Source organism: Takifugu rubripes, chromosome 6 (genome assembly GCF_901000725.2).
Source record: "Takifugu rubripes chromosome 6, fTakRub1.2, whole genome shotgun sequence".
Lineage (NCBI taxonomy): Eukaryota > Metazoa > Chordata > Actinopteri > Tetraodontiformes > Tetraodontidae > Takifugu > Takifugu rubripes.
In genome coordinates this window covers 373,062-435,979 of record NC_042290.1, presented here as the reverse complement: position 1 = coordinate 435,979, position 62,918 = coordinate 373,062, and the positions used below count along the sequence as shown (strand labels likewise).

The following is a 62,918-nucleotide window of genomic DNA, read 5'->3' as shown; positions in this document are numbered from 1 at the left end:
GGAAGCTGGGCTTCAGGTAGGTGAGTTGATGGAGCAGGAAGCCGTTGGGTCTCCAGCTCCATCGAGGCTCCGCAGCAGTAACAGACCTGGTCCTGTCAAAGCTAAAAAAAGCAGACAGACAGGTAGACAGGCAGGAGGAAAAAAAGAAGAGCCGGACAGCAGCGACAGCGAGGGCTGTGTGTCTGATGATGGTGACCTCCATCAGAAGAACCTGGGCAGTCAGGAGGACAAGTCCTATTCTGCAAAAATGATTAAAACATTTTTACATGACACAAAAAACATGAAGGGGGTAAACATTGAAGAATACTTTCCGGACAAACAGCAGTTTTATCTTTCTGCCAGACGCCACACAAAAAATAAGGCTGAGGCAGATTTTACTGATCAAGAGGTTTTTAGACTGAAGAAACTGATTCTTAAAGTTAGGAGGGAATTAATGTAAATATGTTGGGAAATGCACCTTTTCAGTTTTTTAGTAGCTTCACTGTTTTATCTCTCTGTCTTCATCTCCCACTTTTTAATGAATAGTTTTAAGATTGGGAGCTTAAATATAAACGGAGGCAGAGAAGAGAAGAAGAGAGTTTTAGTGTATGAAACAATGATTTTAAAGAAGATTAATATCATGTTTTTACAAGAAACTCACAGTGACGTTTTAAATGAAGCTGATTGGTGCAGGAGATGGGAGGGGAGGGTGTTTTTAAGCCACGGCACAGCCCTCAGTGCCGGGGTGGGAATCCTCTTCTCCAAGAGTTTTAGCCCAACATCTTTTACTGTTGAACATGTTGTTCAGGGGAGGTGTCTTTTAATCACGGCCCAGTTTGACCAGAAAGGCCCCGGGCATCGACGGTCTCTCGGTGGAGTTTTACAAGGCTTTCTGGGACATCCTCGCTCAAGACGTCCTAGAAGTCTTCAATGAGAGTCTCGCCACCGGTTCCCTACCACTGTCCTGCAGGAGGGCCGTCATCACCCTCCTGCCGAAGAAAGGGAACCTGCAGGACATAAAGAACTGGCGCCCTGTGTCCCTCCTCTGCACGGACTACAAGATACTCTCCAAGGCCTTGGCCATCCGGCTGAGGGAGGCAATGGAGCAGGTCATCCATCAGGACCAGACGTACTGTGTACCTGGCAGGTCAATGGTAGACAATGTCTGCCTCATTAGGGATGTTTTGGAGGTCTTCAGTTCATTGGGGTTGAGTGCTGGTCTACTTTCTTTAGATCAAGAAAAGGCTTTTGACCGTGTTGAACACAACTTCCTGTGGAGAACCATGGAGAGGTTTGGGTTCAGTGCTGGTCTGATAGCCAAGATCCAGGTACTGTACAGTAACATTGAGAGTGTCCTTAAGGTCAATGGCAGCTTGTGTGCTCCTTTTAGAGTGTGTAGAGGCGTCCGACAGGGCTGTGCTCTGTCTGGGATGCTCTACGCGCTCTCCCTGGAACCCCTCCTCCACAGACTACGCTCTTGTCTTCAAGGTCTGTTTTTACCGGGTTTTAACAGTAATGTGGTTTTATCTGCCTATGCTGATGATGTGGCCATTTTTATCAAAGACCAGGCAGACGTTAATGTAGTTCTAAATGTCACCGATAGTTTCTGTGAGATTTCGTCTGCAAGGGTGAATTGGGGGAAGAGCGAAGCCCTGGTCATCAGCAAGGGGCGCCAGGGCCTCCCCGTTCTCCCCCAAGGTCTGACCTGGAGGAGGGATGGCCTTAAATATCTCGGGGTGTACCTTGGAAATGAACGCATGGTAGAAAAGAACTGGGAGAATGTTGTCGAGAAGGTCGAAGAGAGATTAAAGAAATGGAAGTGGGTGCACTCCGAGATGTCATTCAGAGGAAGGGTTTTAGTCATCAACAACCTCGTAGCCTCACTGCTGTGGCACCGTTTGGCCTGTTTAGAGCCACCACCAGGCCTGCTGTCCCAGATCCAGGCGAAACTGGTTAACTTCTTCTGGGGCGGCTACCACTGGGTGCCACAGTCAGTCCTGTTTTTATCCAGAGACCAAGGGGGCCAGGGCCTCATCCACCTGGCCAGTAGAACAGCCACCTTCAGGCTATGGTTTGTGCAGAGGTACCTGACGGGACCTCCTGACTTAGTGTGGAGGGATGTGGCCAGCTGCTTACTCAGACGTGTGAGCAACTTGGGACTGGATGCTGCTCTGTTTTTAACTGATTTCAAAAGTTTAAATTTAAGGGGTCTACCAGCTTTTTATCGGAGTGTTTTTAAATCCTGTGCTCTTTTTAAATGGAAGAGGATCCGGGAGCCCAGCTCTCTGCACTGGCTGTTGAAGGAGCCCCTGGTTCACGGTGGCAGACTGGATGTCTGCAGCAGCGCCATTCCCGGTCTGATGGTGGCGCTGTGTGGCTCCAGGACTGTCACACTGAAGCAGCTGGTGGAGGCAGCTGGTCCGGCACTGGCTGACGCCCGGACCCTGAGCACTGTACTGGGGCTACGTTCACTACGGGTGGTGGAGAGGACCCTGGAACTGTGGAGGAGGAGGCTCTCTGTGAGAGAGAGAAGTCTTCTCCGACGGTACGGCGGAGGGAGAGCTGAGTCGGACCCCACGGACTTCTTCCCCGACTTCCAGCTGAACCCTGGATGCGAGGAGCTCAGCGGGCCTCTCCTGAAGGCCCTCTGCAAGGACAAACTGGGCCTCCACGGAACCAATAATAAGACTCTATATGTGAACATTGTAAAGACGATTAACGGACAGGGGCTACTCAACAGAGCGGCCTCTGTGTGGACGGACAGGCTGGGGGAACACAGGCCACAATGGAGGGTCCTATATAAACCCCCCATCAAAAAGAGGACCGGGGACCTCCAGTGGAGGATCCTACATGGAGCTGTGGTACTAAATGTGTACCTCTCTCGATTGGACCCCGCAGTGTCGGATCAGTGCCCGTTCTGCCCAGGGCGGGAGACGGTGTTTCACGCGTACAGTGAGTGTGAACGACTCTCTGTACTTTTTAAGGTTTTAAAAGGTGTTTTTAATGGTTTTAATGAAACTTTCTCTATCAGAGGTTTTATCTATGGAGCAGGGTACAGGAAAGCTGCTCAAAACAAATGGCAGCTACTCAATTTTATCTGTGGGGAAGCCAAGATGGCAATCTACATTTCCAGAAAAAACAAAATTGAAAAAAACGAAGATTGTGAGGCCGCCTCAGTGTGGCGTGGTAACACCCGGAGCAGGCTGAGGTTGGAGTTTGGCTTTTATAAAATGATGAATGACCTCAGCCGTTTTTATGAATTATGGTGTTTCAATGATGTACTCTGCACGGTAAAAGAGGACAATTTGCAATTTGCACAACCCCTTATGGGATAGTTGTATCGCTGTTTTATAGTATTTATTTATTTTATTTTATTGTTGGTTTCATGTTCTGAGCAGGGCGCTTGTGCCCCTGTGTAAACTGTAAATAAAGTATTTTTGTAAAATCTCTCTCTCTCTCTCTCTGACCGCGTGCTGTGAGTTTTTGCGTGTTTTTCCCCGACTAACTCCCCCTTCTTGGCGGTGTATCTGCACTATTATCAGGGTGGTTGTTGTCGGGTGGTTTTGGTGGAGTTTAGTGTAGTTTGGTGGAGGTTTAGTCGCGTTTTGCGGCGGGGATGGCGTCCTCGGGGACGCCGTCTCTCTCGATCCGTCACGGGATTCGGGTCCAACCCGACCCGTCTGTACCGGTGGAGGAGGTTCTCCTGGCTGTGGGAGACCAGGTGGGACACGGTAACCTGTCCTACGCCTCCAGGATGAACAGAGGAGTGGTAGTCTTTGTTAAAGAGGAGCGACTGGTGGCTGAGTTGGTGGGGAGGGGGGTGACGGTGAATGGAGCGTACCTGCAGGTGTCCCCGCTCGCCGCGCCCTCCACTCGGGTCACCGTCTCAGGTGTTCCCCCATTTGTTACTAATGAGGCTCTGGAGCAGGAGCTGCAGCGTTTTGGAAAGTTTGCGAGTGGTCTGAGGACCGTGGGTCTGGGCTGCAGGAGCGACAAACTGAAGCACGTGCTCTCACTCAGGAGGCAGTGCTTCATGTTCCTCACCTGTCCGTCACAGACACTGGACGTGTCCTTCAGGGTGAGACATGGAGAGGGACACTACATGGTCTACGCTAGCTCTGGGAGCATGAGGTGCTTTGAGTGCGGGGATGTGGGACACAAGCGTGTCGCTTGTCCTCACAGACCCGCTAATGAGGGCGCTTGCACCAGCGCCGGGTCGAGCCGCGTCGCCCCGCCGAGCGGGGGTGGTGACGAGGTGGCGGCCGATGCTGGAGGAGGCCCTAGTGGACAGGTAGAGGAGCAAAGAGGAGGTGAATGTGTAGCTGCAGTTAGGGCAGGAAGTGAGGGAGCAGCTGAGGAGGTGCAAATGGCAGGGAAGGCGCAGGCAGGAGCAACAGAGGAGGTGGAGATGGGAGCAACAGAGGAGGTGGAGATGGGAGCAACAGAGGAGGTGAAGATGGGAGTAAATGTACAGACAGGAGCAGCTGAGGAGGAGCAGCCAGGAGCTGAGGGGGTCAGTGGTGACCAGGGTCAGGCTGCTGGGGAGCAGCTCCCTGATCAGCCAGCTGAGATGCTGAGTGTTGATGAGGGACGGGAGGAGGTGATGGAGTCTGACTCTGACTCCGACTGTGGGTCTGTAGCGGACTCCCAGTCCCTTACTGGGGACCTGTACACCCTGGAAGACGTCACCAGCTTCCTGGACGAAACCTTCGGCCAGTCTGTGAAAGCAGCTGATTTTTTCCCAGACCCTGAAAAGTTTTTGAAAAGTGCATTGAGGTTGCAGAAGGCTGTGGGAGTCGACCTCCTCGATGAAAGAAAAAGATTCCGTCTAAAGAAACACATGACAGCAACAAGAAAGATGCTGAAGCAGAAAGGAAGGAAAAAAGCTAAAACATGTTAAAAGCTCCAAACAAGTTGCTGAGGTTAATGACGAGAATGAATGTGTTGCATAACTTTTCTTTTCTTTGCTGCTCCTTCTACTGCTTCACCTCTCCAAGCCTCTATGAACAAGCTCAGGGTGGCCTCACTTAACATCAATGGTGGCAGGGATCCACAGAAGAGGGCTCTGGTTGCAGACATGGTTGCTCAGAAGAAGCTAGACATCCTTCTCCTCCAGGAGACACACAGTGATGGAGACAATGAGGTAGACTGGGGTCTGTGGTGGAGAGGCCTGTCTAGGTTGTCCCATGGCACCAACCTGTCTGCAGGTGTGGCCACTCTGTTCTCTCCCAGGCTGGACGTTAGAGTCACCTCCACCACAGAGATCGCTGCAGGCAGACCTTTAGCTGTCAGAGCTGAGGTTCAGGGCTTTGTCTTCTGTCTAATAAACATCTATGCTCCCAGTCAGGGCTCAGACAGACTGGACCTGTTCCAGAAGGTCTCCTCGTTTGTGGAGCAGTGTGGTCAGGACGAGTGTGTAGTCATGGGGGGGGGACTGGAACTGCACCACAGACGTCACACTGGACAGGATTGGACAGGAGCCTCATCTCCAGTCAGCTGCTGTGCTGTCTAGGCTGGGAGGAGAGCTGGGGATGGTAGATGTTTGGAGGGTGAAGCATCCCACCATCAGGCAGTACACATGGGTGAAGGTGGTGGATGGGGTCATTAGTGCCGCTAGGCTGGACAGGTTCTACCTGTCCCAGGGTTTTAGCAATAGGTTAGTTAACAGTCACATTTATCCGGTTGGGTTCACTGATCATCACTTGGCCACTTTTGATTTTCTTATTTCACAAACACACAAATGCAGCTCATACTGGCACTTTAACGTGAAGCTGCTCCAGGACACTGAGTTTAGTCGTAGGTTCGAGGCCTTCTGGGGAACCTGGAGAGGGAGGAAGGGGGACTTTGAGTGTCTTGATCAGTGGTGGGAGGTGGGTAAAGCACACATCAGAGCCTTCTGTCAGCAATACAGTAGTCACACAACAACACGGGTAAAACACACCATAGAACACTTGGAGAGGGAGATCAGGGATCTGGAGGGCAGTTTCAGCACACACACCAGCACAGAGGGACACACACTGAGGCAGAAGAGGCAGGAACTCAGCTCTTTTTTACAGGAAAGAGTGAAGGGGGCCTTGGTGAGGTCAAGGTTCACCAGCATCAAGGAGATGGACGCTCCCACCTCCTTCTTTTTCAATCTGGAGAGGTCCGTTTCACGCGCCAAACAGATGCTCTGCCTCCGCCTGCCTGATGAGACGATGACAGCTGACCAGGGCGAGATGAGGAGACACGCTGTGGACTTCTACGGCACCCTCTACAGGGCAGAGGACTGTAGCAGGGAAGATGAGCTCCTGCAGGGTCTTCCTCGGCTGAGCCAGAGGGACCGGTCCACCCTGGACGCTGACATCACATTGGATGAACTTACTGCTGCGGTGGGACAGATGGCTTCTGGTCGAGCTCCAGGACTGGATGGTTTGCCCGCAGACTTCTATAAACATTTCTGGAGGTGTCTGGGTGCTGACCTGTGGGAGGTGCTGCAGGAGTGCACTCACACAGGTCGATTACCGACATCCTGTCAGACCGCGGTCCTCTCTCTAATCCCAAAGAAGGGGGACCTGGCTTTATTAAAAAACTGGAGACCTGTGGCGTTGCTCTGCACGGACTATAAACTTCTTTCAAAGGTGCTCGCCAACAGGCTCAAGAACCACCTCGATTTGCTCGTCCACAGGGACCAGTCGTATTGTGTCCCGGACAGGTCAATTATGGACAACCTTTTTTTAATGAGAGATTTGTTTCACCTTTGTAAACTGTACGACATTGATGTCGGGGTGATTTCTTTAGACCAGGAGAAGGCGTTCGACAGGGTCGATCACAAGTTTCTGTTTTCCACATTAAGGGCTTTTGGTTTTGGGGATGTTTTTTTGTCACTCTTGTCACTGCTGTACAGGGATGCTTGTTGTTTGGTGAAGGTTGGTGGGGGGCTGAGCTGTCCAGTGAGCGTCCAACGGGGAATAAGACAGGGATGTCCTATTTCTGGACAGTTGTACTCATTGGCCATCGAACCTCTTCTAAACAACCTAAGAACTAGGCTGTCGGGACTTTTGTTACCTGGTCTTCCTGAGCGTCCCCAGCTGGTGGTATCAGCATATGCCGATGACATCAATGTTTTTGTTAGGGATCAGGGTGATGTGGACAACCTGATTGATAGTTTAGACCACTACCAAGAAGCCTCCTCTGCTAAGGTAAACTGGGAGAAGAGCGAAGCTCTGCAGGTTGGCCCTTGGGCAGGTAGGGACAGACCAAGACTACCAGCAAACCTCAGCTGGGGTAGACAGGGCCTAAAAGTCTTAGGTGTGTTCCTTGGGACAGAAACCTTTGAGAATAAGAACTGGGAGGGTGCTGTGGAGCAGGTGCGCACCAGACTGTCCAAGTGGAAATGGCTGCTACCTCAGCTTTCCTACAGGGGGAGAGTCCTGATTGCCAATAATTTGGTCGCCTCGACTCTTTGGCACAGGCTGACGGTCTTACCGTCACCGGCTGGCCTAATCGAAAGAGTTCAAAAGTTGATTGTGGACTTTTTCTGGTCGGGCCAGCACTGGCTGAGGTCTGCAGTGCTGTACCTGCCAGTACAGGAGGGAGGACAGGGATTGGTGGACATTGCATCTCGTGTCACAGCTTTCAGACTGCAGGCGGCACAAAGATTGTTGTACAGTTTTGGTGTGCCGTGGACAGATATGGCCTGTCTGTTGTTAAGGAAGGCTGGGCGACTGGGGTACGACAAACACCTGTTCCTGCTTCAGCCCCAGTCCATGGACCTGACTGGTCTTACACCCTTCTACCAGTCAGTGTTGAAGGCATGGCAGGTTCTATCGTTTAAGCACAAAGCTGTGACAATACCAGGGATGTGGATCTTTGAAGAGCCCCTTTTTGGAAACAGCATCATCACCTCTCGGGTCCTGTCCTCCGCCACCCTGAGGTCCAGACTGAGGGATGCTGGAGTAGTGAAGCTGGGTCACTTGCTGAAGACCTCTGTCCTCAATCTCTCTGACCGGCTCAACATGAGGTCCAGCAGGCTGCTGCTCCAGCTTGTAAGAGAGGTCTGTGCTTCCCTGCCAGAGGCCCTCAGAGTCTTTGTGTTGGATCCGTCTGTGTCTGAACTGTGGGACGACAAGTGTGAGTATGTCTTTCCCTCCTTGGCTGTCTGTCCAGCTGTTGGGTAGTGGCAGCCCGAAGAAGACGACCTGCTGTCCCTGAAGTCTTCGGTATCAGTGGATTTTGAAGGTGTCGGGAGGAAGGATCTCTACATCTTAGCTGTGAAGGTCAGAAACTTGCGCCCCCTGGAAGGGCTGAAGGCGTCAGGGTGGACTAGTTTTTTTGGCGCAGGCTCTTCCCCGGGGGGTTGTTGGCGGTCCCTGTACAAGCCTCCTGTTGATAAACGGACAGGAGACCTCCAGTGGAGGATTGTGCATGGGGCCATAGCTACCAACAGGTATCTGGTGCACCTTGACCCCAGCACAGGGGATGGCTGCCCTTTCTGTTCCCAGTCAGAAACCATCCACCACCTCTTTGTCCAGTGTCCCAGACTGGTGGGGCTGTTTGGACAGCTACAGAGGTGGTTTCTTGGGTTAGGTGAGGGCTTTTCTTTCAGGACGTTTATCTTTGGTCCACACTACCGTGCAAGGAGGAAGGCTGTACACCAGTTGGTCAATGTCCTCTCGGGGACGGCTAAGTTGGCCATATGGAAGACCAGGAAGAACAGGGTGAGAGGTCAGGGGTCAGAGGACATGGTGACCATGATGACTGGACTGCTGGCAGCTCGGCTCAGGGTGGAATTTAATTTTTATAAACTGACCGGCCAAATTGTTACATTCGAAGACATCTGGGGCGTGAGAGATGTCCTGAGTTCAGTTAGGGAGAACTGCTTGATTTTGAATTTTTGAAGGTCTCCAATCTCTCACTCTGACTTGTGTAAATGCAAATGTGAATAATGTAAATGTGAATAATACATGTAAATAAAGGTGTTGTTAAATCTCAAATCTCTCTCTCTCTCTCTCGCTCTCTCTCTCTCTCTCTCTCTCTGTGTTTTGTCTTAAATACTTTACAACACAAGTGTATCATTACATCCCGGAAACCTCATGGAACATATAATTGTAGAATTTATTTTCTCCAGATGTTGGAAGTGGCTTTTTTTCCTGCCAAAGTTCCTTATTGAAGTCCAAATGTGACACCCTGTGAAGGCCTGGCTTAAATGCTTCATGCCGTTGTTGCACAGTGCGGCCTGTGTGTTACCTCAACAGGCAACATACATTGTAATAATCACACTGCGCTTCAAGGTAGCGCTAAGTTAAGCATAAGGACAACTTTAAACGTCAGCCCAGGGGTGGTGTGGCGGCGCAGTGGCTAGCACTGATATCTCCAAAAGCAGCCACATCTTTTTGTCCAGGCCAAAAAGTTTTTAAAATAATCGAACTATTGTCTATTTTTAACTGAAATATGTTTCTCTTATTTAAATTTCGGTTTCATATTTTGATGCAAATTTTGAAGGGTTATAAATGCCAGCCTCACGTCAAAATGTGACCTACCTACATTTGTCCACAATACAAAATGTATGTCTCAAAATTAGGGAGTGAAAATTGCAAACTGATCACTTTTTAATGCTGATCCGTGCAGGTCACCTGACTGCTCGCAGTGGGCTTCTCAAAATAAAACTTCCCTTTCATTCTCAGTGGAAAAGTGCATTAGTTTCAGATATGTAGGACATAAAAAGCTGTTTCAATGATATTTCTAGCCAGAAATATTCAGTACATTACATTTTTTTCAATTCTTTTATTTGATCTGGAATCTTTTATGTCTGCCGTTGTAATGTTGGTTGCTAAGGATGCTGCCAAAGGTAAAACCAAGTGGCATGTATGTTATTGTATTTATTCATTACAATGTATAGTTATCTGAGCTGTGATACATGATATATGTATATATTTTTTCTTTTCTATTCTTTTCTGACAACCCCAGAAATGATTACTTGCTTCCTCCAGAAAACCCAAACAGAGATTCTACCTGTTTATTAAAAAGCCGATCAACAAATGGACACTATTTTATGGTGTTTGAAGCATTAAGGCAGCCTATAAAGTACCATCCATACCATCTGCTGAGCTTTCTGATGTTTGTGTTGTACACAGACATTGTGTGATGACGTTTGTGAAAGAAAGAAATGATGCAATCCATTAATGAATACTGAGTGACTGTGGCATCTGGTTTGCATCGCCATCCCTCGTATATGCACGACTATTTGGGAACTAAAAACATGTTCCCTCAGTACAATTAACATGGGCAAAGCAACTGTACCAGTACTCATCCTGTTCCATGAACCGATCAACACAATGTTCTGCAGCTAAAATCCTCAGGTATCTTCCTTTTGGTTCATGTTAATCATGGTGGAGTTGGGCTTTAATTAAAACAATCATGTTTTTATTTTTCTGTCCTTTATTATAGAATCAGAACATTTCTTCCATAAAGATGCAAACTCATTTATTTGCCAGTCATACAGTAATACATTCTCACCAGAGATGTGTGTTTAAAGTATCCCCAATTATTTCATATGAATCTGTTTAGTGAAGAACAGCATCTGATTAAGACATTAATGTTGCTATCTAGTATCTCCTCTGGGGGTTGTTGTTGTTCCCCCAGTAAGAGCCGTAGAAGTCGACGTGGCCGCAGATGTGCTGGTTATTGGTGCCTCTGGTGTCGTACTGGGCTCACTTGTACTTATTGAGGCTAGCCCAGTGCTGAGAGTGCTGCCAATTCCTGTGGTGCTCACGGTGCTGATGGAGCCTGTTGAGCTTGTGGATGTGATTTGAGTGGTGGTCACAGCTGTTGGGGTTGGAGAGGTCACCTCTTCAGAGGAGTTCTCTGAGGAGTCACTGGAATCACACTTCATCAACCACAACCATTTCTGCAGTAAGTATCTCCAGTCTCTGTTGGGCCCACCTAGACGGTGACTTCTGCTCCACTGGGGATGGAAACGAACCAAATGATAAGTGTGACACCTCTATACACTCATCAGATATTTTCAGTTGTCCATTGATGCTGCTTGAGCTACAACTTAAATCCCATACTCAATAGTGCTAACTATGAAAATCTATCAGAAATGAGTCATAAGTTAACCTGACCCACGATTCTAATGAGATCACCCCATTATAATGTAAAGACTAAGGAGAAGTTTAGATTAAAATGCAGCAGTTAAAATGAAAATGACAAGAGAAATTGAGCTATAGTGATTTTAGCTTCCCTGCTGCCTAATCCTGCTAACACAAAACAGTCAAGGAATTTTGACATAATCAATGAACTTGACTTATTTGTTAGTTATCTTGATTTGCAATTTAAAGAAGTTTCACAATTAAAGGAATTTTGACATAAATATTCTATAAACAGCAAAAATGGGGACCGTGTTAGCTTTATGTGCCCCCCCACACACATACACATATACACACACACACATACGCACACACATACACATACACATGCACACACACACACACACACAGACACACACAAACACACACAGATCAAAAGAGACCAACATGTATTGTAGTTGTCTTACCGGTGTAGCTGACGCTGTTGTGAGGAACACAACGAAGAAAGTTATTTTAAGAAGTTCCATCTGTGGTCTGGACTGAATGGGAGTGAAGAGACACAAAAATGGTTTTACATTTCAGGAAAAGTCTTTGAAAATATCACAAAGCGTTTCAAGACAGAGGCCGGAGCATCCCCGCCTGTCTTATGAGCACACATTAAACACTTCACAAATATTCACAGGAGGAAAGATTCACACATTAATACTGCAAACAGGCTGGAACCAGTCTGAGATTAAAAAGACATCTGGGCATTTTTCCCTCATCTGCATTATTTAAAGATACACGCAGAGATGTCCATCTATGTGTATACAGAAGTTAGTCTCCAGGTTGCCTCCTGCACATCTGGGACTTTACACTTTTACCTTTCCAGTTTAAATCTTACCAGATTTAGGCTGCAGCAAGTGCCGAATCCCTGTGTGAATATAGTCAGCAGGATTGTGTGAACACTCTGGAAAAGTGCACAAGGATGTTTGACCTCCATCTGTACCTAGACGCTGCTCATATAGTTTCCCAGTGCAGAAGTGCTGGGCTCTGATAGGATGGGAGCCTGGGGGTGTGCATTGAGCAAGACTTGTTTTCCCCAAGTGGTGGGGAGGAGCAAGAATTTAACCAACTTCACAGATCAGTGCACACAATTAAAAGTTTCTTACATTGTTTTATTGGCAAATCATATTCATAATGGAGTAAAAGGTAAAGAGATGAGTTTGCTGGTGTAGGAAATGGAGAGGTCTTCATCAGAAATGTGACTGACACAACAGAGCCGTGAACAAACATACAGGCTTAGTTTGGTGGGACTCAACAATCTGTGGGATTTTACAGCGAGTCAGAGTGGAGCAACACCCTGATTAGACCTGTGTTTTTCTACACTGCTGTGTTACTTCACTCTGAAGCCTCCCACATCCTGTAATCATGACACACATTTGTGACGACAATCATGCCAAAACCTTAGGATCAACATCCACTCAGTCACCACAGGCGAGGTGAGCAAGGCCTCATCTTAGTGCATGGCGAGACAAGAAATTCAAGACAAGAAATGAAACTCATCCTCACACCAAAACTGGAAAAAAAAAAGGTTCCTCCAAGTCTTAGAAGCAGCAAGACTTTTTAAAAAAATATTCACTGAAGTTTTATTTGCTTTATTTATTTATTTGGTGGGGGGGTGGGGGTGGATTGGAGCCCATCCCAGCTCATCACAGGGCTGTCAGCAGTTGAGGGTTCGGTAGGGAACCTCAGCATTGGGAACCTCAGCATTGCTCCAAAGGTGTTGTAGCACCTTCTCATAGCAGAACAGCTTCCATGTTCTTGCCTGAACTGGGTCTCAAACCAAGAACCCTCTGCTTCTCAGCATAGTCCTCAACAGACTGAGATACCCCCCCCCCCCCCCCCATTCTGTGAAGTTCTTCATTGATTGATTGAAAACAAAATAAAACCAAAAATTATTACAGACCATAATCCAAATTCTGTGGATCAGTGGTGTCTAAGGATGCTACTGCTGAGATGATGGAGGTCTCCACTCAGACCTGGATTTGAGCAACAGTCATCTTCTGAACAGTCAGATGTGATGCCATAATAACAGGACAACACATGATGTTCCCAGCCAGGCTTGCTCTGAAGCCACAGCAGGGATGGATGTTCCATCCTGGAGGATGCAATTAATGGCAGCTGCAGATACAACTGGTCTTGAAGGCGCCACAGTGACCAGCGATTCAGATTCAGATTTCCTTTATTTGTCCCACACAGGAAAATTTACAGCGCAACAGCAACAGCAAAAGAAAAAGTAACATAAAATAATTTTAAAAAATTTGGGGTAAGATATACAAAAAAGGATGTATATATACAATAATCTAAGATAAATGGATAATTGGCCCTTGTATACCTGTACATGGTACAGAGGCTGTATACAATATACAACATACACATCGATATACATACCAATACAATATACATCTCAGAATATATCATATTCAGATTGTGTTAGCGGGCATTATGTTTATTGTGCAGTCTGACAGCAGCTGGCAGGAAAGATCTGCGATACCTCTCCTTCACACAGCGAGGGTGGAGCAGCCGCTCACTGAAGGAGCTGCTCAGTGCTGTCAGGGTGTCCTGTAGGGGATGGAATGTGTTGTTCAACATGGATGACAGATTAGCCATCATCCTCCCATTTCCCACCACCTCCACTGAGTCCAGGACAGAGCTGGCCCTCCTTACCAGTCTGTCCATCCTCTTCCTGTCCCTACATCAAGGACCCTTTATTGCTGTTGAACTACACAGAAAATTTATGAAAATCACAATGATAACAAGCATACAAACCAACAAACCAAATGAGGATGCAGGGACCGTCTAGACCACACAGGGGCGCTGCTGCGGTTCCATTGAAGAAACCCGAAATGGCCCCGAAAGTTTAACAGTTATTTTCTTTAAACAGCTTTAAAATTGGATATTATAAGTTATTCACTGTCCCTGAGTCCAAGAAAAAAAATAATCACTTAGTGTATCAGTGGTCGAATTAAAGATTCAAAAAGGGAAAAAGGAGTTGTTTCCAGAATAAAAAACCCACATCATTACATCTGGAGAAGGAGGTGAAGGGAGGAATATCAAGATAACAAGGAAGAAACCACTTTTGTCTGAAAATTTCTCATGCTTCTCAAATTCTCAAGTTGAGGAATCATATTCTCATGCATAGACTCATGCAAAATGTCACTGCTATGATTCTTTTGCTATGCTAAATTGAGATAAATCATTTTCCACTTTTATTTTCAAATCAGAAGATATGACAGTGGGTTAGAAAGTCACGCTACCACATATTAAACCCTTGTTTGTAGTGCCATCTACTGGTATAAGAACCCTGGCGCACGAGCATTAATGTAGTTACTTGAGCATTTTGCAAATTCTTTCACAATTCCAGCGGATATTGCAAAATCATGTAAGTAATGCTAACAAAATACATGCATTACAATTTAGAGCAACAATTATTGTTAGATAAATCCATGCAGTTTGTGAGTGTAATGCCATGAAATTATATCAAGTTCTGTAGGAGAGTATAAAGCCATTTCCCCCCCTCAAATATACTTTGTCACTCTGCATTTCAGTCATAAAAATGTGTGAATTAAATTGCAAAGCCTCTGTGAAACAGAGGTTGAAACCTTTGCAGGCTTTCTGTTGGAGCCAGTGTAGTGTCATTTAGTTTCGGTCCTTCTCTGTCTCATCAACTCTTAAAGTCTCTTAAAGTTCATACATGAAAAACCAAAGACATTATAGAAGCTTTTATTTTCATGTTGTCAATTAAAATGCTCTTGAATATTTAACCAATAACTTGATTTTGCCCAGTAGGCACATAAAAAAACATGTTTTAAAGAAGTGAGTTCAGCACATAGCTCCACATTAGCTGTACATCCTTATTCTTATAATTATTTTGTGTTTCAGTCAGTTTGTGCTGAATGTTATCAGGCTGCGGTTTTCAACTGTTGAGCTTCGTAGAGGAAAGAGCTGCTTCCTTTCTGTCACCGTGTAAACGGACCTCGGTGGGGAAAGAGGCTGGTGTTTGTACTGCGGTTTACATCTTCTATACTGGGATTATCTTGGCATCACTGCCAGATCCTTTTCTGCCACATTTCTCACTTCATCAGTTAAAGTAAACTGCAGTTATCTACAGTATGTGGAGCTGTGGTTGTCTGAAAAATGATCTCACCTTCTGGGAGTCATTTTACACACACACACACACACACACACACACACACACACACACACACACACACACACACACACACACACACACACACACACACACAATTATACTGCAGCTGGACTGCCTAAACACTGTTATTAGTGCTGCTGCTCTGTCATAGAGGCTCCCATAGGTAACATATTGGTGGGATAAATTAGAGTTACTACCTTCAACTTTTGCTAAGAGTGACCTGTTTGTGACATTATACATTTTTTTGTTCAGCATTCTTAGTTGTAAATACATTTTTTTTTGGTACAAATCAGAATGAATGTCTGAATTGTTTTTGTTTTTTTTTAAAAAAATCTGACTGCAGCTATAATGTTGAGTAATGACATCGGCTGTGGAAACCAGTCACAGGGAGCAGCTTCTCAAACAGTCAGCTTGCTTTTGGCAACAGTGATGAGTCAGACTAAGATGACCTTGAGGGGTCTGGGTGCCGAGAACATGGAGCAGTGGCTCTGAATATATTGACAAAGAGTCATTTTTGAGACATTGCTGCCTTGCAGCTCAATGGTCACATGATTTGCAACAAGGGCAGGGGTTGCAAATTGCTTGTGTGCTTAATAACCTTTTTTTAATTTTTTTTTATTGTGGTTAAGGTTATTAAAGGGACATACAAATGGAGATAAATGCAGAGACCAAGGACAGTGGAGGAGATTTTCATGGATAAAGGTTTAAGGAAAAGGAAGGAGGGAGTTACAGCAGGAGGACAATAATGACGGGTCTGTTATTAAGGCTTCCTGCTAATAAACACTCTCTGGCCTTTTGTGGTAAAGAGGCAAAGACATTGTGCTGAATCCAAGTGCATTTTCAAACAAGCTCTTTCTAACTGCACCAGTCATCCACAACACAGAGAACAATTAAGTATCAGTTCCCTGCCCCCATTTTTACATTAAAGCATCCATACAAAACAGGACATTTCCAAATCAATCAAAAGGGGCTGACTGGAGGTGAGCGAGAGCCCAATGTGATTTGTAAACTCATAAGTCCTGTTAGAATTCGTTAGGAAGAGAGATGTCGAATCTGCTGCCTGTGCTGGTGCACATACAGAGAGAAACAGCTCCAACATCAGTCTGAGAGATTATGATTCAAATGAAGGGAAAACAATTCACAGTGTAATGTGGAGTACATGTAATAGGAAATACACTCTGGATAGATCACCATGGTACCGTTCCTACAAAAGTATTTTTTCTTTGACTGATGTGAAATTCCCCTGCCTGGTCCAGTGTAAGACTTTAAATCAACAGTCAGACAACAATGACAACTCTGATTTCATCCCCTTCTCAAAATCAGCAGTTTCAGCACTTTTTGGAAAGAAGAATGCAGAAGCCGATATAAAATTTACCACGAATGATTCAATGACCGCCTGGCAGAGAATGAGAGGGAGAGCCAAGTAGCTTATCTACAGATCACTGACTGGATTCCCTGGTGCATTCAAGGATGAGGTAGAAGTCTTGCCGAACACTCGGCACGGAGGGGACTGCCAAATGGTAGCTGAGGAAAGCTTCAAAAGGAGATAACCCTGTTGCTGAGCTGGAGAGATTTGAGGGCATATTCCACCCAGAGTAGATGCAGGCTGTGGAAGATGATTCAGACTGATGCAGACCCTGGTTTGCTGCTTAGCTTGACAATTATTCTGAGGGTGAAATTCTGAGGACAAGCTAGCCGTAGCTCCCAAGGCCTTACAGAAAGCCTTATACACCTGGGAGATGAACTGTTGACCCCTATTTGACACAATGTTCATAGGTATATGCAGATCTGGACAGCCTGGTCAAATTTAACTGTGTGGTGTTCGGGTCTGTGGGACCCGTTTTCACTTTTTATTAAAAGAAAAATGATAAAATTATCAGAAGTCGTGGTCAGGGACAGAAGGCTGGTGAGTTTACCGGGAGACAGGCGGTGCAGGCAGGTCAGAGGCAAACAGGTTCGGCAACAGGAGGTCAGGCAGGTAAGAAGTGCTGGAGAGTCTTGCATGGAAATGCTGAAGAACAATCTGACAAAGAGTGAGAGTGCAGGGGAGGCTTATAAGCAGGGCTGATTGGGAATAACCTGCAGCTGTGCTTGCAGGTGAGTGGAGTTGAGCTGATGTCAGTGGCTGGCAGGTAGAGTGGAGCAGAGGCAGGGAGAGCGGAAAATTACTGAGGCAGAGGAACAGGAGGGAACTGGGGGGATGGAGCTGTGACAGTGAGTGTCATCAAAGTAAACAAAAACAAATCTATTCAAAAAATCCCAGAGAACATTGTAATCAGGCCTTGGAAGACAGTGGGAGCATTTGTGAGGCCAAAAGGCACGACTCAAAGTGACCTAAAGGGGTATTAAAGGTGGTCTTCCACTCAGCATCTTATATGCATTACAGTATATGGTAAGTATTCCACACCCTCTATAGACTCAAACGCAGTATTGATTAAAGATAGAGGGTGCGTATTCTTAACCATGATGTCATTTGGGCCCTGGAAATCAATGAACAGTCTGAGAATCTTGTCTTTCTTTACCACAAAACAGAATCCAGCCCCCAGAAGTGAGAAATATGGGCAAACGATTCCTGCAGCAAGGGACTCCATGATATATTTCTCCATTGCTTCTCGCTCTGGCCAGGACAGGCTGTATAATTGGCTGGAGGAGAGTGGGATGCTCCCTGCCCCAGGGAGCAGGACAATGGCACAGTCATAGGTGGCAGAGAAAGTTGTTCTGTTCTTTCTGAATACCTCACAAAGGTCCAGATATTTAGCAAGAACATTGATAAAGTATGAAAAACTGGTTTTAGCAGTAGAATGCAAACCAGTACTGGCTGTGGGGGTAAGAAAGATCTTAGACACCAGGCATGAGAATGTGTGCTCCAGCCCAGAATATTTCCCAATGCCCAGTCAAAGTGAGGGTTATGGAGTCTCAGCCAGGGGTAACCCGAAATGACTGGAGCCTGAGGTGACGAGATTAGAAGGAATGGAAGAGATTCATGGTGGTTATCGGAGATGACAAAGGAAAAATGTGATGTTCCTCATTTGAAGCTCTTGCCATTTAAAGCGAGGGCAAGAACAAGTTTGTCCACCTTTTCAAGCCTTTTCAAGCTGTTTTGCAAGGTCCTAAATCAAATTGTCCTCAGCATCTGAATCGATGATAAATTGCAGGGGAAGAGCTGTGTTTTGTATGCACAGAGAGTCCTTGACCAAGACCTGAATCAGAGGGGGAAAATGAATCACTGAACTTCTGGCTTGTTAGGACCCACATGCTCACTGATAAGCTGTCCCTTTGGGGTGGCTGGGGCAGGTAGCAATAATACCCAAAGTAGAGGCACTCACCAGCTCGAATCCTGCAGAGTAACTCCTGTGGTCTTAGTTTAGCTTGTCCCAGTTGCATTGGCTCCTCCTCCTCAGCAAGCCGAGTTGAGGGTTGAACCGAATTACCTGACTGAACTAGGGTGGACGATTAGCGATTGTGTCGAGACTCCGCCCTCATCGTATACCTTGGTGGAATGCACTCTCGCAAACGTGATTGTATATCTTACCTGGAAGGGAAACGAGGGAGTGAAAATCAACGGGTTCATCTTGGGTGGCCAATTCACCCTTTAGTCGCTCGTTTAGCCCCTTAGAAAACAAAGCCTTGAGATCTGAGTCATTCCATTGGGCGTCTGCTGCCAATGTCCAAAATTCCACACAGAGAGAGAAATAGAACACAAAGGGCATGGAAACACCAGGAAAACCAAGGAAAATAGACCAGACCACCACAGATATACTCCTTCAAGAACCATAGACGTTTGACTGAATAAAAACTCATGTGTTATCGCATTATTTTATTAAAACTTTTATCTAATTTTAAGTTTCGCTCATCAAAACATCAAATTGTGTCAAAGCATCACTGTCTCATTTCTTCACGGAAGCCAGACCAACAGTATACATATACCAGCAATGACAATAACAATCAGAAAAAGGTGGATCTGCTGGAGTCGTGTGGCAATATGAAAGACAATATTCTTTTAATATTATTCAACAACAAAATCTCTGTGTGATTCGGATTAGAGGGTCAACCTAAATCTGACTGATGACAACATATGTTTTTTATTCATGCCTCCTCTCTAAAAGGTTCTCTTTATCTAATTATTGCCAGAGTTCAAAGGTCAACCCATGTGTGTGTGATGTGAAAACAGATAAATGCTGATAAATGTTTTCCTTGGTAAGAATATATATACAAAGAACATGTACGAGGCTTTATTACTAGAAAGATAATAGTCACATTAATAGAAATGTAATAACAATGTAATATGACAGATGTTTTTTCCAGTTAGAGGTTTTTGCACAACCAACCGAAGCAACTGTTGGTGTTGCCCCAAAATTTGCTGATTAGTGATTGTACTGAACTTAACAGAGGAACATAAACATGTTCATCCCTGCGGGCTGATCATTTTACCATATCACTTTCAAGGTTGGATTCCAAAAAATTCAAGGGTCATAGATGGGGTTGGTAAAGTTAGCAAAAGAGCCGTGATCATCCCAAAGACGCCCATACGAAACCCGTCTGAAAGGAGGAAGAAACAAAACTCCAGGTTATGATCTGAACACGGAAAAGTATTAGAAAAGTTGTAAAAAGTGAAGTAAAAGCAAAGGCTTTACATGGCTCCACAGTAAAGAGAACACATAACGTCTGATCCCATTGTGGTCTGTACTCGTCTCTATCATGCAGGAGTCCACTGACTTTCTGTCAGTCGGCTTCATTTCAGTTGGCACAGTCTTGTACACCTAGTTCTTCTTCCATCTTTATCAGCTCAGTCTTGCACCCCTGTCCACTTCCCAGGTATCTAAACCCCCTGTCTTACACACACCTCTTGCCAGATTGTTTTATGCTCCATGACTGAAATTCCAGCATTCTTTTAGACTGTTTTTCCCTGGTTAGACACTGCCTGTTCCTGACCTGCCATTTTCACCTTTGTCCTGGTAATTACATTGTTTTCTGACTGACCTTCCATCTGCCTGCTCCTCTCCTGGTTATGTTTCCCAATTCCCAGATCCTGGTTTCACTAAATCTGTGGATTCCAAGAGTTACAATATTTCCCTATGGATTACTTTTTGGTCAGATTTACTCTCTGCCCAACTGTTTTGCCTTTAAAAGATTTCATTTGTGTGTACTGCATCTGGAGCCTGTCTCCAGCAATGCTACTGAAAGTTGCATTGACTGAGAGTGTTAGCTCAAACTCTGGTCTGGGAAGACATATCCTTGGTAACCAAAGATATCCCCAACCCAGTCAGACCATGACTGCTGCATTGGTCCAGGAGCTGACTGATGCCCTAGTTCAAGTCTACGTGGCAATCTCCCAGAAGACTGTCCAGGGTCAGACCAAAAGAAAGCCCATAGCTTTCAGGAAGTGCGCACGCATGCACATTGAGACCACATTGACCACTGAGCCACATTGTGAGTTGACTTCTGAGTTGACTTCTCATTTGTGGGTTAATGATTGGCATTCCAGTGATTGGAATGTGTTGTTAGTATTGCTTTCATACCTTTGGACAGCATTTGAACCTCAGTAAATTGCATGTTGAGAGAATCTGAGCTCAAACTCACCTGATCTTGTAGGTGTAGAGCCCAGATAATATCAGGATGAAGACCACAATGAACATGAAACAAATTGCTGCAATACTTCCTGGAAAGAGAATGATAGATATTTAAAAAAAAGATGTTTCCACATTAATATTTCATATATCAGCCATCATAATTTCTTCAGCACTTCATAATTTCCATTTTAATTTACTGAGCAATTTGAAGGAGATTAATACAAACTAAAGAGAAAAATACCAGTGATTTGTGAAGGGCTTTATTTTGTAAAGAGTGATCAGTCAGAAGAGGCAGATTAAATCACTAACACCAGGACAAACACACACGTAAACATTAAGGGATGAGAACATCCGAGCACCTGAATTAGAAAAGAAGAGGACGTGGGTTTAAATCCAGGCGGTGAGGGAAGGTCACACACACAGGGAGGGAAACAGATGATAAGATTAGATTACAACACATCAACTAAATAGTTTATATGATCATGAGAAGTTAAAGAGAACATATTGAAATACATATTAATAGCAAAGCACTTCTAGTCTGCCTTATTGTGTCTGAAAAAACATAAATGTAGTTTAATAGAACTCATTGTACAGTGAGAACTAATAAGGTTTGGAAGGCTTATTTATCATGTGACAACATGTGATATGAGACAGTTTTAAACATGAACCATAGACTGAATTCTGGATTTTTTGGGACAGCAATGCCTGATTAAAAAGTGAAAATGAAGGAAATAACCTGAGCTTAGCGGCTCCGACTTTTCCCTTCCCTCTCCCATGGTCGTCAGTTGCGTGGTTTTTGGACCCCTAGCTGTTGAGGTGATTGGTGTCATGGGGCTGGTGGTGTTGGTGGAATTTAGGAAACTGCTGGTGGTACCAATGAGAAGACTGGTGGTGGTGGTGCTGCCATTGTTAAGACTGGTGGTGTTGGTGGGGCCATTGTTAAGACTGATGGTGGTGGTGCTGCCATTGTTAAGACTGGTGGTGTTGGTAGTGGTGGTCTCAACTGTGGTGCTGTTGGGGGGACTGGGTTTGATTGCAGTGATGTTGGACTTGCTGCTAGTGTTCTGAAAAGTGGTGGTGGGGGTGTTTGTGGTAGATGATATACTCTGAGTGGTAGCAGGAGGTGGTACAGCAGAGGAGGGGGTGTCAAAAGAGACTTTGGCCAGCATGCTGGTCATACTGCTGGATGAAGCCCTATTTTGTGGGATAGTGGTGGTAGCTCGGCTGTTGGCTCTGACATTATTCTCTGGTGTAGCTCTTCCTTTGTGTAGCGTTGTTAATAAGATGGATGTGGTTTCTGGTGATGACGCATGTGTCATCACTGGTATTGCAGCACTGCACAAAAGTAGACCTGGGGAAAAAATCCGTTACTTTGCTTCTTCTTAGATGCTTGCACAATTTAACCCAAATCATCTCGGATCAATTTTGAAACCAGACATAATTCTAATCTGAATTTACTTAAGCGACTTTCCGTATCAACTCCTTAATTGATGGGGAGAATTTGAGGAGAAATTTGCACACAAATCTCAACTAGTATACATGAGCACCAAGTAGTTGACATGTTTAGAACTACATACTAGTACTAGTCTAGTACATTTACTAACAAAAGCATACCATCCTTGTGACTATCTTGAAACTATCATGCTGACTGTTTCCATTTCAGTGCTATATCTAAGATCATGGTCAAAGTCAATTTATAACATCATCATTTCTAACCAATAGTTAAAAATTTAACTGCTATGGTTTACTTTTCAATGAAAATTTTCAAGATCACAGAAAAATGTCTAGTTAGGATCCTGGTAAAAGAATAATGCTCAGAAGAAAAGGAGCAAAACACAGAGTTTCAATTTGACTGAACAGGAAGTTGGGGTAGACGTAAGATTGAAAAGACTTTCAAATGGAGCAATAAGATTGGTTTTCTTTTGCTGTTGCTGTTAAACAATTGTAGCACCAGTCAGTAAGAAATTACCTCATGCAAAGTGTGTCAATAAAAGCCGAATATGAGTCGAATATGAGTCACATTTACGATCAAGTTTAAACAGTTGGATTCTTTGAACAATCTTTTGGATAAGTCCTGAGTTGTATCAAACTATCTTGATACTGACATGTAAATTGTTATCGCACCAAGATAAATTCACAGAATCAGAAAAAAGACATAAACATAAATAAAGACATTTCAGAATGTACTTACATGTCACCAATGTTTGTTGCCTGACTCTTTTCATTATGTTCCTATTCACTGTTTATCTCTGGAGAGGCTTTGGGGAGTGCAGCGCTGCGTCATGTCAGTGTATGTGTGTGTGTATATGTGTGTGTGGGTGTGTGTTGTGACTGTTATTCAACCTTTGTCTTCAGGGGAGGTTAAAAATTCACAGAGAAAATTGACAGTTTGCATTCCGAACATTTCTCTAGTTTATTGTAACTTTATGTTACTATGAGCTACTCTGAGCTTTTAGTCTTTGATCTGTATGTTAGGTTTTAAAAGCCACTCGAGTGGGACTTCTATGCTTGTTATATTACTTTATGTAATTGAAAAATTGTCATATTCCTGTTTCAGTTGATGTTATTGTATTTTTTTTTTAAATGGAAAGAAATCCTGTTTATGAATAATGGCTAGTTGTAATTATTAAGATAAGACAGTAGAGGGAAGCACATACATTGAAATTGTCGACAGAGACCAAACCTGGATGGATCCAGTCCTGAGCGTAAGCAATAATTTTTATGTCTTTTTCTCTCTCTCATTTAAGTAGAAATTTTAAAAACTAAAAGATAATAGCAACAGAAGGTGTTGTTGTTTTGCATCAATACATTTTTCAAAAAATGTGGGTTAATAAAAATTATTTATTTATCACGTTATTTATAATAACTAGTTTATCATTGTGTGTTCAGCAGAACATACTGCACCAGCAGGAGTGTAAGAATCTCCAGCATAGGGTCTTGTAGATAGAACTCTTGTGGATGTGTTTTCTGTTTCTCCTTTATTTCCTCTATTTATAAAGTCCTTTACGGTACCGACATGTTTTTTTAATTTAGAGAATAACCTACATCAGCCACTATTGCTTGCAAAAGTGCTCGATGTGGTTTTCTCCTGTGTCAACACACTTCGCTGGTAGCATTCTAGCCATAGTCACTAATATCAAAGACGCTGGTTCCGGGAGCAAATCAGTAGCCATACCCTATCGGGAGTGACGATACTAAAGGGAATAATTATTTAAAAATATTAACTGATTAAAATGCATGGGTCTCGAGCATGGGTCTACACGCTTCATTGGCCTGCTTTTCCATGTCCCCTTTTCCCTGTGACCCTTGGTTCTGGATCAGTCTCTTAGGAGAAAGAAGTAGACATTTAAAATAGAAACATCGAATGAAGTTAACAGTAATAATAGCAATGCTCATTTTAAAAAAAGACATCTAAATCGACCAAAAGTTTAAACATAAGCAGATAAAAAAGACTTTGAAAATAATCAGAATAGAAAACTATCATAATAAAAAAATAAATACTCAGCCTATCATAAAACTTGACATAGGTCAGGAAGGGATTCCAGGTCTGCTGAAACAACTCAAGAACCTCCTTATGCCTGGTTGAAAATTTAAGCGCAGTGTCATGATTCTGTATTTTCTGCTTTCCTTGTTGTATTATGTTATGTCACATTTTTCCACTAGGGGGTGCTGTTGATCCGTTTTGTGGCTGGTGCTGGATGTTTCCATGCCTATGGCTTACCTGGGTGATTGGGAGTTCTATTAAGCAGGCAACACATGTCAATCTGCGTCAGATCTTTTCATTGGTGTTTGATTTACAACCTCTCACTTACGCCTTGGATAAATCAAAGATGGTGTTTGTTGTGACTTTTGCCGGGTGGGGCTGTACAATGGATGACTGTAATCATTGAACACCGCACTCCAGCGTTGGCTTCTTACGACTTGTTTGTGTCCAAGCTTAGAGTTTTTGACCATCCGGTTTAGAGTTGTGAGGCACAGACCCGACTATTTAGTTTTGCTTAGGGTTCATCGTAGGTAAACAGAATATTCTATCTAGTTCTGTATATATTCAGCAGAGAATGGGTGGAATGAAAATGCACTCGGGGGACGTTTCTGAGAGGGTTGAACGAGCAATTTAGAGACGAGCTTTCTGCCAGAGATACCTTCCCGGACCTTGAGTCACTCATCTTGCTCTTGATCTGTCTGGACAACCGTCTGAGGGAGAGGTGGCAGGACAGGGTCAGAACAAGTCAGTAATTCCCTGGTTTTCCTAAGATTCTTTCTAGGGTTCCTGTGGTGAAGGACTCGGTTTCGAGCACTGAACACTTGGAGGCCATGGAACTAGGTAGGGCGCCTGTTACGACTTGGCTCAAAGTTGTAACAAAAGGAGGGAATCAGCACACAGAAAGATCAAATTATCTGGATATGTTTATTAAGAAACCCAAAGAGTGCTGAAATAAGGATTCAAACCCAAACTAAAATGATGAGACGGCCATGAGGTATGGTGGCAGCAGCCCAGCCAGAGAGAGAGAGACTAAGGAGAACCTCCCCTTTTATGCCCTCTGGCTCCTCCCAGCTCACAGGTGAAACCAGTCTCACTGACGACCCACAAACAAAACAAGACACATGGGCGGGCCGTCACCCCCCCCATAAGGAAAAGGTCCAGAATGGCACCACTCCTGTGCTCGGCTTAACCCATTTCCGCTCCTCCTGACTGAGCAACTTTGACCCCTTAAAGAAGCAGAGCAAGAGTGACAGGGAAAAACCAAGGGATTAAGGCAAACAGAACACAAAATTTTAACTAGGCAGTGCTCTAGACAATGCATCTGCCAGGACATTATCTGCCCCCTTTATATGGTGGATGTGTACGGCTGCAGGAAAAGACACCATCTCATGAGTCGCTGATTTGGATTCTGCAAAGAATGAAGGAATGTGAGAGGGTTGTGATCAGTGTAAACTACCAGTGGCTCCACTCCCCCCCCACTACATAGACTTCAAAATGCTGCAAGGCCCATATTAATGCTAACGCTTCCTTCTCCACAATAGAGTAGTTCAACTGATAAGAATTGAACTTTCGGGAAAAGAAGCTGACTGTGTGGTCTATCTCATCCTCACCTACCTGCAACAGTACTGCACCAGCCCCCAACTTGCTGGCATCAACCTGCAGTTTAAAAGGCTCTCCCATTCTAGGAGCAGCCAAAACTGGGGCACAGGAAATCACAAGCTTAACCTCTTCAAAAGCTTGCTGACACAGGGGTGACCACTCAAACTTTGCCTTTTCACTAAGGAGACTAGTAAGAGGGGCAACTACAGTAGAAAAGTTCTTACAAAATGCCCGATAATAGCCTACCATGCCCAAAAAGCGCATGAGTTCTTTTTTAGTTGTTGGTGGGGAAAACTGATCAATGGCCAGCACTTTAGCTCTAACTGGACGAACGTGCCCCTGACCCACCACCTTTCCTAAGTAAGTTACAGTAGCCCTGGCAACCTCACACTTAGCTAGATTTATGGTCAGATTTGCCCACACAAGATGGTCAAACAAAGCTTTGATGTGCTGTAGATGGTTTTCCCATGTGTCACTATAGACGACAACATCATCCAAGTACACCGCACAGCCCTCCAAACCGGCCACTACTGTATTCATTAATCTCTGAAAGGTAGCTGGTGCATTTCGTAACCCAAATGGCATAACTTTATATGAATAAAGCCCTGAAGAGGTTATGAATGAAGCAACGTCCTGAGCACGCTTTGACAAGTGCACTTGCCAATAACCCTTCAAAAGGTCAAATTTACTGACAAATTTTGCCGAACCAACCTGATCTACACAATCCTCCATCCGTGGTAATGGAAAAGAGTCAGGTTTAGTGATCTTGTTCACTTTGCGAAAATCAGTACATGGCCTAAAAGTATGATCTGGTTTAACCACCAGCAAACATAGTGAAGCCCAACTTGAACTAGAGGGCACTGCAATGTCATGCTCTAACATGTACTTTACCTCTGACTCAAGCTGTTCACGTTTCTTCGGTGAAACGCGATAAAAACGTTGCCGAATAGGTTGAGCATCTCCTACATCTATGTCATGCTCAATTAAGTGAGTACAAGAGGGAGTGTCCGAAAACAAGGAAGGGAAAGAATGTATCACTTCAATTAGCTGATTCCTCCTAGACTCAGACAAATGATCCAACAACATGTCTAACTTACTAAGAGACTCAGAGTTCCTAAGATGGCCTTGCACGATACTATCATCAGGAACATTCACATCCTCCTTTTCACCCCCTACCACTACAGACACAGGGTCAGAATTTCCCACTGAGGCTGCCACTGCCACTGGTCTTTCCCCCCAGTGTACCAGGGCGTAATAAGGTTTCAACACGTTTACATGGCAAAGCTGTGACCTCTTCCTACGATCAGGCATTGCAATGATGTAATTCTGATCAGAGATCTGCCTTAAAACAGTATAAGGGCCTGAAAATTTTGCCTGAAAGGGAGAACCCACCAGAGGAAGAAGTGCCAACACCTGGTCACCGGGGCTAAAGACCCGCTTTTCTACTCTACGGTCAAATAACCCTTTCATTTTCCTCTGTGACCTTTCCAAGTTTTCTTTTGCCAATTTTCCCACTTCATACAAACGTCTTCTAAACCCATTTACGTAATCTGTCAAATTTGTGGGTGGAGAAGTTTTTTTCCAATCATGCAGGACAGCCAACGGGCCCCGCACTGCGTGTCCAAACACCAAATCATTTGGGCTGAACCCGGTACTTTCTTGAGAAACCTCTCTTGCAGCCATCATTAACCAGGGCAACCCCTCCTCCCAATCTCGGTCAAGCTCTGAACAATAAGAGCGTAACAGGGACTTCAGGGTCTGATGAAAACGCTCAATAGCTCCCTGGCTTTGAGGATGGTATGGAGAAGACAGAGCATGTTTGACATGTAACTGTTTCAAAATTTCAGCAAACATATGTGAAGTGAAATTTGTCCCTTGATCACTTTGAATGACTTTTGGAATGCCGAATACAGAAATGAACTGGGACAATGCTTTGACAACAGATTTTGTGGTAATGTTGCGCAAAGGGTAAGCAGCAGGATAGCGTGTACTTAAGCACATCACTGTTAGCAAATACATGCTACCTGCCTTAGACCTGGGCAGAGGGCCAACACAGTCAATCAGCAGATGTTCAAAAGGCTGACTGTCTGCCTGTACCGGACACAAAGGAGATGGCTTGATGGACTGGTTTGGCTTAACTGTGATCTGACATATATGACACGTTTTAATGTAAGCTGACACATCCCTTTTTAGTCTGGGCCAGTAGAAATAATGGAGCACTTTATCATATGTTTTCCTTACCCCTAAATGTCCAGCCCCTGCATTATGAGCTGTCTGCAAAACTGCATTTCTGAATTTAATTGGAACTACCACCTGAAAAATGGGTTCGCCAACAAAATTCTCCCCCTGGGGTACCCACTTTCGCACTAACAAACCTTGAATGAAACAATTCTTGCAAGGAGGAGTCCTCTTCCTGCTCCTGTATCAACTCACTGCGAGTGACAGACAACAAAGAGTCAAGTAAGGGAAAAGGTGAAGAATTTCTCAGCTTGCCTTTTCCCTCCGTTTCAGAACCAGAATGGCTCTGAGCTCGAGGGACTACCCCCACTGGGTAAACTGCTGAGTCTGTATGCTTCCCACTACAGGCCTCCACAGTATTAGACCTAGTAACCACTTCAGGGGTAGGAAGTGAACCACCCCGCACATGAGTCCTGGCTAAGTCATTTCCCAAGATCCCCTGTATTCCTGCTATAGGCAGCTCTGGACACACCCCAAGTGAAACCTCACCCTGCACTAGATTTGAAGACAGAGATAAGTTACGTAAAGGAACAGTCAAAACATTTAGACCCATCCCCCTAACCTTAACACAACTGCCAGTGTCACTGTCTGAGGAAAATGGCAGCACTGACTCCAGAATAAACGAGTCCAAAGCACCCGAATCCCTTAGAATGTTAACAGGTACCCATTTCCCACTTCCCACCAAGGACACAAAACCTTGGGAGATATAGGGATGATACCCTGGGTCAACTGACCTAAAATCAGACTCGTCTAACCCCGAACCCACAGGTAGGTGAGGGGTAACCACCACCATGGAGTTAGTATGCTGTTGCACAGCAGCTATTGCCCCAGCCTTTTCAGCAGCACGAACTGACACAGCCAGAGCCACAGGCTTTGCAGGACGGATTCCCTGCTAGAACCTGCTGTTAGACTTCAACACTGGACATTCCCTCTTCCAATGACCTTGTACCAAACAGTAATTACAAGTTTTACCCTGGTACTGCTTCTCATGAGTACCACCACTCTTGGGCAAATCAACTTCTAATTCCAAACTCAAACCATCCATCTGCCGACTACTGGAAGGCATGTCTCTACGACTCCAGTTTCCTCGGATCTTGTGAGTCAAGGCATACTCATCTGCTAAAACTGCAGCCTCCGATGCACTCTTTACTTTATGCTCCGCCAGAAATGTCGCTATACGATCTGGAAGAGTAAATCTGAACTGTTCTAACAAAAGAAGCTCACACAATTGTGGAAAGGTCTCTACTCCAGATGCAATTCGCCAATGATTAAAGAGAGTAGTTAACTCCCACTAAAATGATGGGAAACTCCACATATGTTTTATCATCTCGTTTTCTAGAATTTCTAAATTTTTGCCGATATGCTTCTGGCACCAACTCGTAAGCCTTTAAAACTGCAATCTTAACAGTGTTATAGTTTTCACTGTCAGCCATACTTAACGCAGAAAACGCTTCTTGAGCTTTACCAGTCAGAACACATTGCAGCAGCAATGTCTGTTCAGAGTCAGACCACTTCCTTGCCTTGGCCAGCCTTTCAAAAAACAAAAAAAAGTATCAAGATCTTCCTCAGAAAAATTTGGAACCAGTCTCAAGTTACTTGCAACATCAAAATAAGTACTCTGTGCCAACAAGCTACCTTCAGAGGGACCAGAAAGTTTACCATCTTTGATCAGGTCAAGACGGTAACGCTCTAAACTCTGCTGCTCCTGCTTCAATTCAGCCTCACGTAACTGAACCTTCAGCTTTAGCTTCTCAAGTTCAAAAGCGTACTCCTTAGCTTGTTCCTCCTTCTCCACTGCCTGCTGATGCTGTAATACTAGCAGTTCCTTCTGCTGCTCAAAAGTTAAAAAAGCTCCAAACCCCTCAACCTGGGAAACCTGTTTATGAAGTTCCAGAGGCCTACCCACTACTGGAGGCATGATGTCAGAGCTCAACTCCTCTACTTGAGGCAAAACCTTCTGCTGCACCAGGTTTGCCTTTAAAGTAGACAATATGGTGTCTTTACGTGATGGCCTAGGGCACTCCACATCAAAATGTTCTGCAACTTTTAACAGTTGTTCTTTCTTGAGAGTCTTTAATAACTCCCAACTTGGATTCTGCAAAAACTCATCTACTGAAGCCATGTCCACAACACTAATGCTAGTACACTGAATTTCTCAAACCATACAAGCTTACCAAACCAAAATCCAAGTCTAGAATGCTAACCAACAACAGTTGTGCCCTGCGTAAAGGCAATTAAGCACCTTCACCACCAACACAACAAGCTATTCAACCTGGTGTGCACACTGCAGTCACATGTGGAGCAACTTTCTCCTAGCTACCTACCTAACCAGGGAGCTAACTAGCTAACTCAACCCCTAGACTTCATGCAAAAGTTGTGGTGGGAAGATTAAACACAAAGCCCAGTGACTCGGTTAAGCGACCAACACGCTGGCAGCCCACCTTGACAGTCCTGGAAGTGTCCCCGAGACAAATACTCTAACTCTAGTGCACCAAAATAACAAACTAAAACAACAAACAGGTCTAGTCACCCAGACCACCTTAGACCTACTGGGAAAGGTATCTCCAACACCTAGTGCCTGCCCTGAAGCACCAGGCCAAAAACTTCTTAAACCATAAGTGGACAAAGCACTAAACCCCTCTAACTAGGTAACCCAACCATCAACAACTGTATGCTAAACTCCCTCCAACATTTATGTTTAACCTGGAAAACATCAACTGCCAAGAAAACACTAACAACCATTTCTTCAAGGATTTTCAAAATCCCGGACGAGCCCCCATTTGTTACAACTTGGCTCAAAGTTGTAACAAAAGGAGGGAATCAGCACACAGAAAGATCAAATTATCTTGATATGTTTATTAAGAAACCCAAAGAGTGCTGAAATAAGGATTCAAACCCAAACTAAAATGATGCCAAATACCGGTTTAGCAAGGAACTGAGGAGAGCTAAATCTGTGTATTTGGAGAAACTTCAGCAGCAGTTTACTGCTAACGACTCTGCTTCTATGGGGAGAGGCCTGAGGCAGATTACCGACTACAGGCCTCAGGCTTTAAAGGGTCAGGACGACAAAGCCCTTTGTAAGAGTCTGTCCCTCCACTATGCCCGCTTTGACACCTCGTCAGCCATGCCCAACACCTCCCCTCCCCCCAGTATCACTGCCCCCATGGACCTCACTCCATCAAAGGCAGTCCCCTCCTCCTCCCCCCCTCCACTCACCATCACTCACCATCAGTCCCCCCCCCATCACTTACCATCAGTTCCCCCCTCCTCCCCCACTCCATTCACCATCAGTGAACAGGATGTGCGCAGGCAGTTCGCCAGGTTGAACCCGCGCAAGGCCCCTGGCCCGGACGCCGTGTCTCCTTCCACCCTGAGGCACTGCGCAGAGGAGCTGACTCCTGTCTTTACAGACATCTTCAACTCCTCCCTGGAGTTGTGCCAGGTGCCAGCCTGCCTCAAAACTTCAATCATCGTCCCTGTCCCCAAGAAGCCACGGATCACTGGGCTTAACGACTACAGACCTGTGGTGCTCACCTCTGTAGTCATGAAGTCCTTAGAGCGCCTGATCCTGCCACACCTCAAGTCCATCACCACCCCCCTCCTGAATCCACTGCAGTTTGCCTACAGAGCTAAATTCTGATCAGATCTGTGGACGACGCGGTCAACCTGGCCCTTCACTCCATCTTGCAGCATCTGGACTCCCCGGGAACCTACGCGAGGATCCTGTTCGTGGACTTCAGCTCTGCGTTCAACACCATCCGCCCCGCTCTGCTACAGGACAAGCTGTCCCAGCTTAGTGTGCCTGACTCCCTCTGCAGGTGGATCACTCACTTCCTGACAGATGGGAGGCAGTATGTGCGGCTGGGGAAGACTGTCTCGGACTCTATCACCATCAGCACTGGATCACCCCAGGGCTGTGTACTTTCCCCCCTGATCTTCTTCCTGTACACAAACTGCTGCACCTCAAGCCACCTGTCTGTCAAGCTGATCAAGTTTGCGGATGACACCACCCTCATCGGGCTCATCTCCAATGGCGACGAGACTGCCTACAGGAGGGAGGTGTCTCAACTGGTGTCCTGGTGCTGATGTTGTGAATCTTCTCCTGGTGGTAGCCGAGATATGTTGATGAGGAAGGAATCTTCGCAGACACCGACTTGGTTATCAAAGATGTTTATTGGAGAGAACAGTCAGGTATCAATCGGACACTGCAGTTTGTCCGAGGGAGGTTTTGCGGGCCCGTTGGTGAAGAACGCCGAGGTGTCTACATCGATACCTCCTTCTTATACAGTCAAGTAAACACATTCTTTTCTGATGACCTCACGCTATACAATATGGCCAACCCAATGGTATAGCGTTCAGTTATTACCAAAAAAGGGAATAGTGAAGATGCTTCATGCTATACATCCTCATATGGAGAACAACCAGGGGCCCACAGGCTCCAGTGTCATCTTTTAGCAGCTCCTTTTACATAAAGGAAGAAGACACAGGACACACGTGTGGAGCATGTCCTAATATGGTGCTTAGGCTGGCTGCTAAACACATTGCGGCCTTACAGACGTAAAGCCTGCATAGAACGGGTCAGATACTACACGGACACAACAACCTGCAGCTGAACGCTCAGAAAACAGTGGAGATGATTGTGGACTTCAGGAAAGTCACAGCCCTTTTGCCCCCCCCTTGCCCTCATGGACTCCCCCATCAGCATTGTGGACTCCTTCCGCTTCCTGGGCACCACCATCACCCGGGACCTTAAGTGGGAGCCAACCATCAGCTCCCTCATCAAGAAGGCCCAGCAAAGAATGTTCTTCCTACGGCAGCTGAGGAAGCTCAAACTGCCTCCCAGGATGTTGGTGCAGTTTTATACGGCCATCATCGAGTCCATCCTCACCTCCTCCATCACCGTGTGGTATGCTGGCGCCACCGTCAGGGACAGACTGAGGCTGCAGCGCGTCGTGCGCGCTGCCGAGAAAGTGATCGGCTGCAGGCTTCCATCCATCCAGGACCTGTATATCTCCAGGACCCGGAGGTGTGCAGGTCGGATCACAGCCGACCCTTCCCACCCTGGTCACGGACTGTTTTCCCCCCTCCCCTCAGGCAGGAGACTACGGTCCATTCGGACCAAAACCTCCCGCTACATGAACAGCTTCTTCCCCTCTGCCATCAGGCTGCTGAACACCAAGTGACTTATCACTTAAGCACCATGTACAGCAGCCAGTCAGACTCACGGACAACACATTACTTTTGCATTGACCTGCAATGAATTCCTAGCTTGTGTAATACTGTGTACTACATGAACAATGGCAATAAATCTGATTCTGATTCTGATGAGACGGCCATGAGGTATGGTGGCAGCAGCCCAGCCAGAGAGAGAGAGAGAGACTAAGGAGAACCGCCCCTTTTATGCCTTCTGGCTCCTCCCAGCTCACAGGTGAAACCAGTCTCACTGACGACCCACCTCTCTCGGTAAACAAAACAAGACACATGGGCGGGCCGTCACTCTCCCCATATGAGAGACAAAGAAAAGTCTTCATGAGAGTATGCTTGGAGAGCCTAGCCATTACACTAAGCACATCCACTAGGAGGTGCTTAAGCAGGCCAACATCCCGTTGGAGCAATTACTTGAGCCAGAGACTGTATTGGACCTTGACATCAGGAAACTCGCTAAGGTACCACAATGAGCCTTACCTCTGACATTGGATATTTCTGGAAACCCAGAGAACAGGTTTAGCAGTGGGTAATTCCTTTTTCCTCCTCCCCTGGGGTATTGGGTTCCCACTGGCTAAGGATATTTAATCCACAGTTTAATTGGGGTAAAGGCTTGCTAACCGGCTGTAGTGTCCCCTGTCTTTCAAATTGCCTCCACTCAGCTCTTTCCTTCCAGCCCATCTCTATGGTTCCCCTCTTGGAGGCCCCTGTTCTTTCTGCAGTTCCAGAAGATCTGGGAGAGGCATTCAGCAAGCAGTGAGCCCTTTTATTGCCTACTTTTCGCCCCTACTACTGTGGAATTGACCTGCTTCCCGCTGCACCGTTCCCTTCCAGCTGCTTATACAACCTCTCCAAACCCAAACAGGTGACCATGGAGCGGTACATAATGGACTCTCTGGCCGTTGGGCTAATCCGTCTCTCTTGTGATGCAGGGGTTTTTTTGTGAAGAAGAAGGACGGTTTCCTGTGGCCGATTACCGGGATCTTACCATGGTTTGGGTTAACAAATACTCTTGTTATCTTCCAAGCACTAGTGACTGACGTCCTTGGTTTTATGATTCAGCAGTGGCTGAGTTGCTGTTGTTTCCAAACTCTTCCATTTTCTTATATAATAAGAAAATATAAATATATAATAAAGCCGACAGTTGACTTTGGAATATTTAGGAGCAAGTAAATTTCACGGCTGGATTTTTGCACAGGTGGCATCCTAGGACAGTTCCACGCTGGAAATCACTGAGCTCCTGAGGTTGATGCCTCGGACATCAGGGTCCGTGCCATCGTTTTGCAATGGGGTTCCAAGGACCCTAAGCTTCATCCTTGTGCCTTCTTCAGTCAATGACTATCTCCACTGAGGTGAACTATGATGCTGGAAACCGTGAACTCTTGTTGTGCTTGTGTTGCAGGAGTGGAGACATTGGTTAGAGGGATCAGTCCACCCCAGTTGTTGACTGCACTGACCACAAGAACCTCCCTTACCTCATAATGCCAAGCAGCTAAAAACGCAGCAAACGTGATGGGTGCTTTTCTTTGGACACTTACCTACTGACCCAGCTCGTGGAATGTAAAGCCTAATGCCTTGTCCTGTCACTTCCCTCCAGCTCAGATCCTGGTCCCTCCTGTATCGAGGGCACAGCTTCCTGGTTGGTTCGGAAAAGGTCTGAAGGGCACAGTAAGTCGATCCAAGTTCTGCTGAGACACCCCCAAAATCCTCTGTCAGAATCAGCCCATTCTGATATCCTTCAGTTGGGCTACAAATTTAACTTGTCGCCTGGGCCTTACTCGGCCCCTTCATTTCTTGGAGCAACGGTTTTGGTGGCCGTCCATGTGGCAGGACACCAGGTCCATTGTTGCTGCTTGTCCTGTGTGTGCTCAGAGGAAATCATCAAACAGTCCTCGAGCTGGTCTTCTCAATCCTCTCCCCACTCCTCATCGCCCTTGGTCACGAATTGCCTGAATAGACAGAACTTTGACACTTTGTCTTTCGTTGTGGAACCTATTGCGTTACTTCCCGTTTCCCCAATAGAGATCCTTGGTGAACAGTTTGTGCTAGATTCACTTTATTTAAAGCAAATCTAGATAAGAAAAACAAGGGGGAAAAGTGACCTAAGTGTGCTTAGTGAGCTTAAGACACTGTTCCACAGCTTGGAGTTGTCTAAAGTCAGGTAGCCAGGACGAGGTAGCTGCTGCGGAGCTGTCTAGCGTAGCTAAAGCTATCCGTCCTCCAGCAGCAGCCGGCTAGCCTAACATAAATTTAGTAATTTATGATAGGCTAGCCTATCATAAAGCCTATCATCACCCGGTTTCGTCAGTTGGAGGTCACCAAAATTAACATCGAGTCATTGTGTAACTACGCAAAAATGATGTCAGACACTATAGCATTCTCTGGTCCCCTCCCCAATCTAGCCAACAATTAAATGTTTAGTCGCACGTGGTCGCTTCATCGCTGGCTGTCATTGCGGTGCCCTGAGCAAGGTAGCGGTAAATCACCATAATCTTATTAAAATTAATACCAAAGCACAAATAGGAGAAACTAAAAGGACAATTAAATGTGGACTATTAAATATTAGATCTCGTTTGTGTAAATCTATTTTAGTGCACGACCTGATAGGGGATCATCACACTGATTAATTCTGTCTTACTGAGACCTGGCTTCAGGAGGAGTGTGTTAGCTTAAACGAATCTACTCCTCCTACCCATCTTAATTATCATATTTCTCGTGTTACTGGTCTAGGAGGGGGAGTGGCAGCAATCTATCACTCCAAGTTATTAATTAATCCTATACCCAAACACAGCCCCAGTTCATATGAAAGCGTGACTCTTGGCATCAAACATCTGAACTGAATCTGAGGACAGAAAAGCCACTTTTATTTGTAGTTGTATATCGGCCCCCTTCTGGGCCACATTCAGAGTTCCTGTCTGAGTTCTCTGATTTCTTATCTGACTTATCTGAACTCATAGCTTCAACCACACTCTTGATCTAGTTCTGACTTACGGTGTTGAGGTGGAACATGTGTCAGTGTTTCAAAGTCTTACTATAGCAGATGTCTTTCAGATAATGCTGTAGCTGAGTTTAAGGAAGTGATCCCTGTGCTGATCCCAGGACCACCGTGTGTTTCCCCGGAGATCAATCATTATAATCTTGGTCCTGCAGAGGTTGACTCTATTGCTGAAGGTGCAGCAACCTCACTGAGAATCACGTTTGATTCTGTTGACCCTACCCTAAATAAACCTACTCTACTCTGTCATACACCTTCATCCAGAGCTGTCAAAGCTTCTGGGAGAGAAAATAATTAGGGATTATTAAGCACACATCCTTCCTTTCCTGTGTTAGTGCCAACCTATCGCTCTCAAAGCAATATCACGTTAGAGGTATACGCATGGGGAGAGATGAGTTATTGTAGTGTTTTTTCCTAACAAATGTAAATTGATGTATCGGACCTTTGAGTGTTGTATCGAACATATTGTGTTTACTGACTGCATTATCCTAAACTCGGATAATGAACTTTCTCCTTGCCACTTACATGCTTCTTTCACCTCTTCTTATAACCCACACATGCACTGGGTAGGTGCCTGGGAGAATATTTGTGTGGGCTCCTCTACCATAGCATTTGTCATTGCTACTGCTACAACTGGTGCCGGGGCTAACAAATCCATTTTGGGGGGCCGTGCATTTATCCAACAGGCCCCCCCTGCTGTGGAACCAGCTCCTTGTCCAGTTACGGGAGGCTGACTCCATCTTTACTTTTAAGATTAGACTTAAAACCTTCCTCTTTGAAAAAGCTTATTATCACTAATTCTGCAGTTACTATCCTAGATTATCGCACTTAGGGGATCGTCTAATTATTAGGTTAACATCTTAATTATGCTGCAATAGGCCCAGGCTGCTGGGGTCCAGAAACATGATCACCCAACAGGCCCTTGTCACCCCACTGGGTCATGGCTTCCTCTCCTCTCCTCTCAGAGTAGATCAGTGATGATGTTGTTTCTTTTATAGTTTCTCTGCTCCCCAACCCCCCGTCCATCTACAGGTATCGACGCCTTTATAGCTCTATGCTGGCCTGCTGACCTCCGACACTGCCTATTCTCTCCTCTACCTGTCCTCCCCCTTCTCCTCTCTCTCTACACAGCTGACCATCAGCAGGAGGGTCCCCCTACATGAGCCCGGTCCTGCTCAACGTTTCTTCCTGTTAAAGGGGAGTTTTTCCTTGCCACTGTTTCTTGTTGGGGGTCAGGCACTGGGATTCTGTAAAGCACCTAGAAACAATTATGATTGTAACAGATGCTATATAAATAAAGATTGATTTGATTTGAAATGTAAATTGCCATCTTGGCTTCACCACAAATAAAATGAAGCAGCTGCCACTTATTCCGAGTAGTTTTGTTGTACCCTGCTATGTATATAAAGGTTCTAATAGAAGACATTTCATTAAAACCATTAAAAATATATGTTACAACATTAAAAAGCACAATGTGTCTCTCACACTCACTGTACGCGTGAAATACTGTCTCTCACGCGGAGCAGAACGGGCACTGGTCCATTTTAAAGATAAAAACATTCAGGGAAATGGCCCCATGTAAGACCCTCCCGTCCTTTTCCTTAGTGGCGGCTTGTACAGTACCCTCCAGCAGGGATGGGCTCCATCTCCTCCCTACCGGTCAGCCCACATACTCATGCTCCTGTTGGATAGTCCTCTCTGGTTCAGTACCTTCACGCAGTTGATGAGTCTTCTTCTCCACTGTATGCAGGAAGAATGCCTTTGATGGCCTAAGGAGAGGACCATCCAGATCCCCAAGATGGGCGGTCAGCTTGATCTCTGGGAAGGGATCGTCGCTCTCTGGTTCGGTCCCATGGCCGTTGTCCACAAGAAGACCCCTTACCCATTGTGCTGAGCCTGTTCTTCCACAGTTGCAGCATACCATCAGCTACCTGGACAGAGCGGATGCCCAACAGAGTGCCCACAGCCTCTTAGCCTGTCTGAAGACACACCTGGCCACATCTCTCCATGTTAGATCTGCCAGCCCTGTTAAAAACCTCTGGACAAACTGAATTCTAAAGGTGGTGGTCCTGCTGGCCAGGTGGTTGAGACCCTGCCCTCCCTCCTCTCTAAGCAGGTACAGCACCCCTGTTGGACCCAATGTATGACATCCCAGAAGAAGTTTTGAACTCTTGTCTGAACTTAAGCCAAGAACCCTGAGGGGGTTCTCCAAGCAATTAAGCCATTGCCAAAGCACAGAGGCCACCAGGTTGTTGAGGACAAGAGTTCTGCCTCTGTACGACATGCGGGGGAGAAGCCACTTCCATTTTTTAATTTTGCCTTCAACTCTTTCAATTGTGTCCAGCCAATTTCTTTTCACGGTTGCCTCATCTCCAATAAAAACACCTAGGTACTTTAAGCCATCCTTCCACCAGGCTAGATTTTGGGGACCGGCAGAGCATTGGTCCACCTGCAAACGGCCAGGGCTTCGCTTTTCTGCCAATTAACCTTTGCCGCAGACAGGCAATTGAATAAAACTGTTGAATTAACTAAAACGTCCACATCTTTTTGGCTACACACCATTAATATGACATCATCTGTGTAGGCAGCTAAAACTATTTTTTGCTAAAAGACGGTAAAGTTGACGCGGGGGGGGCTTTTGCACAATTTCTCTCTCTCTCTTCCGCTCACACTCCTCCCACCAGAAGAAGAAGAAGAATAGTACGAAAAGACAAAGTGAAAAGTGAGAGGCCGTGACGGTCAGAGCCATTTTCCATGAGGAAATATGTTTAGTGACTACATCAGAATGTTGGTGTTAGCTCGGGAGATTCTTTGATAACTTAAGAAAGAAGGCTGGACAAAATGTGTTGCTGTCTTCAGAACCAAACAAGGATGACTAAGAAAGGGTTGGCCCAGGACGATCCTTGAACAAAGCTGAGCTGGAACGGATGACGCCAGCAGAGCTGTGGACGGGTGAGCAAAATTTAACGAAGATTCACAAGGTTGAGCCAAGCTGATACCACTTAGGATTCTCAACAAACTGGTGCTGAGCATGGGAAATGGCCTTTAACTGGGTTGCCCAGCCTTAAGAAACACACATGGAGGTTCCAACTACACACACGGGGGCAGAGTAAAGACCAAGAAGGCAAGGGTCCAAGTAAATATCTCAGGCACCAGAAAGCAGAGGGTCACTTGGGGCTTCGAGAAATTACTACAGCACATCCCTGGAAAAACATTTGAGATCTCTGACCAGAAGCGTGCATTGCTGGCAACAGTTAAAATACACAATATACAGTATTCTGGCTTCAAAGCAATCTTAAAGATTGCTTGATAATTTGTTGATCCTGGCTGCTCATCTGGCTGCTGATGGTCCTGAATTAGTTCACAAAACAATCGAGGCCAACAGAAACTTGAGGTGAGAGGGCAATGTAGAAAGCACCAATCAGAATGAATGTTTACATTTCTCTAATGTTAGAGGTAATTTCTAAACTGTACCTGGAAACACAGAAAATGTCTGATGCTGAATCTTGAAAACCAAAACCAAAAAAAAGGTGGGGGAAATTCTGTGAAGTATATATAGCAGTTTGACACAGGCAGTAATTCAGAAGAGGAAGCCGAACAATAAAATTAAAAACAACTTTGATACATTATGCAACAAAGGATGTTTTAGCTGCTGCAAATACAAAGAAGATAAAACATAAAAGGGATTTTTTAGTGATGCTTCATCATCAGAATAATGAAGGTAATTATCCCTGGAGTGGAGAAAGGTCTGCTATTTGAATAAAGTATGTGATTGAGGTTGGAGGAAAGCCACCTAGAGGGACAGTGAGAGAAAGAGAGAGAGCCAAAGAGAGGAGGGAGAGCCCGAGAGACACACAGAGAGACAGAGAGAGACTGTGTGTAGATGTAAGAGCTCGTATTTCTACAGCTCCTCAAAGTAGACTACCAGGGTAAAAGAAGGGGGATATTCAGTACAACTGACATATACAGTATCTCCCCAACATGTTACATACAAATCTTTTTATTTTATTAACTGAAATCCACAAACTAAAACAGTTTTGTTGTGTTTAAATGACTAGTTAAAATATGAGGAAAATACATAATTCACAATAGTAATAGAATTTTTAGAAGATTTTTGTTTCATTTGTTTTATTTAAATCCAGCCAGCCAGCCAGTCATCTTCTACCCCTTTTCCCTTTTCAGGACTGTTGCGATTACCCAAACTGAATGAGTTGTTGACCTTTCATGACATTTAGACAGACAGTGTTTTTGCTATAATTTGTAAGTCTCACAGCCACAGCAGATTGATTTGCATTTATATTGATGGGGAGAAAACGAACTGATGCACTAGTGCCTAGAGTGGCTTCAGCCTGACCCCCATCAGATGGTTACATATTATTCTAGGTGTTCTCTGTTGTGGGTATCTCTGATCTACCCAAACAGGATAAAACTACACTTAAAACTAAACTTGTTTTGTCCTGTTTCAAAAATTGTTCTAGTAAAGCAAGCATCTGTGGTTTTTATGAAGATAGGGTTGTCATTGAGATGTCCAATCAATAATGGCAGGAGATGTTATTAAATAATCCTTTTTCATAACCTAGAGCTTCACATATTAAATCTATATGCATGTTTGTTAAGCTCTTTTGAAATCTAATTTTTGGAAGAAGAAGGTCTGCAAATCCATTATATGACACAAAAAAATTCTGTTCCTATGAAACTATTTATCACATGACATTTGAACAATAGTATAATCACCACATCAAATGGATATGTAGCTAAACTAGGCTTTATTGAACTTTATATTGAGTTTGATGCACTGATATTACTTTCCTGCACTCTAGTTATTAAAAATGACAATAAAATGACCGTTTGCCACCTGCCACTAAAAAACAGAGACACATTTAAATAATATGAACCAGCATGAGCCCATTTTTGATTTTCTTGTAGGGGGAGAATTGTTCTAAAATGAATGTGGTCTGATGCTCAAAAAGAATCTCAATCGAATGAATAATGAAGGATAAGAATACCCTTTCTTTGACATGTGAACATCATCGGAGATATTTTTAGTAATCAATTTTCAGCTATTCCATTGTGGTAGACTGTAGCATTGCGCTCACATTGTCTAATGTGTAATAGCAGCGTACCTTACTTGTGGTTGTACATACTACAGTGTCATGATCCTGTGTCCAGTGTTGGTGCTCTGTGTTTTCCTAAGGAGCAGTTGTTGACTTGGCTTCTGGCTTGTGCTGGCTGCTTTCACACATGCGGCTAATCAGTGTAAATGGGATCATTGTTGGTTTCTCACGATTCACGACAGAATGTTCAAGTCACAATTGCACTGTTGTAAATATTTGTAAATAAACCTTTTCACTTTGGGATATTGTCTTCTGTCTGCATTTTGGTTTTTTTTCCTGGCACACTCCAGTGGCAACATGATTCCCTCCACTTACATTTCCTGGTGGATGCCAGAGCAGATGGCTGCTTCATTGACCAAGAGCAGGCCAACATCCCATTGGTAGAATTACCTGAACCAGAGACAATTTTGTACCTTGATAGGAAATCTCTCATTAATATAACACACAGAACCATACCCTTGACTCTGATTATTTCTAAAAATCACCGTGAGCAGATACAGCTGTGGGTGATTCAGTTCAATTGGGCTAAAGACATGCTAACCGCTGGAGTGTCTCCTGTCATTTCAACTGCCTCCACTCAGCTCTCTTTTCCCATCCCGTTTCAGTGGTCACCCTCTCAGAGGCTCTTTCAGCAGTTCCTGAGGAATATCATAACTTGCATTGAGCAAGCAGCAAGCCCTCTCCTTGCCTTCCAATTGCCTCCTTTGATTTTGGTATCTACCTGCTTCTTGGTGCACTGCTGCCTTCCATCCACCTGTACAATCCATCCTTCTTCCTCCTAGATAGACGCAGGGATTTTCTTTGTTCAGAAGGACAGGTCCCTGTGGCCATACATTGATTACTAGGGCCATAACAAGATCACAGTTAGGAATAAGTACCCGCTGCCTCTGATTGACGCTGATTTTAGTACTCTTCACAAAGCCCAGTTCTTCATTAAGCTCGACTTAAGGAATGCCTATTACCTCGTCTGGAGTCAGGGAGACAATTGGAAGATGGTGTTCAACACTCCCCTGGGGCATTTCGAACATTTGGTCATGCTGTTAGGTTTAAGAAATTTTCCCTCTGTCTTTCAGGCGCTTTTGAAAGATGTTCTTTGGGACATGCTAAATAGATTCCTTTTCATGTACATTAATTACATTTTGATCATTTACGAGACCCTAAGTTACGACTACAGTCAGTTGTTTCTATCCTTTCATCCAGAACTACAGCAGTCTTCATGAAGATTGCAAAAATCTTGACCAGAATAAGTTACGACTACAGTCAATTGTTTCTATTCGTGAACAGAGCCGGAGGATTCAGGAATGCAGGAGTAAAATATTTATTTTGATGAGTTTGTTCAGGATTTGCTACATGTTAGGAGAGACAATGGAGGTAAGGTGACATACTATATGTGTACAACTGTGTTTAAACTATGCCATATCTAAAATAGTTATCACATTTTCTGTCAGCTAACCCATATATTTTGACATTAAAGAACTACTACCGTAATTTCCGGACTATAAGCCGCTACTTTTTTCCTACACTTTAAACACTGCGGCTTATTCTACGGTGCGGCTTATTTATGTTTTTTTTTCGTGGCGCACTATCACAACTATTGTGAATCAGTAATTTTTACTTACCCTCATCAACATGGAAAATACTAGAAGAAAATCATCAGAATCAGAATCAGAGTACTTTATTGATCCCTTTAGGGGGTGTCCATCAGGGAAATTAGCATATCCCAAAAAAACATACAGCACTGTACAAAATTACCCACCACCATTACACACCATTAAACCTGTTAAAGATAATAAAAATAGAGTAAAATAAGAAATAAAATAGAATCAATTAAAAATAGAATATAAAATATAAAACTATAAAAATGTAAATAAATGAAATGAATGAATGGATGGATGGATGGATGGATGGATGGATGAATGGATGGATGTCACAGTAAAGCATATGATGTGACTTTTAAGTTAAAAGCGATCACTCTGGCGGTTGAAGAAGGAAATCGAGCTGCCGCGCGTAATCTTGGCATACATTACGGTAATCAATGGCGAGAAGGTGGAGACGCCCGCCTGAAGACCTGATCCAAAGCAAAAAGACGACAAAAGCTTTTAGATGTAAACATCGCAGGTGACCCGAGCTTGAAAACTTTCTGGAAGACTGGGTCAACACACAGAAAGCAGGCAGCTGCGGTGTTTCCGCTGTACAAATCAGACGGAAGGCAAAAGCAACCGCCACCACGATGAAAATAGAAGATTTTAGAGGTGGGCCATCGGGGAGTTTTAGATTGTTCATTGTTTGAGTAAAAAAGCATAAACAACGTAATTTGTGTGTATCTGATACAAACGTATATTTCAAGGTAGCGGCATTATAGTCACCATTAGAAAAAAAAACCATTTACCGATACAATATATTTATGTAGCGGATTAAATTAAAAGAAAAGTAAAAAATCCTGACGTGATGAAAATTGGATTTAAGGTCTCTGTATAAACATACAAGTGAAAAGAGTAGCTGTTGTTTCTCACTCGTCAGTCACTCGTCTCTTACGGTAATAAAAACATATACCGGTACTGAATGTTTTCGATCTAATTTTTCATATTACTACGTGGGATACCTGCGGTTTATAATCCGGTGCGGCTGTAGTCCAGAAATTACGGTATGTGTAGATTTATTTGCAATTTGTGCTTCCAATGATTTTATCATTGGTGATGACCCAATTAAAACAACAGCTAATCACAAATCGTCAAGCATCAATTATTCTAAGTCAGGCCTGGCCAACCCGCGGCTCCCGAGCCGCATGCAGCTCTTTGCCTGGTTTCATGCGGCTCTAACGTTCATATCAAAGTTTGTGTTTTTTTAATGTGCGCGTTCGCTTCGCTTGAGTTCAATACGATGCTTTCGCCAAACGCGCATGCGCGTTAGATGAAAATACTGCAAAGTTTCTCAGTAGGGACACGATCTTTTGAGTAAACAATTAGTGTCAAGTTCGCCTTCAAAATGGCAAGAAAAAATGCACAGCCAAACGAGAAAACCTGCACGAAAGCTTCGTGACTCGGTTCCGCGATCTACAACTGAAAAGGGCACAGATTGCATTCCTCGTTGCCCCTTTTAATGTGGAGACGCACTGTTGGAAAGCCCCGCTAGTCACAGGTGAGGCTGCAGCTGAGTTGGAGATTATCGATCTTTGTGAGGAGGACCAACTGAAACCTGCTTTAAGGGAAGGGGCCATTGAGTTCTGGAAAAGTGTGCCAATGGAAAAATACCCCAATGTCAAACGTGCTGCGCTTAAGATACTGTCAATATTTGGGTCAACATACGTCTGCGAGTCTGTGTTTTCTACCCTGAAACACGTGAAACCAAAGCATCGATCTGTTCTGACTGACACCCGTGTGAAAGAATTGCTTCGCGTGGCAGCAACTGAATACAAGCCAGATTTGAAGAGGATTGTTCAAAGCAAGGAATGCCAGAAGTCCCACTAAGCAACATGCATAGTAAGAGAGAAAAAAAAATGTAATTGTTATATTTTTGTTTGTGGACTTAGTTGAACTGAGAGTTTGTGTGTGTGAGACAGTGCAATGTTCATTGCTGAAAATGACTGGCCCGTGGTCTGTAGAAGTCAAATTCTGTCATTATCATGTTGGTGTGTGACATTTACAATAAATCGGGCTAAACAGAGGTATGTGTGTGTGAGGAAGGGATGAGGTGATGTTCACGTGTGCCCATGTGTATGATGTGGCTCTTTGCGGTAACACAGTAAAAAATGTGGCTCTTAGGCTCTGACTGGTTGGCCACCCTGGTTCTAAATGTTTGTCATTTAAAAAATAGATTCAATTAAGTTTCAGTATTAATTCATGAAATTCTCAATTCATAATTACAAACACCTTAAATTTCCATGCTGTTATAATTGGCTGAGACCTGAATCATCTCCCAGGACTTAAACACAACATTTGGTTTGGGACAGTTTTAAATTCATTTTTTAATAACTGTCAGTTTATACGCATGGCAAACAAACACATCTGCACGTTAATGTGAAAGAAAGAGAAGCCCTGGAAAAAAAAGCCTAGATTTCTAACCAATGTGATGGAAGAAAGTGTTGTATTAAAAAGGTCTAAAATCATTGAACAAACAAAGAAACAAAAGAATCAAGCTCAATTAATATTTAAAATACTTGTGCATAAAGTGTATTAAATAATTATGAAATGGTAAAACAAGGTAGCGGTCTCTGTCAATTAATAGTTAATATATTTAAAGTGTATTTGTGTAAATGCACATCTTCTGTTATGTAATGAAATATATTTTTGATCAAATGAATGAATATAAAATGTTACAAATGTACAATTATAAAGGGAAACTTTAACGAGTTAAAAGATTTGCCCAAGCAATCAATTTCCATCTGCATGTAGATACAAGACATCCTATAATGTGAAGTTTGCCCATGCTGTCTGTTTCCCATTGCACAAATGTCTGTAAGGCCCAAATCAGCAGAGATCTGTGAATGACAGAAACTCCAGCAGTTTTCATAGATGTCAAGCTTTCGGCCAATGAATAGCATTTTATAGCAGACATGCACATAAAAAAAACAATTTAAAAGCTGTAGATGCTCCTGCTGAATAATCAATTGAATCAGAATCTTCTAATATGGCTCACTGGTATTAGTTTACACTCATATCAGAGTTCCTTTTATTTAGATCGACTACAAATAAACAACCTTTTTCTTTTGCTGTTTTAGATTAAGTGACTAGATTAAGTTTTTGTCTGTGGCAGGTACAACTGTAAAGATATATAAATGTTTAATCTGTGATAAGAGTTATAGAGTTGTCAGAAATTAAACTAAAGCACAAGTGAATTTTGAACAGTCAAAACCCAAAAGCGACCAGGGAGATTATGAACAGATGAGAACATTGGGCCAGATTCACGAAGCGTTCTTACGAACAAATTTGTTCTTAAGTCCCATTTACGAACAGTTTACGAAGATTGTGGCATTCACCAATTTCTTCTTATCCTGGATTTATTCGTAGGTAAGAACAAATCATACGAACACTCAGGAGTACTCTTGCGCACATTTCAGTGCCGACATGTTGGTATGGTTAGGTTTTCTTCTCTTGTGCAGTTCAATAAAATTCAATATTAAAATGATAATTCTGTCATATTTATTTATTTATTTGTTTATTTCCTATTTTTGGTGATTCACAGACAGTTTTAAAATTACGTAAATGTGCCAATGACTGAACTTTAATCAGCCAAATTGGAAACCATGCCAAAACTGTCTTTTTATTTGATTTTATCTTGATTTATTTTATTAGGGGATCGAGGATATGCCCTAGCTCCCTGGTTGTTGACACCACTGACCAACCCTCAGACTCCACAGGAAATTTTATTCAATCAGATGCATGCGCGCAGTCGCTCCACCATTGAACGCACCATCGGCATATTAAAGGGGCGCTGGATGTGTTTGGACACAGAGCCACAACCCCGTGAGGATGTGCGTCCTGACGCAATGATGGGGCCAGACTGCAGGCACGCGGTTCACGTTTGAGCGCGATTAATTGCCCGTTTGTGAATAAAATGCATTATTGTCACAATTTTAGTCTAACAGTCTTGATTCACTTCAAAAAGAAAAAATAAGAGAGACCGGTTTCAGAGCACAGCTTTTACACGTTTTTATTCTTTTTACATTCTTATTTTTTTACATTCTCGTTGAAGCGTGTTGGCTATAGTCAAGCTTTGGGCATTTCGCTTTGGGCATTTTGCTGCTTTTTGCTCTGTCTACAGGGTCCTGCTGCAGTTCCTTTTATGGGCATTGGTGGGCGGTGACTTATGCTAATCATATGTTAATTAGACTCCCCTGGCACGCGCTTTCAACTTACGAACAGATGGCATTCATCAATCTAAGAACACAGCTGCGCCAGGTGAGTCTAATTAACATGCGATTAGCATAAGTCACCGCCCACTAATGCCCATAAAAGGAACTGCAGCAGGACCCTGTAGACAGAGCAAAAAGCAGCAAAATGCCCAAAGCTTGCCTCTCCACACCTGATTTCTGACGCCATGTTGCACAATCAAGAAAGGATGGCTACCACGCTTGATAAAATTGCCTCAACCCTGATGACTATAGCCAACACGCTTAAAGAAATCAACGAGAATGTAAAAAAAAATAAGACTGTAAAAAAAATAAACGTGTAAAAGCTGTGCTCTGAAACCGGTCTCTCTTTTTTTTCTTTTTGAAGTGAATCAAGACTGTTGGACTGAAATTGTGACAATAATGCATTTTATTCACAAATGGGCAATTAATCGCGCTCGAACGTGAACCACGTGCCTGCAGTCTGGCCCCATCATTGCGTCAGGACGCACATCCTCACGGGGTTGTGGCTCTGTGTCCAAACACATCCAGCGCCCCTTTAAAATGCCGATGGTGCGTTCAATGGTGGAGCGACTGCGCGCATGCATCTGATTGAATAAAATTTCCTGTGGAGTCTGAGGGTTGGTCAGTGGTGTCAACAACCAGGGCATATCCTCGATCCCCTAATAAAATAAATCAAGATAAAATAAAAAAAAGACAGTTTTGGCATGGTTTCCAATTTGGTTGATTAAAATTCAGTCATTGGCACATTTACATAATTTTAAAATTCTCTGTAAATCACCAAAAATAGGAAATAAATAAATAAATAATAATAAATATGACAGAATTATCATTGTAATAATGAATTTTATTGAACTGCACGAGAGAAGAAAATACAACCATGCCAACATGTCGGCACTGAAATGTGCGTAAGAGTACTCCTGAGTGTTCGTAGGATTTGTTCTTACCTACGAATAAATCCAGGATAAGAAGAAATTGGTGAATGCCACAATCTTTGTAAAATGTTCGTAAATGGGACTTAAGAACAAATTTGTTCGTAAGAACGGTTCGTGAATGAGGCCCATTGACCCTTACAGCCTGATCAAATCAGTACACAAGCTTCAGCTACCTCACTGTTCCAGCTGATTTACCCACCTGCATGAACGATGATGTATAGGACATTCAGGGTTTCTGCAGCATTCCCTGGACGAGGTCAAGATTAGAAGCTTTCAAACGTTTTATTGTGGCAATATCTGGACATGACATGATGGGCATGTGCAACATGCAGCTGCTCCCACGGGTTCATTCTCTTACAAGCCTTCTTAACACTGTGTCTTTTAAGATTAAGATTAAGATGGACTTTATTCATCCCCGTGGGGAAATTGAATTATAGTAGCAGCGAATGCAGAGTAAAGAGACAGAAAAAAATAAATACAGATAGATTAGAATGTTATAAGCATATATACAGCATATATTATAAGCATATATATAATATATACATAATATAATATATACATATTATAAGCATATATACATAAATATAGAATAAATTAGAAATAAAATTACAACATAAACATTACACAATTATTGTTGAGTTGGTTTGAGTGAATTGTACAGTTTAATGGCGGATGGCAGGAATGACTTCCTGTACCGTTCCTTGGAGCAGCGAGGCTGCAGGAGTCTGTTGCTGAAGCTGCTCCTCAGTTTGTCCACTGTGTTATGGAGGGGGTGGGAGGGACTGTCCATGATTGTCCGCAGTTTCAACACCATCCTGTCCCTCACCACTTCGTCCAAGTTATCAAGTCTACAGCCAACAACAGACCCTGCCTTTTTGATGAGTTTGTTGAGTCTGTTGGCATCCTTTGCTTTAATGCCTGCACCCCAGCACACTGCAGCAAAGAAGATGGTGCTAGCCATAACAGACTGGTAGAACATCTGGAGCATCCTGCTGCAAACACTGAAGGACCTGAGTCTCCTGAGGAAATAGAGTCTGCTCATGGCCTTCTTGTAGACAGCATCGGTGTTTGTGGACCACTCCAGTTTATTGTCCAGCTGAACACCCAGGAACCTGTAAGATGGGACTATTTCCACGTCCTTCCCACTGATGCAGACTGGGGAGGGTGGGGACTTGCTTTTTCTGAAATCCACCACCATCTCCTTCGTCTTGGTCACGTTGAGCTGCAGAAGGTTCTCCCTGCTCCACCTGACAAAACTCTCCACAAGGTCCCTGTATTCATCCTCCTGTCCATTCTCCACACACCCGACTATGACTGTGTCATCCGAGTACTTCTGGAGATGACATGTCTCAGAGTGGTACTGGAAGTCGGCTGTGTAGGTGGTGAACAGGAATGGGGAGAGCACAGTTCCTTGAGGAGCTCCTGTGTTGCTCATCAGGGGGTCGGACACACAGCTCCGCAGTCTCACAAACTGTGGCCGACCTGTCAGGTAGTCCTCGATCCAAGAAACAAGGGGAGCATCCATCTGCATCTTCTCCAACTTCGCCCTCAGCAGTCTTGGCTGGATGGTGTTGAAGGCAGAAGAGAAGTCGAAGAACATGACCCGCACTGTGGTGTTTAGTCTGTCCAAGGAGGAGTAAGCCCTCTGCAGCAGGTATATCACTGCGTCATCAACCCCCACCTTGGGCTGATAGGCAAACTGCAGAGGGTCCTGAAAGGGGCTCACCAGAGGTCTGAGGTGTGTCAGCACCAGCCGCTCCATGACCTTCATAATGTGGGAGGTCAGTGCTATTGGCCTGTAGTCACTCGGTGCCACAGGATGGGTCTTCTTTGGCACCGGGACCAGGCAGGATGTCTTCCAAAGCACTGGGATCCTCTGAAGATGAAGGCTCTGGTTGAACAGGTGCTGCAGTATCCCACACAGCTGCCTGGAGCAGTTCCTCAGCACTCGTGGGCTGATGCCGTCCGGTCCGGCAGCCTTTCTCTGGTTGAGCCTCTCCAGCTCTCTCCTCACCTGGCCAGACGTGAAGGATAGTCCTGTCGGGGGGATGGGTGACATGCTGGGATCCATGTAGGGTGTCAGCAGGGGGGAGGGGGAAGAAGTTGGCAGAGGTGTTAGGGGCTCTGGGAGGTGTGAAGGGGACCCATTGTTATCCAGAGGAATATTGGGACAGCTGGGGGAGGGGGAGCTAGAGTCAAACCTGTTGAAAAACTGGTTCAACTCATTGGCTTGGTCCACGTTCCCATCAGCTGAGCGTATTCCTTTCTTCTGGAAGCCAGTGATCATCCTCATCCCACTCCAAACATCCCTGGTCTGGTTCCTCTCCAGTCTCTCCTCCAGCTTCTTCCTGTAGGCGTCCTTGCTCTCCTTCAGACTGCGTTTCAGTTCCTTCTGTACACTCCTGAGCTCAGCCGGGTCCCCAGCAGTGAAGGCCCTCTTCTTCTTATTCAAAAGGGCCTTCAGGTCACTTGTCACCCATGGTTTGTTGTTTGGGTAACAGCGTACCGTCTTGGTGGGGACGGAGTTCTCAGTGCAGAACTTGATGTAGTCGGAAACACAGTCTGTCAGTCCATCCAGGTCCTCACCATGTGGTTCACAGAGAGCAGACCAGTTGGTGGTCTCCAGGGCATCCCGCAGACAGTCCATGGCACCATCAGACCATTTCATAACAGTCCTCACAGTGACTGGTTGCTGCTGAACCACAGGTGTGTATGATGGGGAGAGCAGCACGAGATTGTGGTCAGACTTGCCTAGCGGAGGGAGTGCAGTGGAAGTGTATGCACTGGTGACATTAGCATACAGTAGATCCAAAGTCTTCCTGTCTCTCGTGCTGCACTGGACATACTGGTGGAATGTAGGGAGAGTGGACTTAAGGGAGGCATGATTGAAGTCCCCTGTGATGAGGATACAGGCTCCGGGATGTTTAGTCTGCAGGTCAGCCGTGACAGAGTGGATGACGTCACAGGCCGAGTCCGCTTTACCGGTCGGAGGAATATAAACGGTGATGGCGATGACGTTAGTAAACTCCCGTGGCAAATAGTATGGACGGAGTCCGATAGCAATAAGTTCCACGTCGGGACTGCACACGCGCTCCTTGACGTGAATATGCTCCGGGTTGCACCACCTGTTGCTAACGAACACGGCCAGTCCCCCTCCTTTCTTCTTACCGGCCGCGGTGGTGTCTCGGTCCGCTCGCACAGTGGTGAAACCAGCGATCGTCACATTAGAGTCCGGTATCAGTCCATGGAGCCACGTCTCCGTGAAACACATGATACTGGCCTCTCTGTACTCCCGCTGGGTCCATGTGAGCGCCTCCAGCTCGTCCATCTTATTCGCCAGGGACCTGACATTCCCCGTTATGACCGCGGGGACGCAGGGTTTAAAACGTCGCCTCTTCATCCTCTGTTTAACTCCAGCCTTAGTCCCTCGTTGTTTCCTCCTCACCTCCTTAGGGATTTGGGGCTTCTCTCCGACCACAAAGGATGGTGGTCTTAGAGCCATCAGCTGGTCGCGTGTATAGACAATACCGCTCCGCTTCTCAGCACAGCTGATGGGGGCCGCGAATAACCCAAGCACCGCAAAACAGAGAAAAAAGTATTCGAGCCTCCAAAACATGGTGTCTGAATACTCCAGTTGAAAATGGAAAGAAAGAAAGAAAATCCAAATAGAAAAGAATGTAAACAAGTATAGAAAACACTACGAAAGTTTAAAAAGAACAATTAAGTTTAGGGAGCTGCTACTACTGGCTGCCGCCTGAGACAGCGCCATTTTAAACGGCTTTCCAGTGTGAAGTCACTTTTCTCCACAACTGGTTTGCTCTGTTCTACAGTTTGAGAAAACAATGGCCAGTTTTGGTCTCTCAGAGTTTATTGCTAAATGCAGCTAGTATAAAAGCTGTACTGTAACACTCACAAATTTCCTGGGTCATCTGTTGTGGAGAACCTCCTGCTCTCCATTTTGTGGGATGTGCAACTATCACAGCTTTGCTCACTGATACTCCCGTGCACACATTTTTGATGGTCATTCCAGAAGTCTTCTACACTCACCTGTTACTGGGTAGACTTCACTAGAAAAGGCGCAGACTTTTAAAAGTTGCCTTAAATGTGACATGGTGTCAGTGTTACAGTCTGTTTCAGCCCGGTCCCACTTTAGCCAGCCATTTTATCCTTTTTGCTCCACTATGTACTTTGAATAGCTGCAACCCCCCAAAACAGGTCCACGTGTTTGGCTATTTGCTCAACGTCCACCTGCTCTGGAAATGTAAAGTTTGGAATGTCTCCACCTCACTTTTGTTGATTTACTAAGGCAACAATTTTGCCGTTTCTGGGCAGCATCAACACCACTGTGTGTCCTTCAATAACCTTGGGTAACAATAAAACATGTAGTGGCTTATTTATTTAGAGATAGAATTTAATGCTATCATAAGAAATAAAAAAAAACAAAAATCTTGCACTGAAATATGCATTGCTGACATTTGTTCACAGTGACTGTGCTGTTCAGTTTCAGTCACTTGAGCTCTGGAAATATGGCTGCGATATTTTCAACTGTCAACCTCATATCAGCATCATACAGCCAGAATGCAAATCACTGACCAGTGAAATATTTCATCCAAATGCAGGAGGTGAAACAAGCCCTGTCAGGTTCTGAAAGAGAGAGACTAGATTAACAGAACATGAAAGGTTCAGAATCCCAGTTTCAGCTGTCAAAATAGAGACAATGAAAGCGAGAGAGTGAGCGATAATAATAATGCTAGATAACAAAATTCTCATGCGTTTTGTTCACACTTCATCTGGTAGGACATTAGATTGGATTTCTTGACAGAGGGCACCCGTTCACGTCCCCGTTTCTCAACTTGGGATTTTGACTTCCGCAAACACTTGCACATCCTCCCTCACTCTTATAAACACACACGCACATGGTACAGCACACTTGCCTCACTGCCTGTCATTACAGAGCATCTTCTAAGTATTCCAACTCAATCAGAGGTGATACAAAAGGCCTTATCAGAGCTGACGAGCTCCACTCTTGAGTCCCCTTCTTCCTTCTTCCACTGATTGCAGCTATCAGTGGCCATGTGGGCGAGATGGCGCCTGATAGCTCTTTCTCTTACAAATGAGCACATCCCCTATATTTATGCCTTTCGGGATCATGGCATCATCAAAAAATACCATATTCTTTGTACGCAGATGTTACATGTAGTGTGCTTTAAAGGGTGAATGTCATCCACCCCACAAACAAGTTCCTGTGTTTTCATTGTCACCATTTCAAGTAATGACCTGTGCCAAGGAGGTTTTCTGACAGCTGGCATTTATCTTTCTCTCGATCCTCAGGCCTGCACATAGTTGCTGGTATTTCATCATTTTGTGTGAGTGAATATCAACTTAAATGGGTTGTTTCCCACATTATATTGGCAGTGTTGGGGTACATGCTTACACCCTGCTACTCTAGACCTAGAGGAAGCAAAGAAATCTGCAGTTGAAAATCAACTCAAAATCATCCCGAAACCATCCAAAATAACAAATAACAATTGCTTCAGACACCACCTCATGAAGATTACCACAGAAAAAATATAAGATGAGCTGAATAATAATTACAACTGCAATGTAAAATAATGAATTGTGTATATAAGACATCTATTGAAATAAATACAGAGTACAATTGTTTACTAGTAACTATTTTCTAAACAATCTGACTCTCAAGAAGAAATTTCCAGTCATTCAATCAATTTCAATAACACCAGTGATAGCAAACTAGCTCAGTAATTCAGGGGAAATGGTGGCTGTGAGGTTCATGCTGGTGTGAAGCTAAAATGGTTGAGACTGAAAGGTTAAGATCACTGGAAACAGATACCTCACCTATGGTCATGAGGTTTGGGTAATTTTTTGTAAATGGCGCTGTCCCAGGCGGCAGCCAGTAGTAGCAGCTCCCTACACTTAATTGTTCTTTTTAAAATTTTCGTAGTGTTTGCTATACTTGTTTACATTCTTTTCTATTTGGATTTACTTTCTTTCTTTCCATTTACAACTGGAGTATTCAGACATGTTCTGGAGGCTTGAATACATTTTTCTCTGTTTTGCGGTGCTAGGGTTATTCGCGGGCCCCATCAGCTGTGCCAAGAAGCAGACCGGTATTGTTTACACACGAGACCAGCTGATGGCTCTAAGACCACCATCCTTCGTGGTCGGAGAGAAGCCCCAAATCCCAAAGGAGCTGAGGAGGAAACGACAAGGGAGCAAGGCTGGAGTTAAACAGAGGATAAAGAGGCGACGTTTTAAACCCTGCGTCCCCGCGGTCATAACAGGGAATGTCAGATCCCTGGCAAATAAGATGGACGAGCTGGAGACGCTCACACGGACCCAGCAGGAGTACATAGAGGCCAGTATCATGTGTTTCACAGAGACATGGCTCCATGGACTGATACCGGACTCTAATGTGACGATTGCTGGCTTCAGCACTGTGTGAGCGGACTGAGACACCACCGCGGCCGATGAAGTAAGAAGAAAGGAGAGGGACTTGCCGTGTTCATTAGCAACAGGTGGTGCAACCCGGAGCATATTCACGTCAAGGAGCGCATGTGCAGTCCCGACGTGGAACTTATTGCTATCGGACTCCGTCCATACTATTTGCCATGGGAGTTTACTAATGTCATCGCCATCACCGTTTATATTCCTCCGACCAGTAAAGTGAACATGGCCTGTGACGTTATTCACTCTGTCACGGCTGACCTGCAGACTAAACATCCAAGAGCCTTTATTCTCATCACAGGTGACTTCAATCATGCCTCCCTTAAGTCCACTCTCCCTACATTCCATCAGTATGTCCAGTGCAGCAGGAGAGACAGTAAGACTTTGGATTTACTGTATGCTTAAGTCACCAATGCATACACCTCCACTGCACTCCCACCACTAGGCAAGTCTGATCATAATCTCGTGCTGCCCTCCCCATCATACACACCTGTGGTTCAGCAGCAGTCAGTCACTGTGAGGACTGTTATGAAATGGTCAGATGGTGCCATGGACTGTCTGCGGGATGCCCTGGAGACCACTAACTGGTCTGCTCTCTGTGAACCACATGGTGAGGACCTGGATGGACTGGCAGGCTGTGTTTCTGACTACATCAAGTTCTGCACTGAGAACTCCGTCCCCACCAAGAAGGTACGCTGTTTCCCAAACAACAAACCATGGGTGACAAGTGACCTGAAGGCCCTTTTGAACAAGAAGAAGAGGGGCTTCACTTCACCACTGAAAGAGGATCCCAGTGCTTTGGAAGACATCCTGCCTGGTCCCGGTGCCGAAGAAGACCCATCCTGTGGCACCGAGTGACTACAGGCCAATAGCACTGACCTCCCACATTATGAAGGTCATGGAGCGGCTGGCGCTGTCACACCTCAGAGCTCTGGTGAGCCCCTTTCAAGACCCTCTGCAGTTTGCCTATCAGCCCAAGGTGGGGGTTGATGACGCAGTGATACACTTGCTACAGAGGTTTCAGTAAAAGCAAGTCCCCACCCTCCCCAGTCTGCATTAGTGGGAAAGATGTGGAAATAGTCCCATCTTACAGGTTCCTGGGTGTTCAGCTGAACAATAAACTGGAGTGGTCCACAAACACCGATGCTGTTTACAAGAAGGCCATCAGCAGACACTATTTCCTCAGGAGACTCAGGTCCTTCAGTGTTTGCAGCAGGATGCTCCACATGTTCTATCAGTCTGTCATGGCTAGCACCATCTTTTTTGCTGTGGTGTGCTGGGGTGCAGGCATTAAAGCAAAGGATGCCAACAGACTCAACAAACTCATCAAAAAGGCAGGGTCTGTTGTTGGCTATAGACTTGCAAACTTAGACGAGGTGGTGAGGGACAGGATGGTGTTGAAACTGCAGACAATCATGGACAATCCCTCCCACCCCCTCCATAACACAGTGGACAAGTGCTGCCACTCACTGCCTCCAGCGTTCAGATGAATCCCCTCTTTGTGCTTGTGAGGGACGTGAGTGGGGCCACCACGGTGCTATAATTCCGGATAAAGCGCCAGTAAAAGTTTGCAAACTCCAGGAACCACTAAAGCTGCTTGCGGGATTCAGGGTGCGACCAGTCCATGACCGCTGAGATCTTCCCCGGGTCCATCTGGACGCTACCTGGGGCAATGACGAACCCCAGGAAGGACACCGACGGGGCGTGAAACTGGCACTTATCGGCCTTTACATATAGCTGGTTTTCCTGTAGCCGCTGCAGCACTGTGGCAGCGTGGTTGCCCGGGCCTTGCTGAACACTGCGGCGAGATTGTGGTACTGCTCCGGAACCCCTGTCAGGTCTGGTGGTGTGACGGCAGGAGCCGTGGTCCCCCGCTGGAGACAGGCAGGACCGATAGCAGTCTGGGCCCCAATTCAGGATCTCCCCCGTCTCCCAGTTGAGATGCGGGTTGTGACGGCGGAGCCATGGGTAGCCCAGGACTAAGGGCAGGTGTTTCTCCTCCAAGATATGGAAACGGATCTCCTGGTGATTGCCTGGCAGCAACATTGTCACCGGGCCCGTTTGGTGGCGAATGTTCCCCAGGTGGTGCCCGTCCAATGCCTGGGCTGGAATGGCCGATGACAGGGGTTCGCGTCCGAGACCTAGCTGCTGGACCACCTCTCTGCCGATCAGGCAGGCGTCCGCACCAGAGTCAACGAGGGCAGCTAGGTCATGTGGTCCCCACGGGAAGCAGGAAGCGAACCTGGAGCAAGAGGCAGGGTTGTTGGGGGGAAGATGCAATAGGACTCACCAGTATCCCCCCTGTTACAGGTGAGTCAGGGCTTTTACCTGGACAGGTGGCCACGATATGACCTTGTCCACCGCAGAAAAGGCACAGGTTGGATCGAGCGAGGTGCGGCCCAGCTGCATGGGTTCTTCCTCTCCTGCAGACGCCGCAGGCCGAGGAGGGGGCTCCATCGGGAACTCTTCTGGCATCACTAGGTGCCTCATCTGAAGTCTGTCCCGCCGACGGTCTTGAACCCGCAGATCCACCCAGATCGCCAGATCAATGGCCCCATCCAGGGAGCTGGGAACGTCGTAGGCCACCAGTGTGTCCTTCATATGTGCCGCCAGCCCGTGCTCCACCGACTCCGACTGACCAGTGTGCGGGAGTCAATGGAATAATCAGACACGGACCTCTCTCCCTGGCGGAGCGCCAACAGCCGACGTCCTGCGGAGGCCTAGGAGTTCCCCAGCCCGAACACTTTGCGGAGCTTGGCAGCGAATGCCGAAAGGGTGGAGCAAGCCTCCGACTAATGCTCCTACTCGGCCGTTCCCCAGAGCCATGCCCGTCCGGTGAGGTGCGATATGGTGTTCGCTACCTTGGCAGCCTCCGTCGCGAACGTGCGGGGTTGCAGGGAAAACAGCAGGGAACAGTTCACCACAAAGGTGTCGCGGGTATCTGTATCACCTTCGTATCGTTCGGGTTCACCAACCCTAGGTTCGGGACCCTGTTGCAGAAACTCCGGAGCTGACGTTGGTACGGAAGAAGCGGAGGGCGTCGCCAGGTCCAGGCGCGCTGTTGGCTGAGCTGTCTGGAAAGCGCCGTGAATGCCTGCGCGTTCGCCTCCGTGGTGCGTCCCGACTTCGCGGCGGCAGCCGCCACCGCCTCCTCATACTTCTGCAGGATCTCCTCAATTCGCAGACGGTCAAGCGGGGACAGGTTGTGCGCTGGGTTAATTGCTGGCCAGATTGTACTGTGAGGCAGCAGACGAGAACCCAAGAGCGACACCAGAGTTCGGTTGAACACAGCTTTATTATCAGGAAACAAAGGCAGACAGGATATTCTGGGGAATAGGCAAAACAGAGTCGTCAGAAACAGAAACAGTCGTCAGCAGGGTTGAAACCAGGGAAACAGGCAGGCAGGAAAACACTGGAGAGTCACGCGGAGGCAGTGTAGGGCAGGGAACTATAAGGGCTCTTGATTACTGATTTGCCCCAGGTGCGCGGAGTGAGCGAGGACACACGGGCGGGATTGCCCGCAGCTGTGACAGTAAACAGTGGAGAACAAGGAACAAACAAGGTAAAGAAGAACGTTATCTCGCATGAGGGACAAGAGAGAAGGATGCACAGGTGAGGAAAAATAGGTGGCAGAAATCAGAACATCCAGGAAAGGTACCAGGAAGATGAACAGAAGACAGACAAAAGCTGGATCTTCATTGAGAAGCAGTTATATATGCTGAAAAGAAATCAGGAAGATTAAAAAGGTGTAACAATAAAAGAAATGACTAAATGCTAATAAATTGCAACTCTGAATGTCTTGATTACTGGACACCCAGTTATAGTATGTGGATTTACATTATATATTCTGATTGATAAATCTAGCAATTATCTGAGCTCTAGACACTGTGAGACGAGTTGTCATCAAGCTTCCACAGTCTTGTTAGAAGAGTCAAAAACAGGGTTTGTAAGTCCTTCGGTATTGTTTTCTGCAATGGTGTGAAATCCTTTATCTTGGCTCGGTCAAAGAGGTGCAGAATCTGTTGGACCTTGATCCAGCTTCCCTCTCCTTACCCTAATTGATAAGGATGGGCGATACCACACTTTTGGGATTCGATACGATACCGATACTTTTTCTTGTATTTTCATCGATATCGATCCCGATACCGTTCATTTCTTACTGGCAATTTTTGTCAGTCAAAATATTATTACATTTAAGACAAATACAGACCATTTATATACAATTTATTATGGTCAATTGATTACTAGGATTTCCTTATCCTTTAAACCTGCATAAGACAGTTGTTCCATAAAAAAATAATTAGAACAATGTCTGACACCATCACACCTTTAGTGCACTTGAGGTATGTCATCACACTTTACTGAAGTCTCAGATTGCTTTTCAGAAATCGTATCATATTCACATTTTCTGCTTTAACACGATTGCGTCTCTGGCTGATTATTTCCTCCGGCTCTGCCTTTTGCTGACTGTGTCGGCTCGGCACAGGCTATGTTGCACGTTGATGCTCATTCCCTATCTCCTGTCCCTATCTCCTGCCAGCTCAGTACGCCGCCAGGTATAGGGGTGTCTTGGCACATATTAATTTAAGTAACTAATCTAAAATGGCAGAAAGTGATGCATACACCCCCAATTTTTTTTTTTTAGTTAGTATCGATATTTATAAAAGAACATCGATACCAAATGAGTAGCTTGTGAGTATCGATATATCGATACCACGGGATCGATCTGCCCATCCTTACTAATTGACCACATTAATCTCTGAGTGACTGTAGCTCAATGAAAATACACTGTGGCACTGATATATCTGAATAGATCGTTTACACTGAGTGAATAAGAGTTATTTATAGGTCACTAGGACAGAAAACCCTCATTTTCCCTTTCATTTTCACATTAATTTGCAGTTAGCCGATAACTCATGACAGACAGATTTTGTGGCAGTGCTTGTGTGGTGCATCACTGATTGTTACAGGTCAAAGGTCAGACAGGAGATGCTGATTTAGTTACTGCAGATCTTACCAATAATGCTGTTACTTGGAAAAGCTGATCAAGCTAACCACTATTTATATGCTTGCGCTTAAAAACAAAACAAACTGGAAAAAAAAGCTGTGTGGAACTTCAGACAACATCACTCATGCAGCGAGCTTTGAGACTCCTCTGCATCATACAACATGTAAAAGGGCTCTGTTAACAAAGCACAGGGGGAGGATGGATGGTGATTTGCTTGGGGCTTCGTTTGTCCGTCAGAGTTCTGCTGGATCCACAATGTAGCAACTCTCCTCTGCATGATCACATCTGCCAAGATCGTCAAGCTTTCCATATCAGGTGTTAACTCAAGGAGTGACAAAATCGTATCTGGTGTTTGATTAGATGCAGGATTTTTTTTTTTAACATTTTTATTTTACTTTTACATTTACGCCACGTCAGTTGCGTGAGTATTGCGTCACTTCCTGTCTCCTCTATCGTTCGTTGGTTGCATTGTGCACGGGGTGCCGTATTCACTTAATATTGAACACTTGGTGTGTTGTATTCACTTAATATTGAACACTTGGTGTGTTGTATTCACTTTACTTAAAATTTTGAACACTTGGGACATTCTAGTCACCTGATATCAACAGTGAGAAACAACCCATATTAAACAAATACAGGGCTTCGCCGATCACTAGCGTTAGCATGGCCTCACCGTCTGTTTCACCCAGTGTCTTTGTCTGTTCAGCATGCGAAATGTTTAGTTACTCCTCTGCCTCCCTTAGTGAAGGGAATAGGTGCAGAAAGTGTAGTTTATTTATGGCTATGGAGGCGAGACTTAGCGAGCTTGAGACGCGGTTCCGCAGTTTGGAGTTAGCTGGAGTTGCGTCAAGTAGCCAGGGTAAGCTAGCTGCTGCGGAGCCGCCTAGCGTAGCTACAGCTAGCGGTCCCCCGGCAGCAGCCGAGCAGCCGGCTAGCCAGGGCGGCTGGGTGACGGTTCGTAGGAAGCGTAGCCCAAAACAAAGGCCCACGGTGCACCACCAACCGCTTCCCGTGGCTAACCGCTTTTCCCCACTCGGCGACACACCCGCTGAGAAACCGACCCTGGTAATTGGTGACTCTGTTTTGCGCCACGTGAAGCCGACTCCAGCGACCATAGTTAGGTGCATTCCGGGGGCCAGAGCGGGCGACATAGAAGCAAATTTACGGCTGCTGGCGAGACGTAAACGTAAATTTGGTAAAGTTATTATTCACGTCGGAGCCAACGACACCCGGCTTCGTCAGTCGGAGGTCACTAAAATTAACTTGGAGTCGGTGTGTAACTATGCAAAAACGATGTTGGACTCCATAGCATTCTCTGGTCCCCTCCCCAATCTGGCCAGCGATGAGATGTTTAGCCGCATGTCGTCGCTTCGTCGCTGACCACCACGTGTGTTTTAGATCCCATCCCAACACACCTGTTGAAGGATGTTTTACCATTGATAGGCAGTTCTATCCTGGACCAGATCAATGGTTCTTTAGTGTCAGGTTATGTACCCCGGTCCTACAAGGTGGTAGTGATTAAGCCGTTGCTTAAAAAACCATCACTGGATCCTGATGTCTTAGCAAATTATAGGCCAATATCCAACCTTCCTTTTATCTCTAAAGTTCTAGAGAAGGTGGTGGTGACTCAGTTACTGGAGCACCTGCAGAGGAACAGCCTGTTTGAGATGTTTCAGTCAGGCTTTAGAGCTCACCACAGCACAGAAACAGCACTTCTTGAAGTCACTAATGATCTTCTCATAGCTTCCGATCATGGACTGGTCTCTATGCTGGTTCTGCTGGACCTCAGTGCTGCTTTTGATACAGTTGATCACAGCATCCTGTTACAGAGACTGGAACATGTGATTGGGATTAAAGGGACAGCACTAGACTGGTTTAGATCATACTTATCTGATAGATACCAGTTTGCCCATGTCCATGGTGTTCCCTCCTCATACAGTAGGGTTAGCCATGGAGTTCCTCAAGGTTCTGTACTCGGACCAATCCTCTTCACATTGTACATGCTTCCCTTAGGGAACATTATTCGGCAGCATGGGATAAATTTTCATTGTTATGCTGATGACACTCAGCTCTATTTATCCATGAAACCCGAAGAGACAGAGAAGTTCCAGACCTGTCTTAAAGACATAAAGTCCTGGATGTCTTTGAATTTCCTCCTCCTTAACCCAGGAAAAACTGAGGTCATGGTGTTTGGTCCTGAACCTCTCAGGGATAGATTAGGATCACTCTAGATGGTATCTCATTAACATCTAGTCTCTCTGTGAGGAATCTAGGAGTAACTTTTGATCAAAATCTCTCCTTCAACTCACACATTAAATTAGTCTCTAGAAGTGCCTTTTTTCACTTGAGGAACATCACAAAGATCAGGAAACTGCTGACGCGGCATGATGCTGAAAAGTTAGTCCATGCATTTGTTACTTCCAGGCTGGACTACTGTAACTCTTTATTATCAGGGTGTCCAAACAACTCTATAAGAAGCCTCCAGTTGATCCAAAATGCTGCAATTTTTAAAACCCTTCTTTTGACCTACAAGGTCCTCAGAGGCCTAGCTCCATCCTAACTGGAGGAGCTAGTGATACCTTATCAGCCCAATAGACCGCTCCGCTCTCAGAATGCTGGTCTACTTGTGGTTCCCAGAGTCTTTAGGAGTAGAATGGGGGGCCGGGCATTTAGCTACCAGGCCCCCCTGCTATGGAACCAGCTCCCTGTCCAGGTACGGGAGGCTGACTCCATCGCTACTTTTAAGATCAGACTCAAAACCTACCTCTTTGAAAAAGCTTATTGTTACTAATTCAGTAGTTCCAGTTACTATCATAGACAGACAAATTATCACACTTAGGGGGTCGTCTAATCGTTAGGTCACATCTTAGTTATGCTGTTATAGGCCAAGGCTGCCGGGGTCCGGAAACATGATCACCTGACAGGCCTCTGTCACTCCACTGGGTCATGGTTTCCTCTCCTCTCCTCTCCTTTCCTCTCCTCATCAAGCAGACTAGTTATGCTGATTCTTGTGTAGTTTTTCTGCTTCTCCCCCCCCCCCCCCCCCCCCCCCTTCTATTTATTTACAGGTATCGCCGCCCTCGGAGCTGCATAATGACCTCCGGCCCCGCTGAAGTGATTGTATATCATATTTTTTGTGTGTGTTTCTGTGCTCTGTGCCTCTCCTCTCCTCTCCCCCTCCTTCTCCTTTTCCTCTCCCTCTCCTCTCCTTTCC

The 62,918-nt window shown here is 45.1% G+C and overlaps 2 protein-coding genes and 1 long non-coding RNA gene across 7 annotated transcripts; 1 reads left to right on the top strand and 2 right to left on the bottom strand.

Annotated features, from left to right (window-relative positions):
• Nucleotides 1–10,380: 10,380 nt before the first annotated feature.
• LOC105418624 (cell wall integrity and stress response component 4-like) lies at nt 10,381–12,087 on the bottom strand. The gene is made up of 3 exons (XM_029837609.1): nt 11,932–12,087; nt 11,516–11,587; nt 10,381–10,924 (listed from the first exon to the last, which is right to left on the bottom strand). The coding sequence occupies exons 1-3, from the start codon at nt 12,028–12,030 to the stop codon at nt 10,562–10,564; spliced, it is 534 nt and encodes a 177-aa protein (XP_029693469.1). The 5' UTR covers nt 12,031–12,087; the 3' UTR covers nt 10,381–10,561.
• A 6,960-nt stretch (nt 12,088–19,047) lies between these two features.
• On the bottom strand, nt 19,048–23,170 carry parm1 (prostate androgen-regulated mucin-like protein 1). Its single transcript, XM_011618454.2, has 4 exons — nt 23,005–23,170; nt 21,550–22,164; nt 20,824–20,902; nt 19,048–19,782 (listed from the first exon to the last, which is right to left on the bottom strand). Exons 1-4 carry the CDS (start codon nt 23,036–23,038, stop codon nt 19,707–19,709), a joined length of 804 nt encoding a protein of 267 aa, XP_011616756.1. The 5' UTR covers nt 23,039–23,170; the 3' UTR covers nt 19,048–19,706.
• A 263-nt stretch (nt 23,171–23,433) lies between these two features.
• On the top strand, nt 23,434–41,679 carry LOC115250176 (uncharacterized). 5 transcript variants are annotated; one of them, XR_003888757.1, is made up of 4 exons: nt 23,434–23,518; nt 34,016–34,204; nt 34,272–35,007; nt 38,085–41,679. It is a non-coding gene; the product is annotated as an uncharacterized lncRNA (long non-coding RNA). The 5 variants fall into 5 exon arrangements; XR_003888758.1 differs by lacking the exon at nt 23,434–23,518 and having other exon boundaries at nt 33,242–34,204; nt 34,272–34,848; nt 34,937–35,007; XR_003888756.1 differs by lacking the exon at nt 23,434–23,518 and having other exon boundaries at nt 33,242–34,204; nt 34,272–34,855; nt 34,937–35,007.
• The last annotated feature ends 21,239 nt before the right edge of the window (nt 41,680–62,918 follow it).

Excerpts from the sequence above, each read along its gene's own strand:
- LOC105418624 (XM_029837609.1), bottom strand. The coding sequence starts at position 12,030 with ATGGAGGTCAAACATCCTTGTGCACTTTTCCAGAGTGTTCACACAATC. Across the intron at positions 11,588-11,931 it reads CTTGCTGCAGCCTAAATCTG|TCCAGACCACAGATGGAACT; the intron begins GTAAGATTTAAA and ends ACTCCCATTCAG. Across the intron at positions 10,925-11,515 it reads CAACAGCGTCAGCTACACCG|TGGAGCAGAAGTCACCGTCT; the intron begins GTAAGACAACTA and ends TTCCATCCCCAG.
- parm1 (XM_011618454.2), bottom strand. The coding sequence starts at position 23,038 with ATGAAAAGAGTCAGGCAACAAACATTGGTGACAT. Across the intron at positions 22,165-23,004 it reads GCAACAAACATTGGTGACAT|GTCTACTTTTGTGCAGTGCT; the intron begins GTAAGTACATTC and ends TTTTTTCCCCAG. Across the intron at positions 20,903-21,549 it reads GTCGGAGCCGCTAAGCTCAG|GAAGTATTGCAGCAATTTGT; the intron begins GTTATTTCCTTC and ends TTCTCTTTCCAG.